The sequence below is a fragment of the Dreissena polymorpha genome, chromosome 15 (genome assembly GCF_020536995.1).
Source record: "Dreissena polymorpha isolate Duluth1 chromosome 15, UMN_Dpol_1.0, whole genome shotgun sequence".
In the NCBI taxonomy this organism is placed as follows: domain Eukaryota; kingdom Metazoa; phylum Mollusca; class Bivalvia; order Myida; family Dreissenidae; genus Dreissena; species Dreissena polymorpha.
The window spans coordinates 32,492,965-32,556,626 of record NC_068369.1 but is presented as its reverse complement, the minus strand read 5'-3'; the positions used below and the strand labels follow the sequence as shown (position 1 = coordinate 32,556,626).

Genomic DNA, 63,662 nt, shown 5'->3' with positions numbered 1-63,662 from the left:
ACGTGTGCGCTTTCTAGAAAAATATTGCATGTAACTAAATGACATCGTAAACAAGATAAAATGCGATCAGTTTTCAATGTGTATATGCGCAGTTGATTACGTCCCGTTGCCCCAGGTTTTATCCGCAATTTGCAATAAATAAAATGTCACCCTGACATATCGTAAGTTCATTCGCACAAGAAAAACAGTGCATTTTACCAAAATGATCTATAGAATACATGTATTACTTACGGCCCAGTCTCAATATGATACCGGTGAAGCCCCGGTGCGTGATCCGGGCTCTACCGGAATGAACCGGGGCTCCACCGGGATGAACCGGGGACTACCGGGGACAACCGAGGCTCAACCGAGAAAGTATTAAAATGTTGAATACCTGCGGGGTGAACCGGGAGTCACCTGGAAGGACCGGAAACGACCGTCGCGGCACCGGGAACAACCGGAACATACAGACCCCGGCAGAGCTACGGCAACGCCCTGGTTGTCGCTTGTGGTGGCCCGGTGGAGCCCCGGTGAATGCCGGCAGAGTCCCGGTAAAGCTACGGTACATCGGTAAACCTGCGCACTGCCAGGACGCAACCGGCATTCACCGGGGCTCCGCCTGGGAATTACGGGCCACGACGGTGTTAAATCGGGGCGTTGACGTTGCTCTGCCGGGGTGTGATTCCGGTATAGCCCCGTTGAGTGGCGGTGGAGTTACGGTATACAGGGACTCTGCCGGGACGCTGCCGGCTTTCACCGGGGCTCGACTAGGGCATTACCGGCGACAGCCGTGGCTCTTACGGGGCTTCACCGGGTTAAACCGTAGCTAGTCAGGGGTTCACCGGGACTCGGCCGGGCTGTACAGCGGCTTCAACCGGGGCGGCACCGGGAAATAGTGTGACCGCGTTAACACATTTAAACGCATCATCCGGGTTCTCGCCGGTCGACTGGTGTTAGCAAACCGGGATGGACCGCGACTCTACCGGCAATTGTGACTCAACTTAGGCTTTAAGCTATGCCTTTTCAAATAGGTTTGACAGACGAAAATTTGTATATATACCTGTTACAAATTGTTCTAGTCGTTTTCTTGCTAAACTGTTCATAGTGAAAATCTAAGAAAAATATATTGCTTAATGGAGAACATGTTTTATGCCGAAAAATAGTAAGACTACAGATTTATGTTTTGACGTGCAGTTGGTGTCACAGTTATACGTTTGCTTAAATTTGAGCGCTCGGTGGTTAAAACCTTAAAGCAGAACTATAGTTATAAGTATTAAAAAATCCCTGTTGAAATAAGCACCCTTCGATATTGCTAAAAAATAAGCTACATTAATGTGCACATGTCAATTCTTGTGGAACTATTTCAGACATATGCATGATTCGTCGAGAAAACGCGCAGCTAGCAAACACGCGTTACTCAAACTTACCTCAACGATAAAACACGCCCTACTGTAACTATCAGCATGATATCTATGATCACTTGTTTATCTATTAGTAATGTTGCTAGTATAACCAATTATACATAAATGCATTATGAACATGGCATCACAATTACTGTTCGTATCGTTCAAAAATCGCATTCGCATTTGAGTTTACAGAACTCAAATATTCGAACATATTTTTGTATGGACATGTACATAACATATCTTGTTGATGCATGCGTTTATGTTACGATTTTCTGCATTGCAGAGTCAAGCGGTCACACGTTTTGGAACTAAAAACATAACACATAATACAATAACTTAAACGAATGCTTTCATTTGCTTGTATTTTCGCCAAGTCTGTAGATCATTTGTTTATAAGAAAACTTACGTTCTTGCCTTTACCTGTTCATACGTTTTTTCCATTTGATGTGGACAATATACTGCAACAACAGACATGAATTCACAACACTTTTATCATCGTCCAACCTTTGTTTGTAATTCCATCTTGGACATACACAATATAAAATATATAATGAGGTGATAAGGTTTATTGGCAACGATCTGCTACTGATAAGTATAAATCAACATAAATGCGCTTTAACACGCATAAGTAGATACATCAAGATTGCTAAACAAGTATGTTAGGAAACCCTTGAAAGCCATCAATCTTGATCAGCGGACGATTTATCATACGAATCGATCTTATAGGATGTGTTATTTTGCACACGTAATCGCAAACCGAACAACAAAAATCATAATACTCATGCCTATACTATCTTATTTTAAATTTTAAGTTTTATAGCAAAATAGATATGGATACGAAGAGGACTAAACCATTATAAGTTTATAATGGTTTTAACTGGTTTAATGAATACGTTTATTTCAAGTTAAGCTATTTTCACATGAAGTCATACGTAGTAATATCTGATTAATAATTACGTCATACTATGTGTAGGGAAAATTATATAGTTTTGATAATTGAAACATTTAAAACGTTAATATTGTCATCGAATACTCATTTTCGGCGAAACTAAGATGCAAAGATCTTTGTAAAGCATACACATTTACGGTTAAATGTGTATTGATTTTAATCGAGCGCAGATAGCTAGAATGTCAGTAGGGGAATCGTTGGTATGACTCCAAGAACGGCCATATAAAAATGCTTGTAATTTGATTATGGACTGATTTGTAGGACCAGTGTCATACTTTATCTAAGTTACGGTAACACCTCTTACTGGTTGCAATGGAAACTGTAGAGTATTAATTATCAACAGCAAAATGCTCGTATTGTACATATAAAATATAACATACTTATTTACTTTAAATCGCCATTTTACCCATAATGCGCCATTTAATTTAATATTTAAAAGATTTGCTCGGTTTTTATCGAACAATATTTTAAGATATTATTACGACACTTAAATATGGAACTGTATAATGTTATTTTATTTGCAAAATGAAAAATAATACATTAAATAGAAATATGATCTTTGTTTAGTACTTAATGTGAAAAACAAAATGTATGCACTTCAAAAGTGATAGCATGTCGGCTTATAATTATTCTAACTAACTACGTAAACAAAACGAACATTCCAAATCATTCGGATCAACTCGTTTGCCACTGTGCATTTTAACCATGTGAATTACACATTCCAAGAATTGTTGTGTACCAATAGCGAATTACCTACATGTATTCGCCATTAATTCATTAGAATTCCATCCTGTTTTTCGTTGCAAAATGAAGAATAACTAGTGTGTGTTTTTTTCTCACTTTTATTGCACATGAATTAAACCTTGAACAAAAATGCACGAACACAAATTAGCACATGTGTCTGTTTCCGCAAAACGTGGGTAAATGCATCAACAATTTTAATGACAAAATGAACATTGTTCGTAATATAAGAACATTTTCATGGAAAACCAATCCGTTGTTTTCGCATAAAAATCAATATTTTTGATACTTCGTAATATTACGCGTTATTATAAATTGTCATAATTGTTCGTCATATTACGAACATGTTTCACGGAAAATAATTTTTTTTTCGCATTATAAATCCACATGATTTCGACTACATGTAACCTGAAACTGTTGACATTTGTTTTGACTCAGAACACACATATAAGCCTTGTAAAACTGTTCGTTATCAATGCGTAATAAAATCCCGATCTTGAACTCATTAGAGGGAAATTAAGTTATCAATAAAAACTGTACGCGTATTTATAAAAACATGTTGTAAACGAAATTCATATCGGATTATAGTTATCAATCGTTTTATGAGCAATCATCTATTGTTTGTACCGATGCGCGACGTTTAATCTACATGCATCGTGGATAACGCCCTTAACGATAATATTCGTAAAGATCGAATTCCGAACGATGATTATTGGTAGATAAACAACGATGCAATAGAATATTGCTTTTGATATGTTGTTATTACTCGATATTGGTATTTACTAATATAATTAATTTTAAAACATAAGAACACGTTTCGAGTATGTGAAAGTGATGTTTAATCATGCTGAATTTGCTAGTGCGCAATGTTAACGTAAATCTTATCTTCTTACACAATGTGATGTTTGATTAATTCCTTTAAGTTTCGATTTTATTCAAAACGTTTTTAGGTTACTTGTTGAAAACTTCCTTTCTAACTTCCGTACTGCCTTCCGAGTGTTAAGATACGCAGCTTTAAATGTAACAATGTCTGTTTGCTGTTTAGGAATGTGTGTGCTGGCGATTATAAACATCAACGGTATATGTGACATTATTAATTTACAGTTATCCTTTGTATTGTATGCTTTTCAGTGGTTTATATGAAAATATAAGTGACTTTAATACATATTAGCTGGTGTTAATAATAAACATGTCCCACCTGTTTCCGGGTATGTCTTATTCATATAACATTAAAATCGACGATATTATGTCAAAAAGTGGAGCAAATCGTTGAAAATGTTTGATATGTTCCACCGTTTGTTTTATCTTGTTCCCAAACTGATACAGTCATGAAGTTATTATTGAGTCCATATTGAAATTTACACACAACCGTGGAAAAGCACATTATAAAACGGAATGATATTGGTTTCAGAAGATTATTGATGTTAAATCAACTATTGTACACATTAAATATTAATGGGCCTTACATAAAAATAACTATCTGTGTTCATTCGTTAAGTAAAAATTATATTATAACAACATCAATACATTATTTGTTCAAAATTACTTGCTAGTTGTTTTATAATTGGCATCTTGTTAACAATTGGAATCGTAGCTGTCGTCATCGTGTGCCTAGGGGAAAGATAAGTCAAGTTTCACGTTTGTTAGTATGTTTATTAATGTAATTGTTTGAAATCTGGTATGCATGCGCTATATGATAGTGTGGCATGTATGCAAGTTTAATGTTTTATCAATGTGTCATTTGTGCGACATGAGAACAAGGATATAAGAACTATTTACTTAAAAACATGTTAACTGGGATAAACATATATTATTATGACACACGTGTTGTTCCATAGTATAATTATCAAACGTTGCTTTACGTTATGCATACTAAATGAACATGATGCAAACGATTGTCCCTTCTGTTCACAAAATTTGTATGTATAGTGTTATGGCACGTGACCACTAAACACGTCAGCATATAAAATACCCCTTATATGTGTTGCTGTCTAAGTTGCTGTTTTGTCATATATTTATGTTTGATATATATTTATTTAAAAAAAAATCCTACACGAAAATTAGACAAAAGCTGCCAAACATGCGAGGAAATGCTTGAACATGTTTACGACATCATTGATGACAAGAAAGAAAACGCTGTAAGTTACAGTGTACTGAATAGAGACGCAGGTGCCCATAACAGCCATGTTCACGATTATATTACCCCAAACCATGCACATTATGAACATGCAATTGCCGGAGGATGCAGTTCAGATTCATAGGACGTCGAAATAGCAAGCTTTAAAGAGCAGTGTTGATATCTATTACGTGAACACCAAAAGGTTTACATAACACGAGACAAATGATACTGCCATAAAATCCATGCAGACAATATGCATGTGTTGCATTGTTGTTTTTGTCTTATGAAAAATTGAGCAAGTATTTTGATGGAAAGGTTTCCTTCTAGAGACGGATTCACAAAGTCAGTCTGTGTATATGACATGTTTTTCGAAAAAGTGTATAATATTGTCCGAAATGTCATATAGATAATCAGTATATATTACATTTCTTATGAGAGAAATCATGCGACATTTACAACAATGTTGCTTTGAAAATTTACCGTTTTTTATACAAATAACATGTTGTCATTGGATTTAGCGTATGCTAAAAGTGAAGTGCTGGTAAGGTTTAAGGTTTATTCCCACTTTGTATAAGTTGATGGCGAACAATTATGTCATTTTTTGTTTCTATAAGAAGAGTCCTGTCATTTTTATTCAAACAATTTCAGCATATTAAGTTCAAATTACAGAAAGTTATGACACTTTTTATAAATGTTTGGTTAATTTGGCAATATATTGTATCCTCCGATTACCGTGTATCACGCGGTTAAGAAAAGAAGTAAAATAATTTTTGAATTAATGCAAAATATGCCGCAATAAACGATTTGCCTTTCAAGATTTATTTCGTTTCCTGTTTAATCACGCAAAGCCGATAGTTCTAAACACACCCGCAAATTACATCCAATACGTTCGTTGTTTTCGTGGTATAGAGACGTCATATCCGAAAAGCGAAAGTACTCAATTGCAGTAAGCATTAGGCCAACACATCTTGGCAAATTCGATCCTATGAACATATTTATTCAAATTTAAACAGTAATTTAACTTTTTTATAACTTTTATTTACAATTCAACAAGTTTCTGTTTCATCGGTCAATTTGCTTTTGAGCAACATTGACACGTGAAAGTGCTCAAAATGGAAAAAAAACGTTCGCTATTGGTTCAAATAAAATTTCGTCATATATGTTACTGATAAAATTAACATCCACTCGGTACGAGTAATACCCAATGAACATGTGTATATCGTCATGTCACCTATTTTTGTGATGTGCGCGCACATATTGTACCAAGCAACATTTTATGAGAATCGGGAAAAGGTAAAAGAAAATCTGTAAAATAAAATCAAATACATGAACGTGTTGTGTTTACACTAGCGCAGTCGTCTGCCTCACTTTGCAATTTATGTGAAAATTTAATAAAGAGGACAACAAAAAATTGAATGGAATAGGGATATAGTTGGATTAATTCACTTGAAGTAAGATTTTGAAATGCAATGCAGTTTAATTCTCATTGTAGTCGTATTTATTTTGAAGCGTTGTAATGGTATAACGCAATTGTACGATAGATGACTCCATGTTATGATTTTATGGTTGGAGTTAATTTTATCAGCGCATGTCTAATCACAATAATGACAAACATGTTTTCATCTTACGGATGGTTAAACTAATATTAATAAATTTTCATCGTATAAATACATTTTGAATTTATATATTATCATACTTGCAAGATATAGTGTCGGACGGAATCCATATTAATATTGTTTGACATTATCTTTCGATAAATCACATCTTATTATGACATGCTTAAACATGACCTCAGCATCATTTATGGTTTTGCTGAGTCTTCATGCGACTAACTTACGAAATATATGTATATTATGTACATATGCAGTACCAGTATGTATTTTATGCTTTTCGATGGTTTATAGAAAAAAATCAGTGAATTAAAATTGATATTTCACTGTTTCAAACAGTGAAAAATAACAGTGAAAATTATCGTTAATTTTCATTGTTTTACCGGAACTATTTTAAGATGTCTTTGTTTTTCCCATTGTGACCCCCGATTTTTCCAAGGGTGTTACTTTGCATTGAATTTTTAACAAAAACAAACGGATGAGCTTCATTTAAAATACATGTAATAACACTTCGGGGCGTTCAACAGGGAATTAAAGTGTCAGGAATGGTAAAAATACAAAAATAATAATTTGTAAGCATAAAATAAAAATAAAATGTATTGGATTTGGTGGAATATCGAATTTAATTCACTAATGGTTGTAAAAAATATATATATATATATATATATATATATATATATATATATATATATATATATTCAATCGTGTCTGCGCCAATCGTGAAAATATCATTTTATATGATCACTCGTGAATATTCCACCAAATCAAACAAATATCATCTGTGCATTTGGTAAGCCTTCTAATGATGATTCATTTTGTGAGACGCCGTCATAAGCGGGAATTGTTGTTACTTACGAACACGATTTCGTTGTGTGTCTCAAGCCATATATACGAACCAACACGATTGAGCATCAACAGATGACACCATAAATAAGGACCATGCATATGAGGCATTAACGAGTCTAAAATCTTTCACACATTTACCATGGTGTAAAGTGTAAGGTTGGTTCATCGGATCACATCGGCGATGAATTCTAACGCAAACGCAACGGAAAATCAATATGACGGGACGTTAGGAAATATATGGTAAATAGAACACCCACGCATTCGGTAAATAAATATTACGGTTTTCTTTTAAACACTATATTGCCCCTGTTGATCATATGCTTGGACTTTTTTCTCCGTTCAATATTAGTTTTGTATGAGAAAAATCTTATAACAAAAGTAAAAGTCGTCTTTAGTGTTTTTTTAATACGATGCTTAGAAAATAAATACTGACTTGTTTTATAAGAAGTCACAAAAACCTCCGATAAATTAATAAAATAAGTGTATCCATTTTAGAGTTGGATGTAAGTCTCTTTATATTATGGTAAGACAAATGTAAGAGGAAAACCCGTAAATATTTAGTTGTCTGTAACTGGAACTGTGATTTATTACAATAGAACGTGTTACAAAATAGTTTCACATCGTAAGTAATTTAGATAAGTGGACTAATTCAGGAGTAATTGGTCTGAAAATCGTTGCTTTAAATATATCTAGCAATTGACGAATCAGCATTTGAAAACCACGCCCACGCCTTTCTTGAAATATCATGTTGAAAACATAAAGAAAATGGGCTGTAACTCCGTCAACATTTCGAATGTAAGTTAGCAAACGGAAATGTTAAAAGACCGATGGATAGGAAAGACCGAACGACCAATTACAATATTATAATAATATATATGCACACACACCGCATACAAAAATACTTCAGCAATGTCCCATCCTACGCAATCAGCATTTTGAATACTTCCAATATGTGATTTAAATCATTGTGCACAACTCATCCTTTCTATATCTCACAGGTATTGGACTGTGATATTTTGAAACCCGACAAGGATGTTAAGATCTTATCTTGATAAGATTTTAAATATAACGTGCCTGCGTACAAAACCAACCCTGTTTTCAGGAAACACCATGCGTCTTTTATCATGATAAACAAAGACTTTACAGTGATTTTAACACGTAGTTATGTTTGTAGAAAAACATGTGACATTTTTTTTACATGCCGTCATCAGTACAGATGTAAAATTAAACATGTTTATACAAACATACACGAGCACGTTTTGTGTTTCAAGCTGTACATACGCAGACAATGCAATTGAATATTTTTGTGATAATAAAAACAATACAGACTATACAAAATAATCCAAAATATGTTAGATGAAATCTCACACATATTTATGATACATTTACATTCAAAGGTTTGATAATGAGATCACACACCCACTAACTTTAAAACGACGTTAGGAAATAAGTAGTACATGGAACAAAACAGAATTTGGGTAATTATTACAGGGTCCCCATTTAAATACGTGTAATCATACCTTTCAGATAGACAGCAACTTGTTGATGTTTCAGGCACTCATTCTGGTACAGCCCCAATATCATGTGGAGTTCCACAAGGGTCAATTCTAGGTCCCCTGTTCTTACTAATCTATGGTAATGATATGTCTGCTGTGGTTAAAAATAAGCTCCTCCTATATGCAGATGACTCATTATTCTCGTGGCTGGTAAGTGTAAAACTGATATTGAAAGGTTATTGAAAGAGGATTTGCATCAGTAATTCAGTGGTTGGTTGACAATAAGTTTTCTCTGCATTCAGCTAAGACGGAGTCTATTATTTTTGATTCTAGGCATAGAATCAGGTCAAACCCTTTTCTCGATATTTCTTGTTATGGTACCATTATTGAATCTACATCTTCAGTCAAATACCTAGGGGCTAAATTGGATCAAACTTTGTCCTTTGAAACCATGGCTCGTTCAGTCATTCAGAAGGCCAACTCCAGGTTAAAATATCTATATAGAAAAAAATAATATCTCAACCAGCAAATCAAGAAACTTCTTGTCATGTCTTTGATCCAATGTCATTTTGATTATGCTTGCTGTATATGCTACCATAGTCGCACCAAAGTGTTACAAAATAAGCTCCAAACCAACCAGAATAAGTTATTGCGGTTTGTCTTAGGTCTCGATGCAAGGGCACATTTTGGACCATAACACTTTCGATTGCTCAACTGGCTACCGGTCAATACACGTGTAGACCAGATTGTTCTTGGCCATGTGTTTAAGATTAAAAATGGTTTGGCCCCTATACACGGGAGAACATTTTATTCCGAAGGCCTCTATTCTTTCATACAGGACCAGGTCAACTCAAAAAGGTGCATTTGCCGGCCCCAAAGTCAAAGGTTTCGGGTCAAAGTCCTTTTGTTTCACGGGGTGCTCATTATGAAACAATTTAACCTCCAGTATAACACAGATCGATATATTGTCTGTTTTTAAGTCGTCTTTAAAAACTACTTTATTAGAAAATCTGTAACTGTGTATGTTTATTGTTTTTTTTTAATTATTATTAAGGAATCATTTTTAGTCATCACTTTTTATCAACATTGATCTTATCTTCCATAAATGTTATGCTTTCTCCATTTTTTATAAGTGCCACTCTATGTCCTGCCACCATTACAAAGGACCACAATGGAAATATGGGTTTACTCATTTTTGTGTTATCCTTGGTGTTGGTGTGTATGTCATGGTATATTTATCTTCATGTATGTGATATGTGTATATTGTGTACATGTTGTTAATGCCCATGTATGCATTCCTTGCCGAAATAAATATATCTATCTAAACACACAAAAGCCCCAGTTTACCGTAAAAACGGACTTTTTGCTGTTATCGATATTTTTCTCTGCAAAATACGTTCATAAGTTACTATTATCTATATTTTACAAATAATGCACGTCATTTTTATTTTATGGTGTATTATGTAACATCATCATTTTTTTTTTGCAAATGTAAAATATTTACGTAGCAGTTATATTCACCAGATACGTGCATAGTTCGACAAGTTTGATAACATAAGCATATAAAGGTCCATATCGCATAAAACTTTGGTTTAAAAACGACGTAAGAAAAAAATATTTTTTCCACGTGAACAAGCAGTTTTTTCTTTACTTAACAAGTCATATTTACACTTAATGATGATTTTTAAAAGAAATATGACAAATATCGAAATATTACGCTGCTGCAACTTTTTTATCGGTAATTATAGAAGAGCAGCGTGAATGCGTTTTATGTATTTAATTCAATGATGGAATAATTCTATTTGAAGAACTGAGGGGATGACCTCTTTATCATGTTCTTCAAACCAAATATTAAAACTCAGCGAAACGTAGTTTTATAGAAGCAAATGTACTATATAACTATATGTAAATCTATATCAAAATAATTTAACATACATTGTTTGGCAAGTGTGGCCCCGATAGACGTGATTATAATGGCTAAGGCCTTGTTGCCTCAGAGACACAGATTTCAATAAAGGTTGTGTACACAACACAGTAGGTGTGACATTGTTTTTACATTGGCTTCAAACCATAAAGGTTACAGTGTTTAATCGTTTTTTATATGTATGGTGTGTTACAAAATATAACACTGAAATGTATTGTATAATATTCCAGCTACGTTAATTAAATAATTTATATAAGGTCATGCATGAGTAATTGGTCTTAGAATCGTGTGTTTATATATCTCTTCATAAAGCATTTTGTGACGATGTCGTGTGATAATTTTTTATTAACACCCCCCCCTCACATTGAGTCTTCAAACCATAAAGGTTACAGTGTTTAATGTTTTTAATCGGTATGGTGTGTAACTAAATATAACACTGACGTGTATTGTATGATATTGCAGCTATGTTAGTTAAATAATTTAAATAAGGTCATGCATGAGTAATTGGTCTAAGAATCATGTGCTTATAGATCTCCTCATAAAGCATCGTGTCGTGTGATAATTTTTAATTAACCCCCACTACCTCACATTAAGTGTTTTGTAACACAATGGGACCTTTTGCTTATTACATTATACCGTGTTTGAGAAAACGCCTCACGTTGGAAAATATTTCAATTAAGGATTAATTAGTTTCAAAGCATGCACGTAAATACGTCAAATATTTGTGGAATTATGATTTAAAAACCATGTTCACGCCTTTATGAAGTTAAAATATTAAAACCATGCTTTAAGATAAATTAAGTCAAAAACGGTTCACAACTCGATCACAAATAAGTATTTTAGTAGCTAACGATTACGTTAACAAGAATCAATAACCCTGACGACCAACATACCAACAGGGCTGAACTATTTATTCAATGGTTTTTTAGCGACGTTTGCAAACGAATACACATTTTATAACTATTTCTTCGTTTTGATGTTAATATTTCCGAAATAAAACTCTTACCAATTGCTGGATTACTGCATATGCGTACACTCACTTTGCATTTCTAAAATGTTACAAACAGTTCCTTCAACACTGAATAGGCTTTAACGATTTGATTAATTCCGTATTTTTGTTTAAATCATTTTGACAGTTCTCCTTTCGTATACATATCACCATTACTTGACAGTACTATTGAGAAAAATAACACGGATATAAAGATATAATATTGATCACATTCTCAAAATAGATTGTTTGCGGACGAAAAAGCCGATAAAGAACGTCATTACTTAAAGGTGTAGCATACAAATATATAGCACGTGTACCCAGTGACGTTCGATCACATGCTTCAGAGGCTTCGATACCCGCTTTATGTCATGTTTGGTCTTCATTGCGATATGCACATTTTAAACGATGAGAAGCAAATTCTAAAATTCTTAACCCTGATGTTTGTGTATATTAATTGGATTAATTCTACCTTATCTGGGGTATTGTGTGCAGCTTGTATTATTGTATTATTATAATCAGTGAAACTTATGATATTTATATAATCTGTCCACGCACTTTTCAACATGTCAATCATTTAATTAAAGCAGAAGTCATGTTTGCACAAAAACACACAGCAGTTAGACCTATGTAAAGTCTTAACGTTGCCCACTGAAGCGTTTAGTTTACTTCGCCCACCTCATATGACACCATCAACAAAACTTCCTTGTTTACGGATGTACTTTTAAAATATGCGGGTACGCAATCACCAAATTGCAGATTTAAAACATACTGTCAGTAAGCATATATCGGCTTATTTAAGATGACGATTTATTTTCGATTGTTGATGTTTTGGATCTGTATTTATACGAGTACCTACCTGTGTACAGAAGGTAATATGCATTTATGATGTTTATAAAAATGCAAATTGTTTGTTATTTATGTTATTCACTAGAAAAACGATTTGGCCACTAGTAGATATATCATAATGTAGAAAATTCAATTACACAATACTATATTAGACCGTTCTGTTTAGGTAATGCACAGCTTATACGGGCTGATTTTTATTTTATTTTGACACTTTTAAATATTACATATATGGGTATCGTATAACATGTAAAAGGCTGTTTCTTAGAACGGTAAAGGGCATACAGATTAAAGAACTTCTACTTAATGCAAGCTTTGTAATTACAGTATTGTATGTCTTAGATGTTATTAAACGTATAGCATTTAAATTATAGCTGTTTTGAACCTGTGTGAGCAATGTGTAACCACAATTAAGGTTGACCTGTATTTATTGAAATATGGTTATACATTATGCTTATTTCGTTACCATATAGAAACAATGTTTGCCCAGGAAAATTAGTTTAAAAATGACCACAATTCAGTCCATGTTAGGGCGTACAAAGAAACATTTAAATAATGAAACAGTATTTAATTTATCATCCTTAACATATGAGTACAAACAACCGATAAAGCTGAGGAGAGTCATTTTTTATCCGTAAACATTGCTTTCTCCTGTACCTGGAAAAAAACAACACAAAAACTAGTTCAGTCAACTTAACATAGGCAATCGATTTATGATACTACCCTTGGCATTTATCTGTATTAATTTACAAATTATACCCACAAACAGTCATCATACTATCTATGCACAAAGCGCTATTATGTCGGAAATGGAGATCTTTTCAACGCTTTTGGAGTTTTGATAACTTCCTCGTTTTGATGGATTTAAATCATTTTTCAAGTCATATTTTCTTACAACTGTTGACAATATTCAGCCGTTATGTTGCGAAACTTAACACTGATCTTATGATAGAAACTTTATAATATATACATAATAGATGATACGCACACAACTAAATCGGTAAACAACGTCGACATAAAACGAGCGCACTTGTAAACATAATAGTTCATTTTTCTGTTGGTAAACGAATATATGTAATGTTAGTTTGAAATTAAAGCTGAACATTCAATTCATGTTTGTACTCTGATAAAAACATGTGCCCACTGAAGCGTTTATTTAACTTGCTTACACTAACACAACCTCAGTGTTATAACTTAACATGTTTAATATGCGGTTATGTCTTAAACGTTATTGCTTGTAAAGGAATGTTAACTAGCCTGTATTTTTACAAATTTGAAATGTCGATGTATCATCGATCATTAGTTTTCGGGTTATGCGTTGATATATGCATGTTAGCAGAAGTTAATTCAAAGTTAATAATTTAGTTATGTTACACATATTTGGTTGTGTGTTTTACACACGACAACTGAATAGTGTGTACAACAAAAAGCTCAAAATACACCCAGATGAGCATTATTGATATAAAATGTGAAACAATTTAGTACATAACCTGATTTTTCTTTTAAAATCTTTCTTCATTTATAGTATGCTGTCATATGTGTTAATATAATTGAGTGCGTATGTGTGCATGCATGTATGTGCTTTTAATTCGACAATGTTACAGACGTAATACACTTATTTTATAACCTTTAAATATTAACAGATATCTCACTAGATCACATATAAAAATAATAAATAAAAATATCAAGAATATAATATTGGATGCAACTAGTTATTGAGGAATTATTATGTTATTGTATAATAAATATCTTAATAGATAATCACGGACGTTTTTTTATTACAACTTTATATAGTTGTATAATTTAGATCTAACGTCATGTGTGACAAAACAAACAATTGCCTTAAAATGGCTTAACAATTATATGTTTCGTTTTCATTGATCATTTAATGGTATCGAACGTCTGGTTGAATAAATGGGCGTATTACAGTTGTTGTATGTGACTTTTTACGGAAACTTAACTACTCGAAACTAAATCATTTACAATAGCTTGACCTAAAATATCCCTTACCTCTTCGTGTTGATGCTCATGACACAAGACCGTAAGGATTCATTGACATGGACAAATTGTATTTCACATGTGTTCATAGTGATGACATTTTACAAATTTCATGTTAACAACTTGAGGTATGAGGACATTGTTTGTTCTCAAAAGAAAGAATAATTCATGCTTTTGAAACAAATATATAAATAAGGCAAACGACCCTCATATAAGGTATGCGTGAATCACTGTCCTAAGACGAGTTTTTAACATTTCACTTCATCAGGCTGACAGCATATGTCAAGTTTAAATCTAATGGCTTGAGAAATGTAGAAGCCATTTGCTACAAAATCTGATGCTATTTTATACATCACTCAGGAACGCACAACTCATTGGTCATGGAAGTGTGTGTTGCAAAATAACACATAACTGCCATGAGGAATGCACTTATTTTAAATTCAATCCCTTATTAAATGGTTAAAGTAATGTTCTCCACGATCTTATAACACTGTATGCGTACAAACTGGCAAACCGACTTACAGAGTGACTATAATGTACAACCTGTCAACTTTTGACAATTCATATGGTATGAATTACACTTAAACTAAGCGATTTGAATTATCACTTCTAGGCACAGAGTACTACATTTCAACTACCTCCAATACTGGGAATAATGTTCCTCAGGACTGTCAATTTGCGCAACCAGAATATGATCACGAATATGATTCTGGGAAAACTATTCTGAGGAATAGTATCATACTCAATGCGACGCTTCGACATGACGTTTGGATTGGGTATTTCCTTGCCTTCACAGAATTTGAATATCATGGTAGTGTATTAATAGCTGAATTATTTCAAAAGAAACAGATAGTATACACTTATAAGAAAAGTGTAATAGTAAAGTGCTTGTTTTATAAGTGTTTATAAATTACTGTCAATAAGCATTATGATCCTCGTAGTGGAGCATACGAAATTTAATCTTTTGTTCACAGGATGCGCAATTATACCGACATCTGGTATTGGTTATACGGTTAACAATCTAGTAGATTGCCATTATGCGTGCAATGGAAATTACTTTGGACTTGATTGTTCTGCTCATGAGGTAACTATAGTATTTACTTATATCTGGCTTCATGAATTATAAGTAGAATTGTTTTGTTATGATTATGTATTATACATAATGTAAACTAACGTCAAGGCTACGTCTTCACTGGTTAACTGATATTGAAATTTACTGTACGGCATCCGTCGTCGTTGTAACTGAGAGTTCAGAATAATCTTTTCTTAAATCGGTAAGGCAGTTGCCCAATATTGTAAGTTATTGCTTGTTATTTATAACATTGTACTAACTCATTTCAAAAGGACAGTCACAAATAAGTTTTCTTACATTAAAAAACTTCTCACATTAAAAACTGCGTATTGACACAACTATTCATTGATAACACATAATAGTATAGTATGTATATGTAAAATATGTGCTGACTTCAGTGTAAGATCGCATGATAATGCCATGCGAAGTAATATTAAAAATAGTGTAAAAAATAATGGAGCAACGAATGAAATTATTTGTTGGATATGAACACGCATTCTGTCCAAATGCTCGAACACATTTGAGTTACGATGCAAATTTTACGCAGTTATACAGGTAAATAAATTACTACTTAAGCACTGTTCCTTATGATTGGAATTTTTCTGTAATTATATTCATTTCATTTCCTCTATATCTTTGGCATATTCTTTATTCCTAATACATATTGGTAACAAAAAACAACCAAGTTACACTAGCTTAAATGTGTTGTTAGATATTTGATTAGACAGAGCCACGGTCACAGCATAAGACTTGTTAAGTGACTGCATATAACAAGCCTGAACATACATGTAAAGTGTTTTTTATATGGGAGGAGATATATAATTATTAAATTGTTTCACGCAAGCGTTAATGTAAAACGCTTAAGTGAACAAAAAATAATCATTATTTCCAATAGCACGAATAAATGTTGCGTACATACTTGTAGCAAATAATGTGTTTTGTAGATATTCTACGCATACTTTAACCATAGCAATGCATAGACTCTTGGTGAATGGTATAGCTCGAACATTTTTATTTTTTGCATACATGTGCAATGTTTTATGTTCGCTCGATGCATGATATTAAACGGATAACCGTTTCCACATTGCAGATAATTGTCGTCTCAACATCAAGCTAATAAATATATCTTTATAAGAAACTTTAATTTATTCAAATACGTTGGATGTCCATAATATACTTCTACGATGATTATAACGGGTCATCAATATCGGGTAAACAGTTCTAAAGGGTTCCTCTGCAGAAAACTCGTTTCGCACGTGGACATCCTATTCCAAGCGTAAAAATTATTTGGTCGGATTAAAAAGAGAACCGAATTTGCTATACGTTGGAAGCATAAACTCACACACGCCAATAAATATATAACCGACAGAGTACAGAAATCCATACGAAAATTAGTTTTAAATGTCGAGACAAAAAATCGTTCATGAATACAACATCAGGAGAGAAACCCTAAACAATTAAATTAGAGCTTCAACTGATTCTTTACATGGAAGAAGTTTCCATTCAATAAATATAGCAGTACATGTAACCGATTTTACAATTTACGTTGTAGTTGCAATGCAACTGCATTGATACAATACCAGCTTTCCTATCGAGAACATCTTGCACGACAGCCGGTGGTTTGGTTTGTGGAGAAAACGGCAGGAAAGCCATTTACAAATTTAGTAAAGGTACATATTGAACATATGACTGCCTTGACCTATGTACACTGTTAAGCATAAACAACACTAGTAAACCGTTTAAAACGAGGCCATTTACTTCACATCTCTTTCACGCGAATTAGGGAAACAACCATCGCGTATATAGGCATTACCTTTATCGCTTGATCGAGTGTGTTAATTAATTTATTCTAATTTATAATGTTTTTAGCCGCATGATGTCATTCCTTTCAGGCAAAACTTCAGGAGACCAAGACCAAAACAACACTTCTTATCTGTGCAAGGCATCTCCTTCAAATTCCAATCACTCCGCCTGGACAAAGTGTGGTGATAGCACAAAAAGACGAAAAATGTGGTGTCGAAGCGGTATTGATATTTTATTTGATTATAGATGAACATGTGTTACATTTTACAAGATAGACATATCATTAAATACAACGGAACCAATATTCTAATAAGGGTTATGTGAAAACGCATCGATGAGGTTAACAATCTTAGCCAAATTGCATGCAATCAGTTGGAAGTATAATGCCTAATATAAATACACATTTGATTTAAATAATTCTGAAATTTACTTGAGTTTTAATTGAATAGCAATAATAAATATTAGGATATTCGAAAATAATCTCGCTATATGGTTACCAATATGCATTTCATATATTGCGTTATATTGTATAGTTTCAAATATCGGGGTTTATTCAATACAAAGCTATGAGTTCATGCTATTTGAATTCATCTACAATACACGAAACACACACTTGAAGAATATTTATTGCAGACGAAAGCAGTAGTCCCTTTCTAACTTATGCAACGTTTGCTTCTTGGAATGAAGCTAATGACTACTGCGCTGACGTCTTTGCAATACCGTCTACGGCGGTAGGTTACAACGGCAAAAGTTTCGACCAGAAGGCGTTCACGAATAAATTTCGGAGGTGGACTCTACAGCAAGGAAATGGTTTGTGTGTTAGAAGCACATTTGGTAGAATTTTCATTGCAATATAATCGCCTGTGTTTAATATAAAGTGACGTATTGTGTATCAATGTGACGCTCTTTGGTTATAAGTAGAACGTGCTACGTGTTGTAGTTTAGTCATTGATCTTTTGTTCCATCTCGCAATTATTTGGCTAATTAAAAGTCATAATGTCTAAAGAATTTACTACTGATATGCATATTCGTGTCGCATAAAATATGTTTACATCAAATGAATTACGTTGTTTACAAATGATTGACTAGTGAATCATGGGACGACCAAAATGCATACAAATAATCAATTTTTGTGTAAAGTAAACAAGCACTAAACAAACGTCAAACTAACGTTATATATACATGAACACGCATGTATCTTGTATATGTAGTACCTCCTGTTTATAGAAAGTATCAGTGGTGGTCCGATGAGGTTTGCCTACGTTAGTCCAAACTCGCAAGAGATTAAGTTTTCTGCCAACGCAATGGAGTCGAAGAATTTCTTATGTTTAGTGCGAATGTCGACTAGTAAGTAAATAACTAATTTATACAAATACGATTTCAAACACGAACAGTTAACTGACAATACAATTGTAAACGGATGATAAAAGCGATATCATATAATGTGTTTAAAAGCATAATGCTCATGTGTTGATGTTACCAAGAAGATTCTTATAACAATTGTGCATTAGTAAGACTTTTAAATACACAAAAAACACAACACACATTTAATTTGTTCCTCTGTATTAAAAAATGAACTTAAAAGTATTTAACATTGAAACTGAAAAGTGTTCCCTTTGTTTGAAAGATATTTATTAACGTCTGGTAAAAACTTTGACCATCGTTTTGAAATGTGTTAACATATTTAATGTTTGTATAGCTCGTTGATATATCGTTACCCCAGAAGATCAAACATTTGAATAATACACCTGAAAGGTAATTTTATATTCTGAGTTTTCTTTCGGATACATCAAGACCAGCCAAGGACGCCTGCAACATCATCGTCCAGTACAACAAAAGTGGTTCAAACAACTGGAACAACAAATACGACACGAGCGCTCTCCGCAACGAATTCGCAATCCACAAGTAATGTAAAACTTAATAAATATACACATCATATAAAACACACTTTCATCTCGCCATCTCTGTTATATAGACTAAGAGTTAAAATAAGAATGGGTTACCCGCCAAACAATCATGGGCGAAGCCATATTTTAAGAAGTATTTCAGTCATGACCACGTGCTTAGATTGCGATCAAACTATTTACAAATCAATTAAATGTGTATACATTAATTTGATGTTTAAGTCACGAACACGCATATGTTTTCAGCAGGAAAGGGGTATATTATTGATAAACATAATTCTGATATTATACAGTTGAATCATAAATATCCGTGGTAGAATCGAATTAATTTACGGCATAATGTTGGTTATACTTATCATAACTAACGTGTTGTCGTTCCGATCTTTACTATCAAAATTGTCCGGCTATCGCCCTCGTTGTTTAATTGCTACCCATTGAAATTCCAAGACATTGGTTATTACCGCAATAACACACACTAAGCCGAAAATAAGCCCTCATTATTTATTTATTTAAGAATCTACGACTACGGCTGTAGCAGCAGGGGTCTCAGTTACAGTCGCAATAGCGTTTTCTGCTGTTGTGATTGTCCTTTTCCTAAGAAACAAGTAAGTGTCTTCTCGCTTCCTTCAGATATGATGGATACTATGTTTAATTGTGTTTGATCATTTTAACACAACATATCTTTACGGCACGACATCCAACTTATTCGATGGTCAATCGTTATATAATTGTACGTTTACGGACAAGGTTTTAAATGTTATACTAAACTTTTTATTATAGACATGAAAATGTAGAATGTTCACAGCTCATTATTTACATTTAGTTTGCAATATCTGCCCAAATAAAACAGGTGTATATATTTTATAGAAAGAAATTGTGTTTCGAAAACACAAAAATGTCAACATTTGAGAACAGAGATGATGACCAACATATATCGTTAGCGAGAGTTGAATCAAAACCAACCGCATACTACCAAGCAAATGCGCCTGCTTTGGATTACTTTGATGGGGATATGTATCAAGAGATAGATTCGAATGAAACATACGCGGGCATTGATGAATCGCGAGAGGACAACAACGACTACGATTACACTAACAAGGGATTCAAGGACTCGCGAAAGGAAATTTCAGACAACATTTACAACCATCTTAACTCTGCTGGTGACGAGTATGATCATGTAGGCAAAGGGCAAAGCAACGTCAATGCGATGGAAAATAACTATGACGTTACGTCTGGTGCAGTTAGAAAATGAACACGGCTATGGAAACGAAATTACCCGGATGGGTAAATAGTATTTGCATTTATTCAGCGTTAGTTCATTACAAGATAAAGTTTAAATTATCAAAATAAGGAATACATATTTGTTGAATACATGCTTGTATATGCTTGATGTATTATTAATTATCACATATTATTAGATCTATTCACGCTGTTATTCTCATATGTACTCAACGTTCTTCTTAATCATTAAAGCTAATCGGCAAACGCCTCTCTTCATACCATGTGTATAATATAGTTCACACATAAAGATATGTTAAAGGATAATACACATAAAAAAACATAACGTCATTTTTGTTCAGAAATCACAAACAAAACAAAAACTCAAGTGGTGGAGTTCATAGTATGAGTATTATATATATTTTTTTATGATTCAATCAGTAATATTCACCGATAATTATGCGGTACAATTCCAAAAAGAAACGTTTTCGTCAAATCTACGATACCATAACACGACACGACAAACACTATGAAAAGTGCTGCACATGTTTTTATATGTGTTTTAAGTTAACTCACTCTTTCAGTCAAATATTTCGATTTACACGCGACCCTTAATCAGAATGTTATATATTACATTGGTCTTAAATACAGCCTTCTTATAAGTGTGAGCACTACAACGCCTCATATACGCATGTGAAGCGGAAACACAACTAAAGTACTTGACCTTTGACATTGACCTGTGACATTGGCATTTGACCAACAAACATGACTTACATATGTTTGACGTATATATGTTGCTATGATGTTTGAAGAATACGCGTGGTGAACATATGCAGCACATTGCCGACTCATGGGTAAGCATACTTTTAAATAATGTTTACAGATAAAAAGTTATAAGTCAACAGACAGCTTACTTTTCTATGACATCGACATTCTTTTGCGACCTTCGACGACATACGATGTTCATAAATTTAACAAATGGTCGACGATTGGTCTTGGGTAATCAGCATCCATTTAAGTTATATTTAAACCTTTAAACTCGAAGTAGTTCACATAAAAATAAATAGTTCATTTAAAGTTCAACCAACTCGCGCAAATCCTATATAACGCCCACATTTTGAAAAACAAATATATTGCAGTAATACATTGTTTTATATGCATTACTTAAGAAAATTATCCGAAATCTCGTTCTCCTACATACAAGGCTTTGTACAGCTTATTCAAAAGGCCTCAGTATCAAGAAGGCAACATATCAAAAAGCATATCAAAATTGTTGAGCACATTTAAAGGAAACTGCCACACCATCCAACGTAATTAGCATTTCAGACTTTATACTTCCAATTTGTTTCTTTTTTATTTTGGCTCAATTAGGACGATTGATAAACGTTGACCTGCACTCATCTCTATTTCAAATGAAATTAATGTTTTCAAAAGTATTCTCTACCAAGAATATATAGTGATGTACCTTCCTAGCAATTTAGAATAGTTAATTACTTTGCACTGACTTAATGGTGCCACACATCTTGATAAGTTTCGAAGTATCAAACAAACGGTTATGAAGCTAGCTGAGTAATTGTTTTTATAATTGACAAGTTAAACCTTCCAGCACGAGGATATTTAACATACAATCTAAGATTGGATTATGCCACCTACTTTTATTTATTGTGGCTAGATTACATAAAAAATTCTATATACAAACTCGAATCTATTTTCTGGACATAAATAGTAATTGGTGTCTTTAGATAGAGGGAATCAAACCAGGGACTTACAGGGTCAAGACGGAAACTATTTTTTTAGCATTATAGCAACCTCTATTTGGTGCACATACAAAGGGGCCAAGAAGTATGTGATTATACTTACGTATTGTATTATACGTCAGACAGATAATATACATATATTTTATTCCAAACAAAGGTAGGTTCACGTATAAATATGTTCAATCACATAGAAGAAATGTCAATTCTTTATGATTTTAAAGCCAAACGCTGTGTAACTGCCTCTGTCAAAAGTCATATTTGGCTTAAAATCAGTCCGCAGCCGTTTATGTATACCCGGGCAATCATAATCGGATCTGCAAGTTTCCCTGCATAACCCAGCGTCAGGCGGCGCAGGACATGTGCCATGAACGACAGCACTAACAATTAAAAGGACACAATGCATGACAACAAGATTGGTTTATTATAGTTATAATTATACTATGTTCTTTTTTTTGAGAAACGCGTCAATCGTGAAAACATTTAATTTAATGCCCATTTGTAAATTAAAATCAACACTATACTTTCATCACCAATATTATAAACGTACAATTCTGAAAATGTCCGCCGCTTTGTTCAATATTTCAACAGAATGGATAAATTGCATTTTGTGTACAAAAAGAATGTATGCACTGCAAAATGGGGACAATACAATTGATGTTGTTCATGCATTTAACAATATAGTTAAGATATTGTCATACTTGAGGTCTGTTCATCTCTTGCATACAAATTATAATTGACAAATGGTTTCTCATTTCATGGATAATTTCATTTTCATGCATACTTATCACTATGATCACTATGCACTTTCGCCATACAATCGCTTCATAATCACTCATAAGGGTTATGTAAAGCGTGGAACTTATTTTTCTTTTATCAATGGATTATATATTTACATCATGTTGTTTAGTTATTATTTTTCTGAATGATATATGCCACGTGCATAAACCTGATGCACGTCACATATATCATACAGTACAATACTTACTCTAGAAGCATAACCTGTGCTTGGTCTTGGGGCTTGGGGGAGATTGTGGTTGTGTCCACCACGATCTCGCCAGCCGCTCTGAATCCAGCCCCGCCATAGACTATGATATCAGCGTTGGGTGGCCTTTTCCGGTTGGATAGGCCCGGGCCTTGTCATCCGGGAGACGCCGCCATATATCTGCGCTTTCGTGTTGCTGCTATTTTTGTTATTCATTGTTTTCTTATTTTGTAATATGTAACCGCTATTGTAAGGTACGTTGCATTGATCAACGTATATTGCATAATGGTATTATGATATGTATGCATTGGTTCACTAATATAGCTCGATACATTTAAGGTTGGCGGATATGTTATGTTAATATTGTGACATTTATTTAACATTAGCTATAGGCGATTTCTTATAACGTGCAAATGTGATTTGAATCAACGTGCAGACGTCAAAGACTCAATTTTAAGTATACATTAAGAATACATGCATACTTGCAGTCGTCAAATATTGTTTTGTGCTTTTTATAATACATTAGAAAGTATATTCCACACACGTTTTGTATGTATTTAATCATCATCATTATGATTCTCATTGACCTTTGTCCTTTCCTGATATATGATGCTTCTGCTGCTGCACCAAAGTTTTAGATGTTTTCAATTGTACCATGCTTTTCTGATTGCTCCGCGGAGCAATGCGTGACTCCATTTTGTATCGAGTCATACACACCGCCAGGAGAGTGTTGTCCTGTTTGTCTAAGTATGCTAGTTGGTGTAGTCATATATTTAGTATATGTCAAGACCATAATCAGTACCTTAGTAATTATTACTATTTTATTAAAATGCGGTCCTTGCAAAAACATGGACACAATTGAATGAAATGCTTAATATTTTTGTGTCATTCATTCCAGTCACACTTAACACTGCTATACAATGCTTGTGCTGGGGATTTTGAACATCAACGGTATATTTGATACTATTATTTGACAATGTGTTGTTTTATTTTTAAGAAATAATATTAAGTTGTTTACATAGTTTTTAGCTATACGAGAAGGAGTTTGTGTGGCAATCCGCATCATTTTAGCGATTTGAGTCGTAGCTATCGCCAAAATTTGCCAATATTTCGCTGTATGATTTGCTGGTACGCAATATGTTACATTGATGTTTTTATTTTTAAGATATTTGTAGTTTAGAAAACTATTAGCAGGTGGTGAGGTTACACGAACATTTGACAAGAGCTTCCAAAATATGCATGAACATGTGTATGATGTCATAGATTACAGACAGGGATATACAGGTGCCTATAACAGCCAAATTAGCTATTATCTTATCCCAAAACGTTAGCATTATGAGCACAGCATGGCCAGATAATGCAGTTCATGTTACACTTATAAGACGTACGATGAGTACGCACCAAATGTCAATGCTAATAGCCATTACCTGAACACCAAAAGGTTTACATAACACATTTTGAACACGGTTGAATGATGACCTTCAAAAAACAGGAACCTATATACATTGGATTACGCGTTATCTGATCTCGAAGTCCGGACTTCGTAGAATAATTTATTGAAATGTCAAATAAGCTGTAAACTTATGACAAAATAACCAAATACATTAGAATGTTGGTTTTCCATAATAAAATGTGTATCCCTTTCAATACAAATATGACTACTGTACATAAAGTTTAACTGGATTTAATGCCAATTTCACTGAATATGTTTTTAATAAGGCAATATATACATGTCAGATAACTCCTTTTGATGATGTGTTAGTTTTATATGAGTACATATTTGTTTTATATTATAGCACTTTAACTCAATATCATGACTGCGAAATACATTTTGCTTATAAGCATGATATATGGTCTTATTTGATGATGGTTGAACTTAACAATATAATTTATAACAACGACACAAAGACGCAATGATTTATATAGAGTCTCATCAGAATGATATAGTGTCTGGTTGTATCAATACGGAGATGGAATGACATTCGATAAATGCCCTTTATAATATGACGATTACGCCGTCATCGAAGACGACGACAATGACTCGAAGGGATATATTGCAGTCCAATGACCATTGACTGCGTAAAGACAACGTATGCTTGAACAAAGAAGAATAACATTTAAGCATTCGCGATATGATAACAGCAATAATATAAATGAGGCATTGAGGCATTCGAAAGATTAAATCTCAACAAAATTAATGATAAACTTAATTAAAAGGCTAGTGATTACGATCACATTCGTGTTAACACACAAGTAGCGGAAAATCACTATGACACGAAGTAAGGAAACAGATAGTAATTGAAACACCACAGCAGAGCGGAAAATAAAGCAGGGTCACGATGTGTATATATTTAAACACCATTTTGATGAGTGTAAGCATGGACTTTTTTCTCCCGGTTGATATTATTTGTTTGCACAAATTGTGACCATTTGTTAAACCATGACCATTTGTTAAACCATTAAGAACATTTAACAAACAGTGTACTCCGTTTTCGTGTATATGTTGCATTATGTCCCCTTATTTCTAAATTGCTAAGCACATATATTCAACAGAAAATTAAAAGGTTCAACAATTGTGTGAAAATAAGAATTTAAGGAAAAATATAATTACAAATGTTTTGTATCAAATCGATGAGCAAAAATGCCATCTCAACATCGTCACTTAAACATAAAAAACGGGAGGACAAATATAACACCAGATCAATCACATTCATTTTATTTTGTAAGTCTGGTTGCAGCAAGTTTTACTATTAAAGGCATGATTTAATACACACGACAATATATTTAATGCATACTTTAACACCTTCAAGATTCATAAATATGTAAGTCATTTTGCTAAAAGATATATCAATAATCACGTGACCAATCGGGCATGATTTAATAAAAAGCTTAAGAAAACACATTCAAATACCACATACACCTTGAACGATATGGCCTTTGTGGTTTCAGAAAACAATACTATTTATGTAAGTCTGTATTATAAGTTAATTTAAACATTTGCCAAGATCATCATTGTTAATTGAGATCACTGTAACATGTTTGGGATATACTAAATATAGTATCACATTGTAAAATGTTGAATTGCAAACTTAACACTTCTGGGAAAAAATTGTTTTAAGTTATTTTGCTTAATAAGTATATATGTAAACGCTATGACGTGGACAATTGTGTACCCAAAAGAATGATTAAAACACATCTCGTTGGGGATTACTATCTTATCTCGCGTACCAAATATTTTAGTTAAGGACCTTTTAGTTGCAGAGAAAGAAAATAAATCAACTACATAGCTAAATGCAAACGACTTCATAAACTCTTTTCACTACCGGCCAAGCATGTTTAATCATCAGCGCTCTGATTTCAACGAACTTGATAGTTTGCCGCTATATCATAATATACATACCAAGTAGATATATATCTGTTTCAGATAACAAGTTGATTTGCCCGTCTACTATATACAAATCATTTTACGTCCATTGCATTGCGAGATAGACCCAAGAGGAATGATATGAACAAAATAAGCTGAGTAAGGTCATAACACCTGGGAAACGAATGCTTCATGACCATTGGTCATTAGATGTGCGTTATTGGGTAAATAAATATGTGTACCGGTAATAAAACAATGGTTTCAGCCAACAGCTGAACGTGAAAATATACAAACATAATTTATACTAAACATCGTGGTTTTGTACAATCACGTGCTTTCATTCGTTGAAACGAATGGCGGTGTACATATTGCATACCCGATTTCGATCGTCCATGCACATTTTATTGAGTATCTTCAAATTCTTTGATCATGTATATTTTGTCACTAAATTTTCGGACACCTGCATTTGTTGAATATTGTTTGCATCTAACTTTTCGAAAAATTAGAGTAACTACAGTATCTTATGTTTAAATATCCCTTGAAACGCGTTGAAAAGAGCAATATACTGGAAGAATTACAGACCATCACGATGACTAATATATATATATAACCTTTAAAATAAAAATCAGCAATTATGATTTACCAACTTTTAAAAGCGAATAATAATCATAGAATGTGAATCGTTATGAAATAAAACTCGATAACGTTACTTGTTTAATGTATCAGTAAATACTCAATAAACATGTATCCTTTGTAACACAAGTTACTATCTCTTCCCACGCTTCAAGCGTTTTAAGAGTTTTAAGCGTTTTGATTTCTTCCCTATTTGAGATTTAAATCATTTTGCAAGTCATCCTCTCTATTACATATCACCATTATTCAAGTGTTATACTGCGAAACCTAACACGGATATTAAGATCTTAGATTGATAATATTTTAAAAATAAATTGTGTGCGTATGCAGAAGCTGTTAAACAGCGTCATACTTTTAAAGTGTTAATAATACTATGATATAGCATGTGCATCCAATTACGTTCGATGACATGCTTTGGCGGATTTAACAACCGCTTTAAGACAAGTTTGGTATTCATATTATATTTGGTATTATATGCACACTCTTAACGTCAGGAAGGAATTAAGAAGTTATTAACCCTGCTTTAAATGTTTATGAGTCGGATTTGTTAGTACCATATTGTAGGTATTATAGTGAATATAGAGATAATTATCTTATTTATACCCACCGTTCACCCACTCTATGCGATGTAAATCAAATATTAAATGTGTTTGCACAAAACGCTACGAAGTATAAACCGATGAAAAGTCGTTACAGTTGTCCACTGAAGCATTCTTTTAATTTGGCTCGCTACAAGTTACACCGTGAAAAAATCTTCCTTGATTCACCCTTTTGATATTGGGGTATGTCATTACCAAATCGCAGCTTTAAAGAAACATGTAAGCTAGAATGTATTGACAAAGTTAAAATGGCGGTTTATGTACAATTAATAGTGTTTTGGATCTGTATTTATGCATGTCTGTGTACAGAAGGTAATGTAAATTTAGTATTATTATAGTGTTACAGATATTGTTTTTGTTTGTGTAATTCACCGGCGACATCATAGTGTATACAACTACAATTTTGTGAAGTAATTAATGTATATATGAAAAACAATTTGAGCGTTTAAATAACAAAATGATTGATATACAAAATGAAACCATACACAGAATGTTCTAAGTGAACTGACTATTCATTCAACAGGTTCTTTATTGTTTAACAATTGTTCAACATGTGGAAATATAATCACTGAATTAATTAAATAACACTTCATTGTAATTTATATTTATTTCGGAAATCACAGCCTTATAAAGGTTGCTTTTATTTGAGTTGACACTTTTAATAGTATGAGAATATCGTTTTGTTGGTAAAAGCTGTTTCTTTAGACAGTTAGGGTGCATACAGATTAATGTCAAGCTCGGGGACAAGAAATGTTAGTGAAGGTAAGAAGATAATATTTGGTACCTTTGGGCACGTTTACACATGCTTATTTCTATTTATTAAGGAGCATAACTCAACAATATCTGTAAAGACTGATTATTGAATTTATCTACACACATTCCTGTGAACATAAGTAATCAAACACTGCCTAAAAGACAATTTAAGATCATTCAATGGCTACAACTAAAAAAGTCTTCATTCAATGTGTATGCTTAAAGATAGCATGTTCACAGCAAATGTTATAACTATAAAAACACTATGAATATTCTGTATATTTGCAGTTTAAAAAGATACATTTCACATAAATATGATTTGTTTGAACAATGTAAATAACATTTGAATGACTTAAGATATTTTGAGTTTGTCACACAAACGTATCCAACTTTTCTAATCACAACAGGGGCACGATTCTGCTAAATTACATGGCAAATTCTTTGTCAGTGACATTGTATGATGGCCTCCAATACAATGTGTGAAGTTTCAATTCAATATATGTAGTGGTTACAGAGTTCATGTTGCATGCAACCTTCAATCTGAATTTCTACTTTCACGCAATGTTCAACCTAATTTTCATTAGATCAAAGGGGGAAAATACTCCTGCTAAAAAGAATTAAACAGTTATATGACTTGGTAAGTGAAAATGTTCATTAAAAATTCGGAACGTAAATGAAACGTGTACAATAATTGTGTAAGTTCAAACACAGTTGAAATCCTGCAAGGTAGGTTAGAGTTATGGAACTTTACAATATGTAGTAGTAGCAGTGTTATGGAAATATTACTCGTTTATCGTACACAGCATAACGCGGTCGCCGAAGTCGTCGATGACACCGACGCCCTGCTATGGATAGGTATTTTAGCTATGACTAATCCGCGCATAGTCAAGCCGACAAGATTGAACTAGGATTTAAACATTAACTGTGCTTACCTATCCCCCGATAAGCTTTCAAAAACATAAGTTGTGCAAGCGCCTTTACAATGTCTTCCCAGAAATCAATGTACTGAAAAATAACTTATTAGTTGACTGTTGTTTAATATCCGTGTTCATCCGCAAAATTACTAGATATGTGAAGCTGATATTTTGCGCATCTTCATATGAAAGCTTCTTTTTAATAATAGTTCAGTAAACACAGTAATTAGTATAAAATATTTTATTAATATTTCAACATTAAACTTACATCGGTTTTTAACTGAAGTGACGTGTAACCAGAAATAAAGTTGACCTTTATTTATTGAACTATTTGAATAAATTAAGCTAATCAAGTTACCATTTAGAAACACAGTTTGTCCAGGGAAAGAAGATAAGCCACAACTCCGTTCATATTAAGGCGTACAAAGGGATGTTTAAATAAATCAAGTTACTTAATTAATGAACCATCCCTACACGATGACAACAGATAATCGACACACCCGAAGAGGGACATATCGGTAATAAAACACGCTCACTGCTTACATTCCTCGCAACCTGTTTCTGTAAACAAACACACTTTTAAAAACTAAACATATATCATCGTTTCATATGACAATTTTTGAAATTTCGCTTTATTACTTGACAAGGAAAACTCCAAAAAAAGTTATCTTCGTTTAGCACTTAACGCTGTTGGAGAAATATGAAATATGATCTGTCTACATATTCGTTTTTTTTATAACTTCCATATTTGTATTGATTGAGCTAATTTTGCAAGTCATCATTTCTAACAACTATACATATGATTTGACCACAATGCTGCGAAACGTAACACGGATGATTTGTTCTTTTATTAATCATATTTACATAACAGATGTCAAATAACTTGATAGTACAAAGGTGATAATAACATGGTTACTTAGTACATATAATCAATGACATTCGATCAACCTCTTTTGCTGCCCTTCTACAAGCTCTATGTCATGTTTGCAGTGTATCTTATATTTTAATTTTGAAAGATGGAAGATTATTTCTGCAATCCTCAGTTCGACATGTTCTGCTTGTAGCAATCAACCCCACTAGGCGTGAGCATATTTGGTAAACATTAGGAAAATGAAAGATAACTATTTGTTTGTTGACCGATACACATCAATAAAATGAAAAGTATTTGTTATTTTGGAAATTATTTGACGAGATCGACATCAACACAACCATATGTTCAAGGCTGAGATAAGGATGGGGCTTTATTGTTGTGTTTATAACGTATTTAGGTAATGATTACGTAGTACACCTATTAGTACCATGATATAATACATATATATACTTATATAATTATCATATATTGTAGAAAGCAGGCTTAATAATTTTGCTGTATTGACCAAGAGGTCGGATTGGAGTTTGGATTTATTCACGAACAACTTACACACTTTATATATAGGGGATTGTGGGTATGCAGCCAAATTTGTAGATGAATTAGCTTTCAAAACACAGCTACTGACCATGTTTAATGTAACACCTATCATGTTACAAATAATATTTTATCGTGTGTATCGCGAAAAGGTTAATTAATAAATATGTCAAATGGTCTGCCAAACATAATCTTTTTTAAATAAGTCATTTTAGTGTCTCGATATTCATTATGCATGCATTTGTATCTCAGAATATTGTAGGTCATTTCACGCGTTGTAAGCATTGTATGAAGAATTGGGGAGTGTGTCCCACAAACCCTATATACTTATCTTTCTAAGCTCAAGACAGTTGGGTTTTATTTTGGAATACAGCTGCAGTTCCAGTTTTATATTATTAACTGAAATACATTTTCCAGTTTTATATTATTTACTGGACTACATTTTCCAGTTTTATATAATTTACTGGACTGCATTTTCCAGTTTTATATTATTTACTGGATTACATTTTCAAATTTGATATTATTTACTGGATTACATTTTCCAGTTTTGTTTTATTTACTGGATTCCATTTTCCAGTTTTATATTATTTACTTGATTCCATTTTCCAGTTTTGATTTATTTACCGGATTCCATTTTCCAGTTTTTTATTATTTACTGAAGTACATTTTCCAGTTTTATGTTATTCACTGGATTCCATTTTCCAGTATTATATTTATTTACCGGATTACATTTTGCCGTTACAAATTATTTACTGGATTACAATTTATTTACTGGATTACATTTTCCAGTTTTATATTATTAACTGGATAACATTTTCCAGTTTTATATTATTTACTGGATTCCATTTTCCAGTTTTATATTATTTACTGGATTAAAGTTTCAAGTTTGATATTTTTTACTGGATTACATTTTCCAGTTTTATATTATTTACTGGATTTTACTGGATTCCATTTTCCAGTTTTATATTATTTACTGGATTCCATTTTCCAGTTTTGATTTATTTACCGGATTCCATTTTCCAGTTTTTTATTATTTACTGAAGTACATTTTCCAGTTTTATGTTATTTACTGGATTCCATTTTCCAGTTTTATATTTATTTACCGGATTACATTTTCCAGTTTTATATTATTTACTGGATTACATTTTCCAGTTTTTATATCATGTACTGGAGTATATTTTCGTTTTATTTTATTTACTGGAGTACATTTTCCATTGTTATACATGTATTATGTCACCTATCATCTTAAATGCATTTCTAAACAGATACTCGCAACAGAAACGTACACAGTTCAACAAGTTTGCGAACATAACATTTTACAGTGCAAATAAATGAAAGTGTTTAGTCTAAGATCGACGAACAAAAATAGCATTTCAAAATAAGCACGTAAACAAGCCGAATTGTGAACTAAACAAGTATAAATTTGCACACACTAATGATATTCAATCGAAATACTACATACAGTAACATATAACACTGCGTTTACATTGTGATCGTCAAGTACATACGAAATCACGCGTTTTACATCATCTGAAATTAAATTTAAAAATAATGAAACTCCATAATAATGGTCATGTTAGGAAATCTTGTCGTCCTCGGCTAGTAAGACTAGTGGCAAACTGCATGCACAATACACTGTAATACAATACAAGCCGGCCACTGCATACGTACAGCAACACACAGAGGGCAAATATGGTCTCATATCGCTAACGTGTGTACTGTTTTGTTTTTTTAGAGAAGAACATGCCTGTCCGAGCTAGATAGTTTAAATTAACGAATCTTGCCCTTGGTGTTGCCAGTTATTAACCCTAAGAAATGATTTTGACAAACTTTATAGAGACCCACTATGCAATGTTGCATACGAAGTATAAAACAGTTAAGTTTGGGTGGCCAATGGTGATCACTGGAACATGATTTGGACATAATAAGTAGAATATAATTGTACACTGTTTCATAGCACACATGCAATTATTAAACATTGGTTCCTTTTAATATAGCCGTTTTAAGTTATCTTGCTAATTAACTATGTATTAATAATGTGACCACTTTGGCGTCGATCGTTAAAACTGATGACGATTAAAACAAACGTCGTAGGGGATCACTTTCTAATGTCGCTTCCCAAATATCAAAGCTCGGATACTTGTTGTTTCAGAGAAGAAAAAAAGCAACTACTTTGATAAATAACACTTTACAAATTAGTTAAACACTAAGCATAACATGTTTTGAATTCAGAAGTATGATTTAAACGAAATTTATAGATGACCGCAATATTATATTTGTATACAAAATATCAAAATGCTGGGACATAATTTTCAGAGAAGAGGTTATTTATTGTATTACTCTTTATAATTATATGTCAAAATAATTTTACTCCCGATTCGTTTCGAGTTTGACCCCCATCTCTGACCTTGTTGTTTCAGACAAAACGTTTTCATCAACAAGGTGTATAAACAACTCTGTAGGTGTGACATCAAACAATACAAGTCAGTTTCTACATGGGTTACTTGCCATAGCGGTTATAGTGTTCAGTGTTTTAATCACAATGATTTGATAATGTTAAACATATTTTATTATATGATATCATAACTGCAAAAGTAAAATAATTATACACGGACAGAATGTAATGACATCTTTGAGCACTTAATGTTTGCAGATAGCATAATCTTCGACTGATCAACCTTTCTCCAAGAAGGTCTTAAACACTCCATTGGACAACATCTGCGACAACTGCAAAATGAAAAGAGATATAAAATCAAACAGAACGTACACATAAATTATGTGGGTGCTTTAAGTGCTTTACTGATATTTCACTCTGTCTATTGTTTACCTAGTCACGTCATAATTTATCTTTTTGACGTTGTATAACGGGTCGATAGTTTTGTCACACACCTACGAAGCTTATGCATATGTTTGTTCCATGTATCTATAAGATATTAAACAGCTACTATGCAAAAACGTAATTGTAATTGTTCAGAAATAGTTGTAAGCTACATTTGTATTCCACAGAAGAGCAATTAATCCACAGAGACACATTGGGTAAGGAATTGTCGTCGTAAAAACAGCGAAATTATCAAACTTTGGGTATGCCGTTTCTTTGAAATACTTGCAACGAAAGAAATGGTGTTTAAACTAGTTTCCATTATTGATAAGTATGTTTCTATGAAATATATATCAGCATAACACAAACATGGCCAATGATGGGAATTTTGTAAAATACAATATTGTTATTTATTTATTTATAAATAGATTTATTATTTTATGGCAGTTTTACGACTGCATACTAAGTTAGTATAACTTGTTTTTCATGTATTCATTATTCACACATGTGGATCTTAAACCCAGGCGAGTATATGCAAACGAAAAATATGACAACAAACCGTTTAAATGCACGTTTGCTAGTCGACCTGAAAGTAAAGTTCTTCGGGAATACACGCTTTATTTACCGTACTGCTGCGTAGTTGGGCTAAGTTTACTTCCTCATTCAGTCTGACTAAATCTTTAGGGCCGTTGACAACGGAAAAATAATGTGCCTTCACAAACTTGTGTGTGCTTTTATACTGGCTACGGCGACTGTTAAGGGTAAATGCATTGTTTCATAGTATTATAAATGTACATCTTCATGTATCTGATTTCGTAAAGAGACCTACATATACAGTATTTTAAAATTACATTGGTGTAACGATACGGTGGTGTTATAAAAACTTTCGAAGTGTATGAGGTCCTTTCGCGTCTGGGGCTACAGTATGTGTGGACACAGAGTAATCCAAGCACTCTTACCTAATTAATTGACGAGTCTCACACAAGTTGGGACGAATTTCGAAATAAAGCTGCTATGTCCAGCTATTTCAATTTGTTAATGAAAGGTGTTCAATTGTGGTGTTGCCTTTTATTATGGTTAGAAACCGGTGTACCCGAAGGAAACCTACCTGTCCGGTATGGTGTCCATCAACATTATTCATATGTTTTCACAAACGGGGATTTAACCCAGGGCGCCGAGGTGAGCAGGGCATGTTCAAATCACGGTGCTAATCCTGACAACCAATACGTTATTGATAAATACCATTAATCACCTTATATACCGTTATATAACTTATATACTGAGTCCATTATGTCGTTACTCGTTTTACATTTTCACCTATTTTGATTTATTAATGCGTAACCATAAAGTCTTAACAGTCAACTGTAGTTTGACATATTCAATGTTAAACAGTATATATTGGCTAATACATGTTGCAGTGGTTGGGGATGAAATTATGAATACAGTTGCATCGGTATACATGTTAAAAATACTGCAATGGTGACTAATAAACCAACAATTAAATACTGGGGAAAAAATTAAAACTGTATTTAAACATAGATATTTAGGTACAAATATAGATTGCAAATTATCCTGGTCCAACAGCAGCAGAAACTAGGCTTTGAAGAATTTATTCTATATCAGAAATTCAAAAAGAAAGTTTATTTAACAATATGATTCGGCGTGTATTATCGTGATAAGAAATTGTGAACAAGTGTAAGTCATACCAGGAAGTTTTACTCACTCAAGAAGCACTTGCCAATACGTGAGCTATTTCCGAAATTGTCACTATATTTAATTACAAAAACCATCGTTCAATTATCTTATTTTATATTCCGCGTTTAAATAATTATCAAAATTTAGTATAAGTTATTAGGATTTAACAAGAAACATCTAAAATGTTGATGCATTTGTAATCACAAGATAATTATTTGGAATACGAAACACACACTGTATGTGTCCTTATGTAGGCACCTCTAACAAACACATGCATATGACACATACTAATTAGAATGTTTTACAACGATATAAATACAAATTGTTAACTCGTGAATACAACATAATTCAAACAGTCGAAACGAGATTGCGTAATAAGTATTCCAAATATTGCATACATATATTCATACAACAATATATTTTGACAGAAGCAACACGGAAAAAATACCACATACCATTTAAAGGGGCATTTTCACGTTTTGGTAAATCGACACAATTAACAAAAAAATGTTTCAGATTCGCAAATTTTCGTTATAGTTATGATATCCGTGAGGGAACAGTATAATGGAACATTTACCATGCTATACAATATCCAGTATATGCATCTTTTGACGATTTAATAACCTGAACATTATAAGACGATTATATAATTTGGTGAGTTATGTTGTTGTCGTAGTATTTTGCGATATTACGAGGAGTGTTTATATAAAGTATAAAATGCATCACTCATTGTAAGAGCACGGATGGCCGAGTGGTCTAAGCGATAGACTTTTACTCCATGAGTAACTGGTTCGAGCCCAGTTGAGGGTTATTTTTTATTATTTACTGGAGAATATTGAATTTTTGAGAGGTTTTGTGTCGTGGGGTGGGTGGAGGGGGGCGGCAGCATACATTTAAAAACACCATCTCATCCATATTGGCACCACAAACAAAACTCACAGCACCTGTGAGTTAAAATCCGTGTCGGGAAGCTCATGTAACGGTATTCATAATGTATAACAATAAGTATCTAGTACTTGTTCAGTTTGATTTCACATTTGCAGTTTGGTAAGCATAATCCACATTTGTGGAGCGACTTTAAAGTCTATTTTCAAAACACGATTATCGACTTGATCAGTAAAACACCTATTTCGTTAACTTGTCAGTTGAAACTACTTTATGATGTTGCAAATAAACCTAAGCTATGCGATAACACTTTATAGACGTGTTCGTGGATGCGATATAAAAAACGATATGAAATAAACGCATCAATAACCAATGTACAATACAATGTTTCAACTGTTCTCCCACTCTTATTTGATTCAGAAATAAAAGCAGCAATCATGTGTGTACAATATTAAATAAATTGCGAAGTTTTAACCGATGGTAAGTTTAAACCCCAAGTGCTTAGCATTGACCGTTCCAAGGCGGTGACCCCAGCTTTATTCTACTATGTGTGTATGTTGTTTCGTATTGTGCCGTACTGTTTTGGCAATTGGTCAATTGCCATAAGTATAGGGCCACGAAATTGTGTATAATACGAATGCAATACTGATGGAGCAACTGGAGTTTCACTTCTATTTGTTTATTAAACTTGGTCCACTACATTAGACGCGAAATGTATTTCCAAGGTTAAAATGACAATTTATGAACAAGTTGTAGTATCCGGTCTATGCATGTATCTATGTATATTGACATAACGTAATTTAATTTTTCAATTTTATGTTTTTCATTATGTTTCACACATTTTGTTTATCTTTTACTGTGTTTTCTCTCGCGGAAACTACATTTCATAGTGTAATTACTTACAACATTCGGGATTAATTCATTTAAATATGAAACTTATATTAGATCGAAATATTAAACTAAATGTTTTATAAAGCATAAACATTGATATCACATATTGTACTACACAAAATATTAAGTATTACAATTAGATATGCTTCTTATATATGACTTGATGTATGACTTTTGTTGGAAATATAATAACCTTGCAAATTTATTAAATAAACATTTTTGTTTCCTGTTCATTTTTCGGGCATTTTCTACAAAATGGCAGCAAAACAAAATATCAGACAGACAGACAGACAGACAGACAGACAGACAGACAGACAGACAGACAGGACAGACAGACAGACAGACAGACAGACAGACAGACAGACAGACAGACAGACAGACAGACAGACAGACAGACAGACAGACAGACAGACAGACAGACAGACAGACAGACAGACAGACAGACAGACAGACAGACAGACAGACAGACAGACAGACAGACAGACAGACAACAGACAGACAGACAGACAGACAGACAGACAGACAGACAGACAGACAGACAGACAGACAGACAGACAGACAGACAGACAGACAAACAGTTTACATAAGTACATCGTCTTCATACACAAATATACACATTATTCTCTGTCACGTAAATAGGTATAACAACATTACATTACATAACATAACATAAATGGTCGTTTAAGAATACAAATATAAATAAACACAATCAATTGCAAGAATACGTAAATTCCCTCAAAGCGGTAATGACATTTTTTAAACATAACATAACATAAATGGTCATTTAAAGATACAAATATAAATAAACACAATCAATTGCAAGAATACGTAAATTCCATCAAAGCGGTGTTTATAAATAAACTCAATCAATTGCAAGAATACGTAAATCCCATCAAAGCGGTAATAACATTTTTAAACATAACATAACATAAATGGTCATTTAAGAATACACAAATAAATAAACACAATCTATTGCAAGAATGCGTAAATTCCATCAAAGCGGTAATGAATTTTTTAAACAACATTATTTAGAATTGTATTTCTTATAGCAAGAGCTTCCTTCATATATTTACATACATTTGAAATAACTGATTTGTCACATGAAACTAATAACTTGTGGAATTTATATACAGATGGGTTTATCCTTAAATCAGTGTAACCCTGGTATATTTAATCGAGGAGCATAACTTACATTAATTGTGTTATAACATACATAATATACATAAGTCGGTCGGATAATTGAATATTCCTACATTTTAAGCGTTCTGATTACTTTCTTATTTTTGATTTTAATCATTGTGAAAGTCACAATTTCTTATACATAAACCGCTTAGAAATTTAATATTGTTATATTGAGAAACATAACTCGGGTATTAAATGTTAATCAGAAATAAAAGAAGTCAGGTTTGCGGAAAATATATAGCAGTATAAACCGATCTAGGGTATTAAGTTTTTTCCCACTAAAGCGTTTAGTTTTCTTGGCCCGCTTAATGCTACACCACTAACAACACTTCCTTGTTTAAGGTTTCAAGTGTTAAATATACTCGAATACCATACACACATCGCAAATTTAGATCACACAGTGAGCATGTATTGGTATAGTTACAATGTCGATTTATGGACGTTTATTTGTGGTTTTGATTTGTTTTTATATATGTCAGTTAACACAAAGTAATTTATATATTGGATTTTAATTGTATTAAATGTATTTTGGCTGTGTGTTTATGTTTGCTTTCATTCGCGAACATGTCATAGTGTATACAACTTTCGATCATTTGGTACAGGTTCAAATATAATAACCAACAATCTACATTAAATTATCTTTTTTTACACTGTTCATTTTCCATAAAAATACCTTATACGGATTTTTTTAGTTTGAGTTGACAGTTGTTAATAGGAAAGGATCGGTATAGTGTGCTATGTAAAAGCTTGAAAGTTATGAGCTATGCATATTAAAGTCAAGCTTGAGGAAAAGAGATTTTAACGAAGGACGGATGATACATATTTTGTATGTGTGATAACTTGCATATATGTATGTGACGAGTTGTTTTTAATCAGGAGCATAAATATATCATGTTCATGAATACTTGGCTAATTTTTTTCCGAAAGTAAGTTAGTGAAAACTGATAAAAGACGATGCAGGATGATTCAATGGCTACACCTAAACAAGTCTAAACAGATGTTTATACATAGCATGTTCATAACAATGTTCATACTTATACTATAACTGTGAACATTATGTTTATTGGCGGTATACAACGCTAAGATTTAAACGTATTGTATTGGTTTGCAAACGATCAGTATTTTTCTAGGCACATAGATTTGCATTGTTTGCAAGAAAACGTTAACAGACTGTGTACGTATGAACTTGGTATGATTTTGCTACATTACATGGCAGAGGAATGCGCCTAGGTCAGTTATTTATGGCCCGAAAGACATGACTGAAGTTTCAAATGAATAGTAGTTACAGTTATACTTACTTGTTGCATGCACTTTTAAATCTGAATTTCAACTTTCACGCAATGCTGAACCTGACTTGTATACGTACATAGTAGAACATACACCTTTAAAACGCTGACAACAGTTATAGGTCTTTGTATGCATTTTCATAAAGAACCTGAATACAAATGAAACGCTTACAACAACTTTCTGAGTACACTAACGTGTTAAATGTTGATGCATAGCAAGTCTAAGTTATGAAACTTAGTTCTTGACATCACACAATGACTCCGAAACATGTGCGGAGTTCCTTTAGAATATATGAAGGAGTGCTATGGAGAGGTTGCAAGGATTTCATACGCATCTTTTTATGAGGATCGGAGTTAGTGTTCGTGTGCCGTATGAATAGATATCGTTGCAGGAAATTACAATGATCCGTAAAACAAAATTGTGTCTTTGTGTCGTATGAACGAATCTGCACTAAAACTGAATTTATATTCAAATATTACATGCACTATATATATATATGCTGGCGAATTCGACTGTTAATATTCAAATGCATTATTTTTTTCTCTTTCCGGGATACTGTTTTAGTATGTTGGTGCTGCATTAACAAATATATAAGAGGATATGAAGTGAAAACACCAAAAATAAACAACGATTGCGATAGACAACTATAAACATAGCATATACTGTTAGATGTGTCTAATGTCACTTAAATATTGAAATAATGTTTCACACATTTTGTTTTGTTTTTAGAGTTTTCACTTATAATTGTTACATAGTGTAAACAACCAAAACTTTTCAAATCAGCTACGTATATACATAGCCGAGAGAAAAAAGCTTATAAACTTCAAGAACAACATTATTTATATAAAAATAAAACTATAACATATACGCTGGTAAAAACCTTTTTGTTCTTTAAAACATATCTATCCTTTTATTAATTTGGCCACAGGTATAAATATATTGTTTGCGTATGTCTGTGTGTGCATTTTTGTGCTTCAAATATGTAATATTTACATCCGTAATATACTTATGTTTATTAACTCAAAAACATGTGTGTTTCGTTTACACTATTCTTTTAAATGAATTCCGGGTTTGTCTGAGTACATGAACATATCGCAACTGTTATCGTTGAATTTTTATGGAAACTAAAAGAGTCAAAAGTATAGCTTTAATAAACGCGTGACTAGCTCCAAAAATGTTTGGATCACTAGTCATGGAAATCAGAACAGAACAGAACAGATAGTTTATTTACGACTTAAGCATATACAGCTCATCGTCAAAATAACAATATAGCAATAATAAATACACATAAATACTCATGCATTAAAATAACAACAATAATTATTGTGTTTATGCATTTTAACTAATATATGATTTTTGTGAGAATGTAATATGGAAGAGAAGGCTCTTTATTATTGTTCAACAAAGTTAAATTGATGTAAAAATCCGTGATTGATTGAAAAAAATAATGCGGTTAGATAATATATACAAAATTCCAATTTTGGGGAAAAAACTTATCTATATATTTTCGGATCTAAGTTAAAATGCTGTAATACAGAAATTAGCAAGACGTATCAGTTAAGATTTTCTAGTCTCATTGAATAATTGTAAAAAATTAAACATACTTGGTCTTCTTCTGTAAACATCAGGTATAAATGTATTTCTAAAATAATCATACAAAGGGCAAATCAAAACAAAATGGTAATCATCTTCAATTTCATTAAGTGTACATAATTTACAGATTCTTTCCTTTATTGGAATGTTTTGGTGCCTGCCAGTTTCTATATATAGAACATGCGAAGATAGTTTTAATTTTTCTATTATGTTTCTAAATTTAGAATTTTCAAAGTAAATGGATCTTTCAAAGATGGGTTTCAATTCCTTGTAAATAAATAGTGATAAAGTGTCATTAACATTAGTTCGCCAATTTGAAATAAACAAATCATGTAATCTTTTGCGAAACAATACAATCAAGCTTTTAACATTAACAGATTCTGGATATATCCACACGTCATGAAATTGAGTATTGCATATTACCCCTTCGAGTTGCCATTTGACAACTTGCGATAAGTAGGAGTAGTTCGACCCAAAACGTAAAAATAGTGTATGCGTCTGTCATAAAAAACAGCTAAGCTCAAGGGCACTTAATTTAAGAACTTGTGCATTGCTGTATTTTTCATATTTCACCTTCATGATGGCAACATACTTCAAGTTAAAATTCATACGTTGGCATATAACAAAGGAACGAATTTATCAATGGACATACAACACGTGTGTTGCGAATTTACAATTAATATTGAGAAGAATAACATAAGTTTCAATATTATCTTTCGTGAGATGTAGAAGAACATTTTTCTGACAAACCGGCAAACTGAGTAACATAATTGTTCTTACATACAACCTTTCTCACTTTTAACAATTCATTTGGTATGTATTGTAAAACAAAACAAACACTTTTCGCAATACTCGAACTTAACATGTATAATGTTGGATTAGTTACAGGCGAAGAGTACTACATTACAACGAGCTTCACTTCTTGGAATAATGTACCGAAGGACTGTCGGATGGCACAGCCAGAATATGGGCATGATACTGATACAGGGACAATTATTCTGAGAAGAAATATCATTCTGAATGCGACGCTTCAACATGACGTCTGGATTGGATATTTCATGGCCCTTACACAATTTGAATATCATGGTATTGTATTTCTCGATGAAAAAAAGACAATAGTGCATATAATACATGAATAAGAACAGTGTTACACTGAATTTGGTGTACATATATATTTTGGTTATAAATGATGATAAAAATTGATTAATAACTGTAAATTTGCATTATGATCATCCTAACGCCGCATTGGTTATTAACCGTTTTATTTACAGGATGCACAATGTTAACGACACCAGATTATCTGAACGTAACCAGTCTAGTAGATTGTCATTATGCGTGCAATGGAACTTACTTCGGACTTGATTGTTCTTCCAAAGAGGTAAATCTACTATTTAATTATATAGGGATTCATGAATTATTATTTCTATTGTTTTGCATGAATCTGTTTTATACAGAGTGTAAATGTAACATAAGCGCGACGTCCTCACTGGTCCAATGATGTTGTCAGTCAGTGTACGTCATCCGTCGTCGTTGTGATGTAGAGTTAAGAATATTCAATTCTGAAACCAGTAAGGCAGCCATTGTCCAATATATTAAGTTATCGAATTGCTTGTCCGTCAACACATTTTGTTAATGCATTTTAAATGGACAGTTGCACATTATTTAACCAGTGGAAAGCTTGCTCACAGAAACACTGCTTATTAACAAAACTATGCATTAAGTACATATACTACTATAGTATGTAATTGTAAAATATGTTTTGACTTAAGTGTTAGATCGCGCTATAATTTGATTGAAAGTCATATTAGCAATATTTCAACACTTAACAAAGCTACAAAATAATATATTCCCTGTATATGAGTACGCATGGTTTTCAAATGCTCGAATTTTGTTAATTAAACAGTGTACATCACATTTACATTACGATACCATTTTTTACAGTTTTACGGGTATCAATTATACTACATAAGCATTGTTCTTTATGAGTGAAAGTTCTATCAACTCCTGTTCATTAAGATATTTAGCATTCCTTTTATTCTATTAGCACATTGGTCATAATTGCTAATTTGTACCAAGTTATAATAGCTTTAATTTGTTGTATTATCTTTGTTAAGACGGAGCTCTGGTCGCATACAAGGTAAATGAATGTATATGACGAGCGGGCAAAGTGCTTCTAATGTGGAAGGAGAAGTATGATGTTGTTGCGAGCAGACGTTAATGTGAAAGATCTTAGTTCAAAAAGGATCATTAAGCTGAAAAATTGCATTGCGGAGTTTAAACTATTGAAGTAAATAAATTGTTATGTAGATTTTGTTGGCACAGTGTAGCTGTAGTAATGTGCAATGTTTGTGTTGGATCACTGCAGGAATTTTACGCATAACCGTTAACGCATGGCAAATATTTGTCGGCTGACAAAAAATGCTAACACATATGCAACAAATCCATAAAGCTCGACGCATTGGAACGAACTGCAAAAATGCGCATTTGAAATTACATTTTATGAAATGTTGCATCAACTTCCGACTTTGAGTCCTAAATTTTTCGATAATTTCAAAACAAAGGAAATCAATTAGAACCATCCGTAAAGATTATACGTTTACCCCATGATGATAATCCTCCATTAAATATTCAGAAAAATTGTCAGTATTTCATGCGATCTCGCGGGACAGAAAAGTCCTTATATAATATAATAGTTGATTATAATTTTCTAAAAAGTCGTTTCAGCGTAACGACTATACAAGTGTCGCATCGCCTTTCCATTCTCTTCGGATAATTCAAATAATGCTTTTAAAGGGTCATCACCGTCTAATCGATAGTTCTCGACATCTCGCACGGCATAAATTCGGTTCATACACGAACACACACGCTCGAAATATGTTATTATTCGGTCGGAGTTGCAGGTGGCCGACGTTTCCCTAAACGCTAGAGTAGACATAGAATAATGTCGAATTTCCAAAGGTCGAGTTAACAATTTAACACCAATTGTTACAAAACCAGGATAAAACAATATTATCATCAACTGGTATTTGCATTGGACAGTTCTTCCATTCAGAATATATATCAGTTCATACAATTTCTTTAGAACTATCCATTTTTAGCTGAAATGCACATGTGTGGATGAACTACCAGATAGCCTTTTGAGATCATTGTGTTTCGCACATGAGGATTTCGTCTGTGGAAAAGGAAATAGGCAAGCCATATACAGTTTTACAAATGGTAAATATTTCATGTATGACCGAAGTAACTTATTCACGTTTTTTAATCATGAACAAAGATCTTATCAAACTGATTTCGCTTATAGTGTTATATGCACTAATATAAATGGTTTCTGAAATTCACTGGTCAGTTCAAACACGCTAATCAGTTAGACAGTCATCGCGTATGTATGACTTCAAATGTTTGATCAATGAGGTCAACTAACGAGTAAAAACAATTTAATTCCTTTCAGATATAACTTCAATAGAGCAAAACAAAGCAACAATTGCTAATATGTGCATGGCATCTGCTTCCAAGCCCAACAAATCGGCTTGGGTCAAGTGTAAAGATGAAAACAAAGAGAGGCGCGTTTGGTGTCGAACCGGTATTTGAATGTTATCTTATGCTAGATGTACAATTTGGTTACATTAAGTATATTTAAAATCCAGAATGCGATGATCACACGTTAGCATTCGAACGAATCAAAACCTATTATTAGTACGGACATATGAACATACGTTATTTTGTTTAAATAAAGTACGTAAGTTTGACAATTTGTATGAAAATGTGATAGTCAAAAAAGGCAAAATAGTGTATATGGAAGTTGTTTATTAAGGAGTACACGAAAGCTCATCAATAAACGTATACAATTCTTTCTGAATTATCAGTTAAGCACTTAATACGGAATGATACTCTACACATTTCAAAGCAAACATTCAAAATTTATTGCGAAATTTGATGTTATTAAAAGTGACAGTATTCGGATAAAATATGTCATTATATAGTTACCATTACCATGAAAATAAGAAAAAACAAACTTACGCAATTTAAATTAAAGCCGAAACCGGTGAGCAGTTTGTATCGGACGAAACGTTTGCTGCTTGGAATGAAGCTAATGACTTCTGCGCTTACAAAAGTTCGTTACCGTCTTCAGCAGTAGGCTACAACAGCGACAATATCGACAATAAGGCGTTCACAAATAGCTTTCGGAACTGGACTCTCCAGCAAGGAAATGGTTCGTGTGTTCGTGTGTTTTTAGCGTATGTGTTAGAACTTAGTATTGCAATACTATAACCTGTATGAATATCACAATTTTGTTTCAGACATAATTACTTGTATAATGTATAGACACAATGTTTAACATTATTTCAACTGTAGCATAATGACAAGTTATTCTTAAAATTAAATTAAATAAAAAACAACTTTACGCATACTGCTTAAATTGTATATTCATTGACCAAACAAGCGTCAAACAAACATTACATACATATATACATGCATTGATCTTATATTTTATTAAATCGTGTTAATAGGAAGTACCAATGTTGGTCCGATGATGTTTGCTTACGTAAGTCCTAACTCCCAAGAGATCAGGTTTTCTGCTAACGCAAACAAGCCCAAGCATGTCTTATGTATAGGACAAAAGCCAACTAGTAAGTAATTAATATATTTATCCAAGTGCGATTTTAAACACAATAGAATGTTAGAAAGGAGATACAAACAATATCGTTTAATTTGATTAAAGGCGTATTGATAATGTGTTGATGTCGCCAATATGATTCTTATAACAACCGCCTTCTAGAAATCGTTTAACTATACACGAAAACTATAAAAATTATATTTATGTCGCAGTACTTAAGGATTGTTTTCTCTGGTTTTAAATTATACAATGTTCATTAAATGTTTAGCTCAACTTTGGCCTATTTTTGTTAAAAGTGTTCACATTTTAATTGTTTATAGCGATTGTAACCACAACTTCACTGAATAATACACAATCAACGACTGCTTCGACGACAACGGACGATCATTCTAACGCTTCAAAACAACAGGCTTCCCTAGAAGGTAGACTCATACAATGTGTTGTTACGGCTTTTTTGAAGTTTTCGTTTTCCTATCAATTATGAAATACATCAGCAACCCTTTAGGAAAATCGGACTTAATGTATGTGGCTGCTAATCTGGATCCACACCTAACGTAAAAACTATAAGTCTGTTTTTGTCACAGTGCAATGCGTATTAAAAACTTGAAGCATGTTTGTTTGTAATTCAAAATTCCCGATGTTATAACGCAGTTGATGATATGCTTTATATTTGACTCAAACAAATTATTCAAGTAAAACAAGTAATACATCGAACTAAACATCAGGTCTACCGTTACCCGCCACCTATTTTAATTAGACAAAGAGAGGAAATTAGTGTGGCTAATTCTGCTACAAAACATTGGTGTAGAATAATTTCGTAAATGAAGTTCCAGAAATTACAAGATGTTCTTCAGGAAAATGGACGTGTTTAAAAGTGTTTCCAAGCAAATAATTTCTAAAATATGCAGAGAAGTTAAGGCACAGTAGTTGTGCATAAATGATGTTAAATTCCACAACTTCGTTCTAACGTTTGATTAATTTGGAATGTATTTTGAATATTTTAGAAATACATGTTTTACTATGTTTGACAATGCCTGATGTGAATTTGATAATTCACGTGATGTTTAATAATTAAGCCGATGTGATTGTGCACGTTTTGTTGTTTATATCACGATAACGCATACGTGCATGGTTTTCGCCGGAAATTGGCATATCATTAATTAATATAGTTCTAATTATATACAGTCATATTATATAAATTCGTAGGAGAATCGAAATAATGTCGATAATAATAACACTAACAAATAGTTTGTAGTTTTGATGCTTGGTATAAACCATGGATATTACGACTCGCTTGTTTGTAATTCCTATGCAGCGAAACCCCATACCGTTGGTTATAACTGCATAAACAAATACTTATTATTACTTACATATTGATTGTTTAGGCTCTACGACTACTGTTGTTGCAGCAGGGGTCTCAGTTACAGTCGCACTAACGGTTGCAGTTGTTGTGATTATTTTGGTCCTGCGGAACAGGTGAGTTTGAACTTGCTTCCGTGATATGTGATATTAAATGTTTGACTGTATTGACTTATTTGACTCAATATCTTTTACGCGCTACATCCAACATATTTTATGCTTAATTAACCGCTTTTATATGTTACCGGACATTATTAAAATTGATTAAAACTGTTATAATACGTTTTGTAATATCGCCATTATACTATAGACATTGTACAGCTAATTAACTTCATTTAGTTTTCATAATCTACCTAAGATAACTGGTTAAACAATATGTATGTATATATCTAATAGGAATAAATTGTGTTTCGCAAACACAAAGAGATCAGCATTGGTGAACCGAGACGATGACCATCCCATATCATTAGGAAGGGTTACCCATAAATCCACCGCATACTTCCAAACCCTAGAAACTTCTGTGTCCATCCAAACGTACACTGCCCTGCAGAAGGAAAGCGCATGCACCAAGGACGCTGATAAAGATAATCCCGTCGCGAACGCAGATGTAACCAATCAAAATACGAATACCAGACCGAGTCAACACGACTCAGAGGCCCGTGCCTACGTTGTGTTAGATAAAGACGGATTTAAACAGCAGATAAGCGCCACCAATGGCATTCCAACAGAAGTAAACGACTACTTTGTTCTAGAAAAACAACAACCAAATAAAGGAAACAGCAACGGTGTTTCAACAAATGAAGTGCATCCATACTTTGTGTTGGAGAATGAAGGTGATCGGCCGTTTCAAGACATACCTCCACAAGCAGGAGATGCTTACTTCGTATTAGAGAAACAACCCAAGGGAAACTCACCACCAATAAAAACAGCAAATGCGCTTGAGTTGGATAACTTTGATGGAGATACGTATCAAGAGATAGATACGAATGACACATACGCCAGCATTGATGATTCACGAGAGGACAACAACGACTACGATTACACTAACAAGGGATTCAAGGACTCGCGAAAGGAAATTTCAAACAACATTTACAACCATCTTAACTCTGCTGGTGACGAGTATGATCATGTAGGCAAAGGGCAAAACAACGTTAAAGCGATGGAGAATCACTATGACATGTCGTCTAGTGCCGTTAGAAAATAAACATGGCTATGGAAACGAAACTTCCCGGATGTGTATATAGTTTTTGCATTTATTTAGTTTTAGTTCATTAGAAGATAGAGTTTAAATTATCAAAATAATGAATACATTATAGTTGAATACATGCTAAAACATGCTTGCTGTATTATAAATTATCATATATAACTAGATCTTTTCACGCTCTTATTCTCATATGTACTAAACGTTCTTCTTATTCATTAAAGCTAACCGGCAAACGCCTCTCTTCATACCATGTGTATAATACAGTTCACGCCTTATGATATTTTAACGGATAATAATAAACATTAACTAACATAGCGTCATGTTTACTTCAGAAACCACAAACAAAACAAAAACACAAGTGGTTGAGTTCATAGTATGATAATTATATTTATAAAAAAATAATATAATTCAATCGGTAATATAGACCGAGAATTATGCGGTACATTTCCAAAAAGAAACGTTTTCGTCAAAACTACGATACCATAACACGATATGACAAACTGAAAAATGGTGCACATGTTTTTATATGTGTTTTAAGTACTCTTTCAGTAAAATATTTCTATTTACACGCGACCCTAAATCAGAATGTTATATATGAAATTGGTCTTAAATACAGCCTTCGGATAAGTGTGAGCACTACAACGTCTCATGTACACGTGTGAAGCGGAAACACAACTGACGTACTTGACCTTTGACATTGACCTGATGCATTGGCATTTTACAAACAAACACGACTCACATATGTTCGACGTATTGATGTTGCTATGATGTTTGAAGGATACGCGTGGTGATCATACGCAGCACATTGCCGACTCAAATAATGTTTACAGAGAAAAAATTATAAGTCAAAAGAGATCTTACTTTGCTATGACATCGACGTTCATTTGCTACCTTCGACGACATACGATGTTCATAAATTTGACATATAGTCTACGATTGGTCTTGACTAATCAGCATCCAAAGTTTGTATTTTACGTCAGACAGATTAATACATATATGTTATTGCAAACAAAGGTAGGTTCACGTATTTAATAAATTCAATCATAAAGAAGAAAATGTCAGTGTGATTTTAAAGCCAAACGCTGTGTAACTGCCTCTTTCGAAAGTCATATTTGGGCTTAAATCAGTCATGCCCACAACTTTTTCTGTACACCCGGGCAATCATAATCGGATCTGCAAGTTTCCCAGCATAACCCAGCGTCAGACGGCACAGGACATGTGCCTGGTTTACCATGAACGACAGCACTAACAATTAAAAAGACAATAAGCAAGACAACAAGATTGGTAAATTATACTTATAATTATACAATGTTCTTATATTTTTTAAAAACGCGTCAATCGTGCAAACATTTAATGAAATACCCATTTGTAAATTTTATCAACATTCTACCTTCGCAACCAATATTATAAACGTACAATTCTGAAAATCTCCGCCGCTTTGTTCAATATTTCAACAGAATGGATGAATTGCATTGTATGTACAAAAAATGTATTCACTTAAAAATGGGGACAATATAATTGATGTTGTGATTTCATTGCACAATATAATTTAGATATTGTCATTCTTAAGGACTGTTCATCTTTTGCGTACAAATTATAATTGACAAATAGTTTCTCATTTCATGCATTTAATTTCATTATCATGCATACTTATCACAAAAATCATATGCATGATCGCTATACAATTGCTTCATAGCGCGGTACTTATTTTTCTTTAATCAATGGAATATTTATTTACATCTAGTTTTTTAGTAATTATTTTTCTGTATGATATTCGTCACGTGCCTAAACCTGATGCAAGTAACATATATCATACAGTAAAATACTTACTAAATAAGCACAACCTGTGCTCGGTTTTGGGGCTTGGGGGATGTTGTGGTTGTGTCCACCGCGATCTCGCCGGCCGCTCTGAATCCAGCTCCGCCACAGACTATGGTATCAACGGTTGGTGGCCATTTTCCGTTGGAGAGGCCCGGGCCTTGTCATCCGGGAGACGCCACCACCTACCTACGCTTTCGTGTTGCTATTTTTGGTATTGATTGTTTTCTTATTTTGTAATATGTCACCGCTGTTGTAAGGTACGTTGCATTGATCTATGTATATTGCATATTGTTATTATGATACATATGCATTGGTTCACTAGCATAGCCAGATACATTAAAGGTTTCATAATGTGACATTTATTTAACATGTGCTATAGGTGATTTATTAACAGATTTGAGACGATTTCTTATAACGTGCAAATGTTATTTGACTCAACGTGCTAACCTCAAAGACTCAATTTTAAGTAGTGCTAATACATTCATGCGTGCAGTCGTCAAAGACTGGTTTGTGTTTTTTATAATCCATTAGGAAGAATATTCCACAATTTTTTTGTATTTATTAAATGTCTTCATTTATCGGGCACAGGGAAGCTTTACTGCAGAGATAAGTCAATGAAAACGTTTTTAAGAAAAAGAAAAACAATTGAACATTCTAATAAAAAAGAACATAATGAATACTCTCAGTTTTCATCCCAAGACGCCGAGTGAATGAGGGCCCTAATTAGTTTTACTTTCGGACTAACTAGCTCGTGGCATATTATACGATGCATTGCATGTAAGTTTTCAGTTTACATACAAATGGAAAATGTTTACATTGTTTATACGAATATGTTCACATGCCAACAACCACATGGTCATTCTTTGACTTTCATACCATTTAGGTTAATAATACATCTCCTTAATGTCGGTCGATAACTTTATTGTCTGACGGCCTCAGGCGCCGATTATGAGCGGAGCAGTTATTAAAACCCGAAAATCGGGAAGCACTGACCAGGGTGTGTGTAGCCTATACAGCACCGACACGCAACATTCGCACAATTGACTGTAAAGAAAGCATCGTATTTATATGTATAGTTAGTCTATTATTATCGCATTTGTTTTTTTTGTTTGGTTCGACATTATACACATACGGATGAATGAACAACAAGACACACACACACAATGACGTGATACATGGAATATAATTCAAATTATGACTTTATATAGATGCATTTGATGAATGACGAGTATTATATGTGGCTATTACGAATTGTTTTTGTCGTTTTCTTACTTAACATTTCATATTGAAAATCAAAGAAAAATATATTGCTTAATGTAGAACATGTTTAATGCCGAATTAAAGTAAGAATACATCTTAGGTTTCGACGTTGAGTTGTTTTCACAATTATACGTTTGCTTATCGAAAGTGTGTCACCTTTAAGTATATAATACAATACTTGCGCGCTCGGTGATTCAAACCTTTAAGCAGAACTAGAGTTATTGGTAGTATATAATTGTCCCTTAAATACGTCAGAACTATTGTATATTGCTAAATCATTAAGCTTAAATAATGTGCACATGCATTTAAATGTTGAGACATACGAATGATTCATCGAGAAACTGCGCAGCTAACAAAACGTGCTACTCAAGCTTACCTCATCGATAAACCACACCATACGTTTATCATGCTCTTAATATATCAACATTTTTCTTTAACATGCACATGCTGTAAATATCAGTTTGTTAGCGATTATCACGTGTTAATATATTATAAATGTAGCTAGTATAACCAATTAGAGATAAGTGTGAAACGAACGTGGCATCACAATAACAGTTCGTATCTTTCTACAATCGCATTCGGATGTGATTAAAAAACAACTCTAAGATTTGAAGACATGTATGCATGGCCTTGTACAGTAAATATCGTGTTGATGCATGCGTTAATTTTACGATTTTCTGCATTTACATAGACAAGCGGTTACACGTTTTGCGAACACATACATAATGCATAATAATATGACTAAAACAAATGTTTGCATTTGCTTATAATTTCTCTTAGTCTGCAGATGGTTTGGTTATAGGTAGACTTTCATTATTCCCTAAACATATTGATAGGATTTGTTCATTTGATGTGGAAAACAAACCATAACAACAGTCATTAATTCACAACACTTTTGCATGTCATCGTCTAATCTGTTTTTGTGATTCCATCTGGGACATACATACTATAAAATATAAAATGCTGTGAGAAGCTATTGTCAACGATCTGCTACTGATATGTGAAGGGCAACACATATACGTTTTAACACGACTAAGTAGATACCCCAACAATGAAAAAAAGTAGGTAAGGAAACTCATGAGCGCCTTAAATCTTGATCAGATAACGATTTATCAAATTCATCGATACTATCTTTTTTAAACTTTAAGATGAATAGCAAAATATATATGGATACAAAAGAGGGTTTAACCAGTATAAGTGTATAATTGCTTTTACTAATTAAATTAATAACAAAATTAAGGTATGTTATTTTTACATGTATTTATACGTAATAGCATTTGAATAATAATTACATCAGACTGCTTGTAGGGATAATTATATGAAATTGATTATTTAAACATTAAAACGTTTAAATTTTGTTTTCATCGGATACTCATTTTTGGTGTAACTTTGATGCAAAGATCATGGAAGTTATTTGTCAGGTCAACATTGTACTGCTTTTAATTTAGCTCAGTAGACAGATCGCTAGATTGTAAATAGGGGAATCGTTAGTTTGACTCCAAGTTCGGTCATATCAAATGTTTGTAATTTGATTATGGGCTGATATGTAGGACCGTTGTTCATACTGTATTCCAGTCTTACTAAAAATTGTTATTCTTGAATCAAAGACATCTGAATAACGGTCACATCTCTTACATCTTGCAATGGAAACTGTAGAGTAGCAATTATCAGCAGCGAAATGCTCGTATAGTACAACTAAAATATGTCAAACTTGTTTACTCTATGATTGCCATTCCCCCTCCCCATAATGCATGATTTCATTTGATATTAAAAACAATTTGCCTAGTTTGTATCGGACAAAGATAAGATAATATAAGGGTACTTAAATATGAAGAAATCTATTGTTATATGTTTGCAAAATGTTTAAGATATAAAATATATATAAACGTGATCTGTGTTGTGTTCTAAATATGAAAACAAACACGAAATGTATGTACGTCCATAGTGAAAGGATATCAGCTAATAATTCGTAAAACTAACAATGGCAACCAAAGCGAGTATACCGAATCATTCGGAGCAATTTGTTTGCCACTGATTGTGCATTTTAAACCATGTCGATTACAAATTCCAAGAACTGTAGTGTATCAATCGCGAACTACCTACATGTATTCGCCATTTTGCCTACATGTAACCTGAAATCGCTGACATTTAGTTTGACTCAGAAGGCACATATTAGCCTTGTTAAACTGTTCGTTATCAATGCGGAAGAAGATCCCGAAATTGAAAACATCAGAGGGAAATTAAGTTCTCAATCAAAACTGTGGGCTATTTATACACGAAATATATATCGCATTATCGTTATCAATCGGTTAATAAGCAATCTATTGTTTTTACCGATGCGCGACTTTAAATCTACATGTATCGTGGATAACGCCCTAAACGATATTATGCGTAGATCAGAATTCCGAACGATGATAATTGGTAGAAAAACAACAATATAATCGAACATTGTTTTCAATATTTTGTAATTACTCGATACTGGTATTATTTTATAGAGTTTATTGTAAAAAATAAGGAAACATTTCGAGTATGAAAAAGTGAGGTTTTAACATTTTGATTTTGATTTTGTTAATGTGTAATTGTAACGTAATTCTATTCTTCTTTACTAATTTCTGTAAGTTACAATTTATTCAAAACGTATTTGATTATTTCCCTTAAGGTTCGATTTTATTCAAAACGTATTTATTGTATTTGTTGAAAACTTCCTTTTCTAACTTCATTACTGCTTTTCGAGTGTTAAAATAGCATTCGATACGCATGGCGTCTAAAGTAACCATGTTTCTGTGCTGGTCAGGAATGTTTGTTCTGGGGATTATAAACATCAACGGTATATGTGATATTATCAATTTACAACAAACCTATGTATTGTATGCTTTCAAGTGGTTTATATGGAAATATATGTGACTTTAATACAGATTAGCTGGTGTAAATAATAATTTCCCAACCGTTTCCGGGTATGTATTATTCATATAACATTAAAATCGAGAAGCGTATGTTCAAAAAGTGCTATAAAGCGTAGACTGTTTTCGATTTATTTTACCGTTTATATTTTCTGGTTACCGTACTAATAGAGTCATGATGTTATTATTGAGTCGATATTAAAATGTACGCTAGCATATTATAAAACGGAAATGTATTCATTTCAGGAGATTATTGATGTTTAATCAACAATTGTACACGTTAAATATTAATAGGCATTGCATGCCAATAAATATCTGAGTTCATTAGTTAGTTTAAATTTATTTTATAACAACATCAAAACATTATTTGTTCAAAACTACTTTCTAGCTGTATAGCTCTATTCTCTGTGAGACTAAAATACATAAAACTGTGTTTCTTTAGAAAAGTTTAGTTGTACAGTCATGTTGCAATTGAATATATACAACACTTAAAGTATATAGTCACGTATGAGTTTATACCCATATATATATATATATGACTGATGCTCTTTTTATACATGTGTGAAGCTTAAAACACTGAACAATTTTTTAGACACACGTCAACGTGTGAAACTTATTTTGATTGCCCCAAACTAAACTAGGATACACATTATGTAATGAGCAAACTAACGCATTAACAAACGCATTTTTACCGGCTTATCGTGTTTTAATTTAACCTTTGAAAACCGTGCACACCAAAATAATTAGGAGTAAAATGGCCACAGTCGGTTGACTCCTATATATAACTAAAGATGTTTGGGTTTGGATAGCGTTTATGTGTAAATGCAACAACATCATTGATTACATTCATTTTCACCCGAAGATACAACTGTATTGACATCTTATTCTACTTCTACCAAATCTTCGGAATCAAACACTACACCGGCTTTGCATTCGATGTCGACGTATTCTGCTCCCAAACACAACATATGACACAGTGGTTACCAACACAAGTATTCCATTGGTTAACACCGCCAATGTCCAAGTGATTAATACCACAAATCTGGTGTTAGTTAATACAACATATGGCCTGACGTTGAACACCACGGATGCCCACATGTTTAACACAAAATATTTCCAAATAGTGCCAGAGATAAACACCACAGAAGGTCCGAAGGTTACTACCACAGATGACGTTCGATCCGGTCTACTTGACAGCAAGTCTACGAGTACAGTCATAGGTATAATGTTCTGTTTCGAGTTTCCTACAATTTTCTACCATTTAAACATAATTATTTCTGTCTTGTTAATCACTGTAATAAAGCAAATACAATTAGAGCCAAAAATATATAGAGAATATATTTTATCAGAGTTTGGAGTTTGTATATGATATCTTACTGCATATTTGTTCCTCAATCAATTGCAAATTGTGAATATCTACTTTACTTTATTTTAAAGAAAAAGTAAAGTGCCTTCTCTTACATATACTGTAACATTCTCACATGTGTTAGTACAATGCATAAACAAAATTGTTGTTATTTTGACGCATGTGAGTTAATTATTGCTTTATTGTAATTTTGACGATGAGCTGTATTTGTTCTGTAATAATTATAATTGTGTGGCGAAAGTTGCAAGCCTTTTAATATATGCCATTGCGGTATTTGGTTATATTAATCTTATTGTGTTGACAGAGTATCTAGCTGTAGGAGGAGGCACCCCTTTTTCAATCGGCATCATGCTAGCAATTGGAATCGTAGCTGTCGTCATCGTGTGCTACAGAAAAAAGGTAAGTCGAGCTTCACTAGTGGTTATATGTTTATTTTTGTTATGTTTGAAATTTGGCCTGTCTTCGCTATGTAATATTGTTGCATGTATGCTCATTTTATGTTTGATCAATGCATCATTTTGCGACATGAGAACAGGGATATGAGAACTATTTACTTAAAAAGAGTTTACTTGGATACACATATACAGCCTTATGGCACAATTGTAATTCAATAGTATAATTATCCAATATTGGTATACGGTATGCCTACTAATTAACATAATGCAACCAATCTTATTGTATGTTCTAAAAATGTTTGTGCCTGGGGTTTATGAATGTGACCTCTTAACACGTTAGTATAGGACATATGCCTTATATGTACATCTTTCTCAGTTGCGGTTATGTCATATGTTATATTTATGTTCAATATATAGTTATTTAAGAAAACAAAAGCCTACACGAACATTAGACAAAAGCTGCCAAACATGCGAGGGAATGCTTGAACATGTTTATGATAAAATTGCTGACAGGCAAGAAACCGCTGTCACTTACCTTGTATTGGAAAGAGATGCAGATGCCCAAGTTCACGATTATATAACCCCAAAACATGTTCATTATTAACATAGGATGGCCAGAGAATGCAGTTCAGATCCATATAATATGACGTCGGATGAGCAAGATTCAATGATCAATGTCGATAGCCATAACGTGAACACCAAAAGCTTTACATAACACGAGTAAATTATAAGACCATACAATCCATGCAGACAAAATGCGTGCGTTGTATTGTGGATTTTGTGTCATGAGTGAATGAGCAAGTGATTTGACAAAAAGGTTTCATTCTAGAGACGGATTCACAATGTTAGTCTGTGTATATTACATGAATTTCGAAAAGTTTATAATACTGTACAACATGCGATAGAGTTGATCAGTAAATATTATATTTCTTATGAGATAAATCATTCGACATTTACAACAATATTGCTTTGAAAATTCGACGTTTTATACAAGACACATGTCGTGATTGGATTAAGCGTATGCTGACATTGAAGTGCTGGTTAGGTTTAAGGTATATTCACACTTTGTATAAGTTGATGGCGTAAAATTATGACAAAATCAAGTAACACATATGCATATTTGGTTTTATAAGAAGAGTCCCGTCACTATTATAAACATAATTTCTGCATATTAAGTTTTAATTACAGAGAGTAATGATAATTTTTCCAAATATGTGGTAAATTCGGCAATATAATGTATCCTCCAACTACCGTGTATCGATCAGTGAAGAAAAGAAGTAAAATAATTTCCGAAATAATGCAAAATATGCCGTAATAAGCCATTAACTTTCAAAGTTTATTTAATTTCCGTTACATCCGAGCTGAAATGGTTTATTGTAAGCGTGTTTAACCACGCAACGCCGATAGTTGCACACACACCCGCAAATTACATCCAATACGAGCGCTGTTGTCGTGGTTTAGAGACGTCATATCCGAAAAGCGAGATAACTCGATTGCAGTAGGCCAAAGGCCTACACAACTTGGAAAATTCGATTCACTGAACATATTTATACCACACTGAAACAGTAGATAAATGAAAAACTTGAAAGTGTTGTGTTTACACTAGCGCAGTCGTCTGCCTCACTTTGCAATTTATGTGGACATTTTATTAAAAGGATCGAAAACATTGAATTGAATAGGGATAAATTTGTATGAATTCACTTAAAGTAAGATTTTGAAATGCAATTATACTTGTTTTATTCCCCTAATATTAGTGTCTGTATTTATTTTCAAGCGTTGTACTGTTATAAGGGTATCGTATTATAGTTGACTCCATGTTATGATTTGATGGTTGTTGTTAGTTTTATATCAGCGCACGCCCGCGCACAATAATGACAGATAAGCTTAAAACATGTACATTTTTTCATCCTACTTATTTCGGTTGGTTAAAAAATATTATTACATTTATACACAAATAAACACTATATTGTCACTGTTTATCATAAGCTCGGCCTTTTTTCTCAATTTGATTTAAGTTTCTTTAAGCTGTAAATGTAATTACATGTATAAAAGTCCAAAACGTCAGTAGTTTTTTGGCATTGCTATGATTTGTTAAACAATAAATACTGACTTGTTTTAAGAAAGTCACCTATACATCAGATACATTACTTAAATGAGTGTATCAATTCTAGAGTTGGATATGAATATCTTAAGATAGATTATGGTAACTATGTCTTTAGAGAAATTTAAGTTCAAAACCCGTGAACATTTAGTGCTTTGTAACTGGAACTCTAATGTATTATAAAACAACGTGTTACAAAATATTTTCACATCGTTAATAATTTAAATAAGTAGAATAATTCAGTAGTACTCGGTCTGAACATCGTTTTCTTAAATATATATAGCATATGTATAAATCCGCATTTGAAAACCATATCCACGCCTTTCTTGAGATACCATGTTGAAAACATGCCTTAAGATAAAGAAAATGTGTCATTACCCGATCAACATTTAGAATAACTGATTATAGGTGCTACCTAATTTACGGGCAAAAGCTTTTAAAGTTTTTTTGATAACCATGTATTTTTAATAAATATATGGACATGATTGTGTTCAAAATATTATAATTGTTGCAATAATTAAGTAATGCATCAAAAAAATCAATCTTAACACGAGTTACATGTTCGTAGCTTAAAGATCTAGCATCTTATATATTTTTTGTTTTCTAGCCACATGAATTTAAAGCTGGTTCGGTGGCTGTGGTATAGTGGATGGGGTGTCTGCTAACTGGCTTAGTCACTGGGAGGTCTATGCATTGATCCCTTAAGTGGGACCATTCTTTAGATAACCCTAAATACATATTATGGCGTACCATTTGAGTTGAAAGTCAAGAAGACCTACAAGGTAAAAAGAGAAATGTACGTCAAAGTAAAATAATTGTACGTCGACATACAAATATAAAATACACTTCGAAGTATATAATTGTACGTCAAAGTACAATTTGTACTTCGACATTCATGTTTGTACTTCGACGTGCACATTTTCTGAACAGCCAATCAAAACACTTGTCTCTTGAGCCGCTTTTCCTTCAGATTTATTCAGAATAAATGTTTAAAATCTCTTTTTTAATTGAGGACAAAATGATTAAAAATATCAAAATGGCAATAAAAAAACACATTTCAAGTATTTAATTCATTGAAATAGATTATATACACATTTGAAGAAGATTCAAGTGTTACCTTTTTAGAATAAAATTATTCAGCATATTGTGAGTATTTATTGACCGCGCGGGGCGGAGTATCAAGACCGTCCAGCGCATTACTGTGTAGGAAATTCCCAACGGTAACCAAACAGTTACCAAACATTAACGTGATAAATAATGTATAATAACCTCCCCGTTGGTCGTATATTGTGATAACCATAACTTGCATAAGTCAGAGGTTAATTCCGCCACGCCAGGTCAATAAATACGCACAATATCTATGAGTTAGCGGTCGATAGTCGCATAATTTGGTATATATTATAATAATAATAATGTTTAATAAAAACGCACAATATCAATGAGTAAGCGGTCGATAGCCGCATAATTTGGTATAAAGTATAATAACAATAATGTTCAATGTCAAATATCTCTCTAAAAGCAACTGATGTAAGGTGTCTTCTGATTGGCTTACACTTAAGGGTCGGTAAAAATTGTACGTCGAAGTACATTTCTCGTTCTACCTAGTAGGTCTTGTAGACTTTCGACGTCATGGTACGTCATATAGACACTAAGTATTGGCCCTACACAGGAAACAGTTTGTTTCATCAAATGTCTCAATTCAACTTGACAGCTTGCTAAAGCAGTTGCATTTAGCATACAGTACACTGATTTAACATAATCAAAATCATGTGATGTGTCAAATCAATTTTGATTGACAAATTTGACAGGATTTTTTTTAATCCAATAAGTTTTAGACTGTCAAATAACACACACTACGTATTAAAAGCCATAACTGGAGCTTTCGTCTGTATACCACTGACTTCATCAAAAGAATGATTTCTACTGTTGGGAAACGTTAACACTGCTAATTGTCTTCTTATTTATTATCAATGTATAATTATGTGTAACAGCATAACAACATACTTGTTTCGCAATTAAAATATTTAACAAATACAGGTATCTTGCAGGTTTCTAATTTTCTTTCGCAAACTATTGTTGAATAGTTTAAATTTTGTCGCCACTAAAAAACTAGCCATTTTGTAGCAATTCTTAAATCACAGTCTAAACTGCATACACTTAGTTCTATAGTTACAATTTGAATGCAAATATTAGAATGCGTCATGTTATATCATCCATATTTGTTTATTTAAACATTCAAATAACACATAAAACAGTACATATATAACAAGGCTATTGCCAAGCAATATGGTCCCCTACCGGCTCCATCATTGTCAGAAATTCCACCATTTTCAGATTTTTTTTATTTTTATTTTTTGGTTGCCATAGCAACCACAATTTTTGACGTAGGAATAAAATGAAATAACGTGCATAATGTCCATATTGCCATCTATCCATGTTGCAAGTTTCATGAAAACATATTTAGAACTTTTAAAGTTATCGCAGGATCCAGAAAACCACCATTTTAAGCAGTATTTCTAGTCTATTTGTTGCCATAGCAACCATAATTTTTGACGTAGGAACACAATAAAACAACGTGCATAATGTCCATTTTGCCATCTATCCACGTTTCAAGTTTCATGAAAAAATATTAAGAACATTTAAAGTTATCGCAGGATCCAGAAAAGTGTGACCGACAGACTCACAGATAGACAGACAGACAGACAGACGGACGCACAGAGCGCAAAACATACGTCCCCTCCGGTGAAACCGGTAGGGGACAAAAAGGTATGTGGTATTGTGTGGAGATACAAAACACTTCACATAATTTATTTGCACATAAATAGTTACAAAATAAGTAATTCTAAAACACTGTCATCAACATACAGTACAAGAATATTTACGTATATGAAATTACAAAGTGGTGTTATTTTATTACCTTTTACAAAATTAACAATGCTGGTTGTGTACTAGCCATAAAACTTTTATTATGGATTAACAAGTAACAACCAATTTATTAATTTCACAATAGAAAGGAATTCATATTAATTGCAGTATGCATTTACTAAACAAGCTATTTGCTACTGTTTAGAATTACACTATCTTACTTAAAATGATCACAACAGGTACTTAGTGCTTTTACATACTTGTGGTAAGTTTTGTATTACTGGTTTGACATTTATTGGCAGACACTTGTCGATATACAGACTAAATTTGCATGGGAACTTTCATATTTTTTCAGCATAATTGGCTTCAAATTGTTAATTTAACAACCCTTTGACATTGTTTGCACATCTGATCTTATTATATCATAGCTGATTTTTGTTTATAGATAGACAGATATAGGCTTTTAAAAGTTCTATAAAAGTTCACACATGTTCCATCCAAGTAAACCAACAGAACCAATAAAGATCACCACAGATAATAACTGTGTGTATAGCTTGAAAATTTTGATAGTTCAGGAATCCCTTTTTTGTTGATTTCTGTAAACCAAAACTGTCAGTTTTGCTGGATAGAATGGCTTGTGTGATGCCCAGCTCTTGCCTTGGCAGAACAGCTTCTAAAAACGGAAAACCAACAAATATCTTAAAATTTGATCAATAATGCAGACAATTTATAAATGTTTTGTTTTTTTGTTGATTTCGAATCTGGAAGATTTATTACGTAAGATTGTGGTACGAAAATCCAACGGTATCGAATTTTTTGTGATTTTAGGCCTAAACTTATTATAGTGATATGTAACCTTTCGGGATATCAATAAAGTGCGAGCAGAAGTGGTGTAAGTACGTTACAAATTAAAGCTAAAAGACTAAAAAGTTAGATCGGAATATCTTTAAATTTTGTGAATAAATGTGTTTCTGATGGATAACAACGACAACTTACCATAATATTGCTCATGATCACACGAAAAACTTCTTTCTGAGAGCAAATGGAAAATGCGTCACGAATATTGACAAATAAACAGTAGGGTGTCATATTGAAATACCGCGAGAATACTGGAAGAATAGAGATGCAAACTAATATGTTTAAAACAAATAATTTTTTAACAAGCGTTTGTGATTTGTCAGGATAATAATAACAATAAGATATCGAAAATATCAAAGCAAATAAATTCGACAGAAATCTGAGATTCGGCAATATATTCAAGACGGGTTATGTTTACGTATATTGTGTTTGGTAAAGACTGGAACTATATGTAGTGAACCAGTCTTCGGCTTAAACCCACTGAAGATATGTATTCAGGGGAGATAATTGAGTAATGACTTAATTCTGAAACGGTTGCGAAAAAAACAAATAACGCGAAAATATTTAGTGCGATTCGCAACACAATTATGATGTCATTGATATAATTTTTCCTGAGGTATGTAATTACATGTGATTTAGCATATGTCAAAGTGTTTTTGATTTGTTCAAGGTCATAAATAGCATTGCGAAAATATATGTCGCGTGGCAATTTTTTTTGAGACGCATCCCTATGTGGTATTCTTATGTAATTTTATGTCTAAATTTCCATATGTATGAACGGCCCGTATTAGTTAGCAAACGGAATTGTTAAACAGACCGATACACAGAAAAGACCGAAACACCAACAGGGTGACTACTATATAATAATAATAATATATATGCACACACACACACATACGCACACACACATACGCACACACACACACACACACACACACACACACACACACACACACACACACACACACACACACACACACACACACACACACACACACACACACACACACACACACACACACACACACACACACACACACACACACACACACACACACACACACACACACACACACATACTTGTAAAACCTTCCAACCGGGGAAATGTGTTCTTAACCTACCAACCGGGGACCACCATTTCCACATATTCTAGAAAGCTGAAAGTGATAAAGAACAGACAAGTTTCGAACCTAAAATACGATTTTGATATAAAAATTATGATAAATAGGGTAATAAATCAAAGAAAATTTTACATGCACAC

The 63,662-nt window shown here is 33.0% G+C and overlaps 2 protein-coding genes across 2 annotated transcripts; both read left to right on the top strand.

The window, feature by feature from the left end:
- Positions 1-12,825: 12,825 nt before the first annotated feature.
- On the top strand, positions 12,826-21,268 carry LOC127861001 (uncharacterized). Its single transcript, XM_052399331.1, has 10 exons — positions 12,826-12,930; positions 15,516-15,713; positions 15,877-15,986; positions 17,527-17,644; positions 17,867-17,998; positions 18,411-18,587; positions 19,005-19,124; positions 19,572-19,682; positions 20,196-20,286; positions 20,549-21,268. The coding sequence occupies exons 1-10, from the start codon at positions 12,861-12,863 to the stop codon at positions 20,931-20,933; spliced, it is 1,512 nt and encodes a 503-aa protein (XP_052255291.1). The 5' UTR covers positions 12,826-12,860; the 3' UTR covers positions 20,934-21,268.
- Positions 21,269-34,802: 13,534 nt separating this feature from the next.
- On the top strand, positions 34,803-49,147 carry LOC127860333 (uncharacterized). Its single transcript, XM_052398341.1, has 10 exons — positions 34,803-34,885; positions 42,540-42,743; positions 42,929-43,035; positions 44,756-44,873; positions 45,106-45,237; positions 45,691-45,867; positions 46,166-46,285; positions 46,593-46,694; positions 47,658-47,748; positions 48,028-49,147. Exons 1-10 carry the CDS (start codon positions 34,831-34,833, stop codon positions 48,833-48,835), a joined length of 1,914 nt encoding a protein of 637 aa, XP_052254301.1. The 5' UTR covers positions 34,803-34,830; the 3' UTR covers positions 48,836-49,147.
- Positions 49,148-63,662: the final 14,515 nt, after the last annotated feature.

Coding starts and splice junctions, on each gene's coding strand:
- LOC127861001 (XM_052399331.1), top strand. CDS start 12,861: ATGACGATTTATTTTCGATTGTTGATGTTTTGGATCTGTATTTATACG. Junction 12,931..15,515: donor TACCTACCTGTGTACAGAAG/GTAATATGCATT, acceptor TATCACTTCTAG/GCACAGAGTACTACATTTCA. Junction 15,987..17,526: donor TTGATTGTTCTGCTCATGAG/GTAACTATAGTA, acceptor TTTACGTTGTAG/TTGCAATGCAACTGCATTGA.
- LOC127860333 (XM_052398341.1), top strand. CDS start 34,831: ATGTGCCTTCACAAACTTGTGTGTGCTTTTATACTGGCTACGGCGACT. Junction 44,874..45,105: donor CATATACAGTTTTACAAATG/GTAAATATTTCA, acceptor AATTCCTTTCAG/ATATAACTTCAATAGAGCAA. Junction 47,749..48,027: donor ATTTTGGTCCTGCGGAACAG/GTGAGTTTGAAC, acceptor TATATCTAATAG/GAATAAATTGTGTTTCGCAA.